Consider the following 70,558-nt stretch of genomic DNA (forward strand, 5'->3'; position numbering starts at 1 on the left):
TAGTTAATTGTGTGCCCGGAACATTCCTTCTCTGTATATTTGCATTTATACTAGTGATGTGCGGGTTGGGATTTTCCCCGACCCGCCCTCAGTGTCAGACTGGGGGTCCTGGGCCCAGGGGCGCGCCGCCAATGAGGCGAGCTGAGCCGCTCGCCTCAGGCGGCAGCGCCTGAAAAGATTCCAGGGGCGGCAAAAAGCCGCTCCTGCATCTTTAAGAGCCGAATTTCTGGTTTTTGAACCGGAAATTCGGCTGTACTATTGCGAGAGAGCGCAATTGCGCTCTACGCAATAGCGTTTCTGCCTCCCCTCCCGACACGTTAGTTGGTGAGGGGGGGCGGCATTGCAGAAGCCGCCTCAGGCGGCTCCTTAGTCAGAATCAGCGGGGGACACCAGGGGCCCACCCAAAAACCTTAGACCAGGAGTACTATTATTCTTCCGCTCCTCACTCAACCTCTATTCTCCTAGTCTCTTTTCTTTACATACTATAATCCATTATTCCATCTATTTAGCTTCTTTGTTCTTATAGAAATTGATAATGGCCATGAAATAGGCCAAATGATTAGAAGCAAGAGGTCCCACCGACAGCTGATTTATATATATGGGTGAGATGTGCCATATTGTTTCCTGTAGACAGAACAGAATGAGGGTATAGCATATTGTGTGCCCAGAACATTCCTTCTCTTCTCTAACTGCTAGTGAGTTTGATATTTTTTTAAGACAAGGAGGCCAAGAAGGCCTGGGCCCACTGGGTTTTTTGTACTGATATAGCCAAGTCTGGGCCTTCATTTGGCTTACTAACAGGCAGCTGTTTCAATGTCAGACTAGAAAGTGACAAGGAGAGCGGGTGATGAGAAAAATACATTAAAAGAAATTATAAACTGCATTTTCTTTTCCTTTCTGTATGTTATTACAAAACTAAATAAAATATTACAACAATAAATAGTGCACCCATTTAACATATGCCATTTTCTTTGTGTCTAATTTCTAGAGTTCCCGGCACCCGTAGACGTAAATCAGCCTCAGCCAATCCCAGGCCGCAGCATGGTCTCGCCTTACCACTCTAGCGCGTGCCCTCACGCTTCCTTCCTGCCAGGAAGTAGAACAAGAACTGGCACCCAGCTCCCAAGCGCGAGACTTCTGCCCGTGCGGTGATATCATTTCCGCTCACCGGGACGCGTTTATGTTGTCGCCTGACAGTGCGTTGAAATGAGCGTCCGGGAGTCTGATCGGTTTCAGTATCTGCAGGCGCTGGTGACTGAATTCCAGGATACGGACAGCGTAGGTGAGAGAAGCAGAGAGAGATGAACCCACCCCCCAAGCGGGTAACATGCTGTAGGGAATGCTGGGGTTGTAGTTTTCTAAATATTCAGTTTTGCTATTCACTGTAGCACATGAAACTGGGCCACTCTGTATCTATATGTTTCATTACAAGTGTTATTCCCTCTTGTCACCATCTCTCCCTTCTTTGATTGTGCAGAAGCAAAAGAGCAGGTCTTGGCCAATCTGGCTAACTTTGCTTATGAGCCCCGAAACTTCTCCAACCTCCGGAAACTGCAGGTGGCAGATTTGTTCCTGGACATGCTGACTGAAGACAACGAGACGCTGGTGGAGTTTGGAATAGGTGAGAGATTGGGCTGGAAGCGATAGAGTATCTTAAATAATGCTGGGCCCAAAAAAGAGCTTATTTTGGCCCAATGTTTAGCAATAGGGTCTAAATAAAATGTCTCCACTTTAATCTGTAGCCTTAAAGGAGCAGTAACACCAAACAATTCATGTGTTTTAAAGAAGAGACAATATAATATCCTGTTGCCCTGCACTGGCAAAATTGGTGTGTTTGCTTCAGAAACACTATCGTTTATAAACAAGCTGCTGTGTGGCCATGGGGGCAGCCATTCAAGCACAGGATACCATACCAAATGTCCCGTTTTGTCTCGATTTTGACAGTTCAACCCAGAGTCCCGGCTTGTCCCGACTTTCTCTTTGATCTCCGGTACTGAACAGCCAGAAAAAGATAAAAAGTTTCTAACTTAATTGGCTTTTGGCAGAGAGCCCAGAATACTCAGCGGGTGCACTTCAATAGTTACAATTTTATATAAGCAAAGAAACAATTGTAACAACTTAAGATAAGCAGGTCTATTGGGGAAACTGTGACTTGCAGTTTAAGGGCAGAAACACACATGGAGATTCGGGGAGATTAATTGCCCAGCAACAAATCCCTCTTTTTTTTGGGCAACTAATCTCCCAAACTGCCTTCCCGCCAGCTAGAATCGAAATTGCAGACGGGATGGCACTCAGAGCACTTCGTTTTCCTTGTGAGGCGACTTTGGAAAACGAAGCGCCAGTCGACTAAATCTCCCCGAATCTCCACGTGTGTCTCTGCCCTTAAAGGCAATTCACCTTCATTAGCAAAAATTTAATTACACATAAAAAACACAATTAGGAAAGTGGCCACAAAAATGGGCGGAATGAAAAAAAATGTTGTGTTCCATGCGCGACAAATCTTTTTGTCCCTCTTTCTATTTTCAAAACGTTTGAGAGGTATGGGATACACAGTAGATAACTTCTAAGTTCTGAAGAATGTCTTTGTAGACTATATAGCTTATCTGTTATCTGCTGTGTATCCTGTGCCTTTTCTCCTTTTTCAGCTGTGAATGGCTGCCCCATGGCTACACAGCAGCTTGTTTATATAAACTATAGAAGTACTTATGTTATCTACTGTGTATTCTGTGCTTCAATGGCTGCCCCCATGGATACACAGCAGCTTGTGTATATATAAACTATTGTAGAGTTTCTGAAGCAAATGCACCAGCTGTACTAGTGCAGGGCAACAGTACAATATATTTTCATTACTTTGATTCACTTTCATTTTTTGGTGTTACTGTTCCTTTAAAGGGGTTGTTCATCTTTGAGTTAACCTTTAGTATGATGTAAAGAGTGATATTCTTGGATAATTTGCATTTGCTTTTCATTTTTTATTATTTGTGGTTTTTGAGTTATTTAACTTTTCAGCAGCTCTCGAGTTTGCAATTTCAGCAATCTGTTTGATAGTGTCCAAATGACCCTAGCAACCATGCATTGATTTGAATAAGAGACTGGAATATGAATAGGAGTGGATATGAATAGAAAGATGAGTAAGAAAAAGTAGCAATAACAATACATTTGTAGCCTTACTGACTATATGTTTTTAAGATGGGGTCAGTGATCCCTAGTTGAAAGCTGTAAAGAGTCAGAAGAAAAAGGCAAATAATTAAAAAAAAAAAACTGTAAGAAAAAAAAAAACTGACAACCAACTGAAAAGTTGCTTATAATTGACCATTCTATAACATACTAAAAGTTAACTTAAAGGGCAGTTTGGTCTTGGTCTATGTACAATAAACACATTCAACTTCCATTTCAAGTGTCCTTTCTGATAACAGAGGGCACACAGACAGATGATGGTTTACGTTTGAGAATACAACTGCAAGCATCTCCATGGGTCCGGTGCAACAGATGCACCCATTATGAACGCTGGAGCCTTGAAAACAGTAAATCTAGGGTGGGAGTACTGGGGATTTTTTGGGAGAAAGGCATGAGTCTGGCAGGAGTGTGGCGGAGTGCAGGGCTAAACTAGTTACTCAACTGACTAAAGGCCTATGTGGCATTTTAGGCTATGAAGTGGTAGCCACAGCTTTTACCATGCTCTGGTAGCAATGTGCCCACATGGCTTGATCAGAGTTACATGCAGGGCTCACACTTTGGGAAGTGGCACATGGGACAATTTAGAGGGGTTTGCCACAATTTCCAGCTCAGCTGTTGGGCAGCAAAATGCTCATAATTCCCAGTTTATTTAATAGCAATTGCCTGGACCTGTGAGTGCACTTGTGAGGCAATTACTGCAGCAGTTTTTGAGTGACAAATCACCTGACCTGTGGGTCCAGCGGAGAATGAGGGCGATTCCTATAAGAGCATCACCTTCACACTGAGCTGGAATTTACTGGAGTGGAAAAACACATTAAAGGTGGGCATATACTGTAGGATCTGGACTGGGCCAAATAGGAATGACCAAATATTTCAGCCTCCATGCCAAGGATTGGATTATAAAGAATGCCTAGGAAAACCAATTGGAAAGGGACTGGGTCAATGTGCCAATGCAGGCTTCCTAATTTGCCTGATAGGACAATTTGTATTCGCACAGAGGAGGGAAATCCAGTATTTTATATCAGCCCCTGTATGTTGAACCTAACCACCTGCCTGCCACTGCTCTTTGAGAAACTCTACTCTATTTACCATTTTTACTAGAAACGGTTGTGAAGACTTCTATTTCTAGATAAACGTCCTGTGTTGACAAAACTAACAATAGGGGTAGTGACAGCCTGGTCATCTTGTGATGTTGTATTAACCGCTTCCAACAGGACTGAAGAATTTTGTGGCCTAGGGGAAAGCAACAGAGTCACAATATGCTTTTTACATATTCTGGCATCTGTAACCCCAATACTAAGTTATATCCACATAAGCCGCAAGTAAGTGTTGCATCAGATAACTCCCTTTTATAAAATCCTCCCCCCAAAAACTTGCCTCAGTATTCGTTTACTCGTGATCAAAACACCTTGTGTACCGTAGGTCTTAATATCTTTAAAAATGTTAGTTGGCCTTTAATTGTTACTGTATTATAAAATAAGTGACGTTTGTCATTCTCTCTTTTCCTATAGGGGGTCTCTGTAATCTTTGCCTGGACAAGACTAACAAGAGTTACATACTTGACTCTGGGGGAGTGAAACTGGTCATCAATTGCCTGTCCAGCCGGCGGGAAGAGACGGTGCTTTCGGCTCTGACTACACTCATGTACCTGTGCACAGCTGCCTCCCGCGCTGATATCACTACTCCAGCTGTTGTGGAATGCATGGTGCGCTTCTCCCTCTCCACCAACCGCAGAATCCGCAACTTGGCCACAATCTTCCTGGAGGATTACTGCAGCGATAAGCAAGTGCAAGAAGCCAAAGAACTGAGTCAGCATTCGGCATTGGGGATCCCACTCCCAGAAATGCCACATCCCACTAATGCATCCTGACATTTGTGTCTGACATTTGCACCCTACTGTAATCAAATTCAGCACGGCTGTTCTCAGAGCTTGGCATACTCTGCTTATGTAGTGCTGGTCATGAAGTGAGTTTGCGAGAGCTGTGTAAACCTTGCTAGACTGCAGTCACCTGCAAGATATTGTTCTTTTTTATGATTCAGATATGAACTGACCTAAGGAGTGCTTTGATAGTGCTCCCTCATATATTTATGTCTTCTATACTATTATATTGAAATTATTAAAGAGGATGGGCACTCTGCTTTTTAAGTTCTGTTCTGCTTTTATCTACGCTACTGAGCATCCTAGTGAGTGGGCTGTAGTTGGTGAGAAGGTACAGTTGTCTTTCTTGGCTATTCCCAGCTAATACAGCACTGGCGATTCATGGGCAGTGAAAGGGAAGGGGAAACTTATTGGTTTGGATCATGGGTGGTGTTTGGATATAATTGTGACAGATCAGTGACACGGCTTTGCAGATGAGGGGCTTCATTTTACCTGTTTGTAAGGCCCACCACCCAATGGGCCCAAGTGACTGTTGGGTTGATAATTGGGCCTCCCAGGAGGAGAGCCCTTCTGACTTTGTAGTAAAATTACGATGGAAACCCTGGGTCAAAGAGTCCAATACCCATAAAAGCCAAAACACAACCTAATCTGGAATGAGAAGTGCAAGCACACACAGGCAATAAGTACAGCAACAGCTTGATAATAAATTTCAGGACCCCAGTATTATATCTTCACTGTGCTTCTAAGTGTCGGTATAAGTTCACTACAAATAGCAGGAATCATCATGTGTCAGCAGAGCATGTTTCCAATATCACACCTTTCAGCCTTGCAAGTAGATCTCATAAAAGGTATTACAGTGGAGATAACCTTTATTCCATAATAGTAACTATTCCTTGTCAGTAGGTTACTCCCAGACAAAAGGTGCGTAGAGAACACTCGGATAACGATACAGATACAATATCTAACTGCTTTGAACTCGCCTTACCCCAGTGGCAAAAGCTTTATGGAATAAAGGTTATCTGTCCTATGTCTTTACGCTTGTGGATGCTAGACAAACCTGCCAGGGAACTGCAGTTTATCTTCCCTGCATGAACTGTGATTAGTTACCCAATTCTTCTGTGCTTCTGCGGGAGAAGCGATAGGACACTGGAACAAAAACTTCACTGGCACACAGGATATTTCAAGCAGGAAAAACCTTGCTAGGTATTTATTGCAGCATGCAACGTTTCGGGGTTACCCCCTTTGTCAAGCATGACAAAGGGGGTAACCCCGAAACGTTGCATGCTGCAATAAATACCTAGCAAGGTTTTTCCTGCTTGAAATATCCTGTGTGCCAGTGAAGTTTTTGTTCCAGTATTTTAAGGAGGTGGCCGATTCCTCCTGTTTGCTGTGCACCAGGTGCTCTCTATCCAATTGATTAGGGTGTGCGAGTGTTTCTTGAAATTCAAGCGATAGGACACACCACAGAGTACTGTACAGTGCTGTGTAAAGAAGTTGTTTTTGATATAGATACAAATATACATAAATGCAGGCAGGGACCAGAGAGAATTATATGGGAATCTCCAACAAAAGTGTTATTTTCAAACCAGGCACCATATTTTATTCATCATTGCCTACTTAATGAAGGTACTTTTCAAAAAGCCATATTTTCCCTTTAAAAGTGCAATTGTATCTCAGCTCTTATGTCTCCCACCAGGCCCAGACTGAGGCCCTGGCGTTTCAAGTACACAGTGGCCCAAATAGGCCCAATAAATAGTAGGGATGCACCGAATCCACTATTTTGGATTCGGCCGAACCCCCGAATCCTTAGCGAAAGATTCAGCCGAATTTACATATGCAAATTAGGGTTGGGAAGGGGGAAAACATTTTTTACTTCCTTGTTTTAAGCCAAAAGTCACGCAATTTTCCCTCCCCGCTCCTAATTTGCATATGCAAATTTGCTGGTCTAGGGCGGCAAGATGCTACCCAGCAATTCGGCCGAATCCTGCTGAAAAAGGCCGAATCCCGAACCGAATCCTGGATTCGGTGCATCCCTAATAAATAGTGTTTATCAATGGCATTTAATAGCAGCCCCTCTGGCATTTGCCAGAATCTATAGAATGTCAGTTTGGACCTGTGTCCCTCTTGCAAAAACCTTCTAAATTAAAAGTGTAGTCAATGAATTTGAGGCTTTCAGAATAAAGCTGAGCATAAGCAGAAAGATCCGCTAGTTTGCAAAGCTCACCAAAGTGCATATCTTTGAATTACTTGGCCACCCATGCACTCTGCCAAATCAGGCTAATCTGATCATTGGCTGGAGCCAATGACTGGATCATACTGCCGGCATACAGGGACCTGTTGTTTAGGTCTGCCTCAACATGGTGATACAGTCCTCACAAAATGGGATTTTCAAATCTGCCTGGTTTTTCTCCAGATATTGGTCAGGCAGCCTTTTTTGCGGCCTACATACACGCTACTGATAAGCTGCTGACTTAGTTTAAGGAGGATGAGATGGCAGCTTTTATTAGTCTGTCTGGCCAGCTGTAGGCTGAGGAAGGGCCATGTGGTCCCGAAACATTTGATCTTTGTAAAGTGTCTACAGCACCATGGAATAAATTTGGTATCACCCCGCTTGCAGCAAAATAAGGTAGTGGCTCTCTTTTTGCTTGTCAACCTTAGGCTCTGCTGCTCTCAACCTGCATGTTTTTAAAGGCTGAGACTTAAAAGCCAGGAGGCCCAGGATGACTGTCCATCTTGTGCCCCCTGATGGTGGCCCTGTCCATGTCTATTGATTTGCGGTGGTTGACATTTTCAGGCCTCTGCTCTGCTGCTTGTGACTGCACACAAGAGAAAGCTGTTCAAATGAATGGGGAGATGGAGCACGGAGCGGATTCACTTTTCTCTGAAGAACATTTGCCGGCTGAGAGCAGTGGAGACAAGCTTGGTCTTATGTAAGTTTATATTATATATCATTATTATTAATAATAATAAAGATATATATATATATATATAGATCAACCCACTTACTAGGGTTCTGGTTTTTTTGAGCAAGCAGACAATGAATCCACACCAATAAGTGTATATTAAAGTGATATATTGTGAAATAAATCAATTGACTGTTATACATTAATGATTACACTTAATATTTACAGTTACACATTACACAAGTCTACATTGTTGTTACCAAAAAGGCAGGGGAATAGAGTTCAGCTTCATCTCTGCCTTCCCCTCTGGTCTGCATTCCTCACATGTTGTCCTTTCCCAGGCTCCTATGGCTTCTCCAGCTCTCTCCTTCTTCCTCTCAGTTGTCCCCCTTTTCCTCTGTCCAGCGTTCTTTTAGGGTCAGGCCACACTGGGCGTTTTGGGGAGATTTGATCGCCTGGCGACTAATCGCCTCCTTTTTGCAGCAACCAATCTCCCCAATCGCCTTCCCTCACTCTGCAGCGATTCGTTTTCCTAAGTCATTTAGTGCTACTGATTTTAGCTAGAAACCAGGATTTGTGGAAAGGCTACAAATAGGGTTGCCACCTGGTCGGTATTTTACTGGGTTGGCCAGTAAAAATGATGGTTTATCCCAATGTTATTAATAGGGAAAAAAGATAAATATATAGGAAGGTCGGTATTTTTTTCCAGAAAAGGTGTCAACCCTAGCTACAAAGGCCCGGGCAAGATGCTACCCAGCAATATTATCAGAAGCACGGGGGGACGCAATACTACGCACCTAATCACCAGTGCTATGGGCGCTCTTGGGGAGGGATCACACACATTGCAGGAGACCCTCTGGCCTATGGCCCAAGTAGAAATCCGGGCCTGGCTATAAAATGCATTCTTTACACTGCTGGTTCTGAATCCAGAAACAGTGTAGCACGAGCCAGCTGAATAACATGGTTATAGAAGAAATTGAATACAACTGCATTGGAGTCAGCACTAAATAACAGTAATGGGATAAACAAATACTGCTTTCAGTTGCAATGTCATTTGAGTAAAGTAATGTAAGTTCAAATTATAGAACATAAGGACAAAGTTGCAGATTTAACTACTAATGTGCAAATTTATTGTGGTCCACACGACATGTTTCGGGCACATCTACCCTTGAAAACTTGTGAAATGACACCCAATATATACTGACCCCGTTGCACATAAAGTTATCTCTGCAAGGAACCTTAAAGGGACGCAGTCATGATTTTTATGGTGTCGTTTTTAACTCTAAATTACACTACCATTTTCTTCGAATGGAAGTCAAAATAAATTCGAAGTCGTAGTAACTTATTCGATGGTCGAAGTATTCAAAAAATCACTTTGAATTTTTTTACTTCGAAAATTTCCTCGAATTCACTTCGACCCTTGATAAATCTGCCCCTTATTACCCTAGCAACCATGCTTTGATTTAGGGACACTAGCATATGAATAGGAGAGGTGCCTAAGTAGAAAAATGAGTAATAAAAAGTAGCAATAACAATACATGTGTAGCCTTACAGAGCATTTTTTTTTTTAGCCCCCCCATTTGAAAGCTGGAAAAAATCAGAAAAAGAATGCAAATAACTATAAGAAAAGAAAAAAAAGGCCAGTTGAAAAGCTGCTTAGAATTAGCCATTCTGTAAAATACTAAAAGTTAACTTTAAGGTGAACCAACCCTTTGGGGCAGATTTATCAAGGGTCAAATTTTGAAGTTAAAAATACTTCGAAATTCAACCATCGAATTGAAATACTTCGACTTCGAATATCGAAGTCGACGTTTTTTTTTTTATAGAATTTGGGTATCCTGCGGTCAAAGTAAAATCGTTCGATCGAACGTTTCGAAGGATTCCAGCGATCGCTCGAACGATTTTACTTCGACTTCCAAAACCTTCAAAAAATGCTATAGAAGGTCCCCATAGGCTAACAAAGCACTTCGGCAGGTTTAAGTTGGCGAAGTATTGAAGTCAAAGTTTTTTTTAAAGAGACAGTACTTCGATTATCGAATGGTCGAATATTCGAACGATTTTACTTCAAATCGAAGTCGTAGTGTCCTATTCGACGGTCGAAGTATCCAAAAAAATTACTTTGAATTTCAAACTTTTTTACTTCGAAAATTCCCTCTAATTCACTTCGACCCTTGATAAATCTGCCCCTTTAAGTACACAGAGGCCCAATCAAATTCCCCGCCAGCCACTAAATAGCAACTTTCTATGGCACCTTGTAGTAGCCTCTCTGGCCTGATCACACCTGAGGCACAACTTGCAGCTGTATTTACAGGAGGAATTATGATGAGACTTCAAATATATCACACAGGGCATTTTTATGCTCCTTATAAAATGTATCAATGTCATGATCAATCAATGATAAAAATGAGTCAGGTGGGTGTCAGTGTAGACTCCAGGTGATGCTTTTCTCCGGGTGTCCTGTAGGTGCCGCTGTTTTTCACAAGTTCTCCGTTTCGCGCAGATGGACGCTAGATGTCGCTGTGCGTTGTGGCCCGTACTGAGCCGAGCGGCGGTCTGTCCTGAGATCTCTGAGCCAGACATTGAGCGGCTGGTTGAGACCGTGGGATAATGAGAAGCTGTTGAGAGGTGAGGCGGTGACGTGGGCGGGTGTTTTGACTAGAGAAAGGCACGAATGCTCCGGGGAAGCAGAGATGGTTGTTCCACTGTACTAAGGACACAGCATTCATTCCCCTGGCTCCTTCTTACTCACTGTACCAACAGGTTCACCAGGGAACTTCCAATATGTCCTCTCTATTGTTTACTTTCTTCCTACTATAGGAATGTTCTGTTTACCCGGATGTGCTTTTATAGGCACCCCTACATCCCATACACAGCCCAGTAATTGGAGGGGGTAGGGTAATCCAGTACATGGGGAGGGGGTATCAGTACATATGGAGAGGTGTGGGGGGGTATCCATTATATGGAGGGGGGTATCCATTATATGGAGGGGGGTATCCAGTATATGGAGGGGGTATCCAGCACATGGGGAGGGGAGTATCCATTAAATGGAGGGGGGTATCCAGTATATAGAGGGGGGTATCCAGTATATTGAGGGGTATCCAGCACATGGGGAGGGGAGTATCCATTATATGGAGGGGGTATCCATTATATGGAGGGGGTATCCAGTATTTAGAGGGGGGTATCCAGTATATGGAGGGGTATCCAGCACATGGGGAGGGGAGTATCCATTATATGGAGGGGGGGTATCAGTACATATGGAGGGGGGTATCCATTATATGGAGGGGGGTATCCAGTATATGGAGGGGGTATCCAGCACATGGGGAGGGGAGTATCCATTAAATGGAGGGGGGTATCCAGTATATAGAGGGGGGTATCCAGTATATTGAGGGGTATCCAGCACATGGGGAGGGGAGTATCCATTATATGGAGGGGGTATCCAGTATTTAGAGGGGGGTATCCAGTATATGGAGGGGTATCCAGCACATGGGGAGGGGAGTATCCATTATATGGAGGGGGGGTATCAGTACATATGGAGGGGTTATCCAGTATATGGAGGGGGTATTCAGTACATGGGGAGGGGAGTATCCATTATATGGAGGGGGTATCCAGCACATGGGGAGGGGAGTATCCATTATATGGAGGGGGTATCCATTATATGGAAGGGGTATCCAGTACAGGGCACTATTGGGAGTATGGGCTGCAGTGTTGTGTAGGTATATGGATACCGACCCCTCCACACATATACTGATAACTCCCCCATCATGATGCAGGTCCGCCATCATGATGGTAGCTGGCACAGAGCGGGGGGTGCCTGGATGTTACTTTGTGCATCACGTGACCCTCACTCCCTGCAAAATCTGATGAAGCTGCACATTCTTCTGGGATAGGCTGGATGAGAGCTGAGAGGGACGTGGGAGCCCATTGTGTCGGTGAGCCAAATGCATGTCTGCTGAGCACCCCGAGAATCAGACTGGGTTGGGGGGGGGGGTTACCGCCCATTTCCAAAGCCATACCAGTCCCAAAGCAGTATGTTTTATGGTTCAGTACGTGGGAATTATATTGCTGGGAACATTTTTTATTTTTAACTTTGAACTGAGTAAAACCACATAAACAACTTCTCAATATGCACTCAGTACAAAATATCTGCTGTTTGCAGTCATGTGTAAATGTAATTGCTATTGAAAGCGCTGTTTATATTGTGTGCACTGCCGGTCTTCACTCCTGAAACAGTGCAGCAGAAGTCAGCTGATTAACAGACTCGGAAGGGAACTAACTTTTGCTACATTGTTTCAAGAGTCAGAACTAGAAAACAGGAAGAGATAGATAAACATTGTATATTGGAAAGTTGCAATATGTCTCGGGTGGAGTTTCTAGTGTCTAGTTGCACCTGCATCTTTACAGCTGCGAGCTGTCATTTTAACACATTTTTTAATTCAGGCTCTTTAATGTGGATTATTATAATTTTCTAGCCCCATGTAGTGGTGACTGTGTTCCCTTCCCCCACTGGTCACCATTGCGATTATGGCAGACAGCGAAGAGCAGGAAGACTACAAGATGCAGGCATTTGATGCTGACATCCAGAATCTTCTAAAAACAGCACTAAAAGGTTATTCGCATGTAATCATTCTTCCTATGTATTCAATATGTAAAAACAAGTATCCCTAATCGGCTCCATGGGAGGGGAGGGCAACCTGTAGTTCACTAAAATAATATTGAGCTACTTCTATTAGCAATCCCCAGCAGCTCTCACTTTCACACAAATGGGTGGGAGCTGCCATAATGTTTCTAGTAGACAGTACAGTTAAAAGGCATAGCTTATTGGTTGCCCAAAAAATTCCTTCTCTGTATATTTGTATGTAAACCTATGGGTTAGTGCTGCCATATTGTTTCCCTTAGACAGTACAGTATCAGGGTATAGCTTATTGTGTGCCCAGAACATTCCTTCTCTGTACATTTGTATTTATACCAATGGGAGGAAGGTGCCATACTGAGTCCCTTAGACAGTACAGTATGAGGGTATAGCTTATTGTGTGCCCAGAACATTCCTTCTCTGTACATTTGTATTTATACCTATGGGAGGAAGGTGCCATATTGATTCCCATAGACAGTACAGTATGAGGGTATAGCTTATTGTGTGCCCAGAACATTCCTTCTCTGTACATTTGTATTTATACCTATGGGAGGAAGGTGCCATATTGATTCCCTTAGACAGTACAGTATGAGGGTACTGTCTAAGAACATTCCTTCTCTGTATATTTGTATTTATACCTATGGGAGGAAGGAGTCCTATTGTTTCCTTAGACAGTACAGTATGAGGGTATAGCTTATTGTGTGCCCAGAACATTCCTTCTCTGTATATTTGTATTTATACATATATGTGAGAGCTGCCACATTGCTGGAGTTATTATTCTGTGTACAAGATAAGTAAATGAAAAAAATATTTAAGTATGATTAAGTATCATTTTTTTTATGTGCGACAGAACCAGGGAATGTGGACTTAGAAAAGGCTGCAAATGTGATTGCAGATCAGTCACTAAGAGATACCACCTTCAGCAGGGAAGCAGGAAGGATGTGCTATACTATTATCCAGGTGAGAAGCCAACAAATGTCCACATTAGTAAATATCCTACATGTAACAATGTGACATTGCTCAGAGTGCTCTCTCTCTCTCTCGTGAATAATGTACCCCGTATTGTAAAATATCAGCATATTCTAAGTCACCGAGGAGTTCTGTGACCATATAAAAGCACAGTCACATTGACTAGCAGTGAAAGGGTTAATTGGAGAGCACAAACCTGGGTGATAAGTCTGTTCAGTGTGCAGGTAGTTGGGTGATGGATTCTGTTTTCCAATGAGATGAGTTTTATACTGCTGACCTGAGGCAGCAGGTTGCTTTGTTCTCCTTTTCTGAATACTGGGAGGAGAGCAGCCCAGGATCACACAGTTGGAGAGGGGTTCTTGTGGGTGCAGGTGTCCTTTGTTGCACAATACTCGGAGGCCTAACTAAAGTAGCTAGAAATGTTTTACATGTTTTTGACTTCTGTACCAGCCCAAGGCAACCACAGCCCTTTAGCAGTAAAAATCTGTCTCCCCAAAAATGCCCCAGTAGCTCCCCATCTTCTTTTCTGCTGATTCACTGCACATGCTCTGTGCTGCTGTCACTGAGTTTAGGGACCCACTCACAATATACAGTACACATAGAATAGAAATGTCACAGTATAAAGGCTGATTAGTAATTAATACAGATAATTACTACATGGCAGCACAGAAACCAGTGCAACTAGCATCAGTATTTAATAATCAGCCTTGTAGCATCAGCTTGTATTACAGATTTTTTGCTTGTAAATTTGCCACGACCCCTAAGCTTAGCTTCTCAACAGCTGCTCAGAGCCCACTGAGCATGTGACTGTCACAGACACTTTCCAAGATGGTGACCCCCTGTGACAAGTGTGAAGTCCTGGATCATTGCTGCTATTGACAAGCTGAAACTTTAGGCTGGTACAATAAGTTCAATATATAAAATATGGCATTTTAAGCATATTCATTTTTAGGGTTTAGATCTCCTTTAAGAGTCCACTCACTCACCAATGAATCCAGTCTCTCCAGTACTGCTCTCTCTCTCCAGTACTGCTGCTCTTTTTCCAGCGATCTCTAAGTGGGTGTGCCTTGACCTAACATTTTTACATTGCACAGACCTGTGAGGGCCATGAGAAGAGGTGTAAAGTGATTTGATGGAGCAACAGTTTTCCCTAATGGCCAAAACTACATAACGCCAACCATAGAGATTAGTAGGAAGCTGCTTAGGGGGGCCAATAAAAATGTTTCACGCCAAATGGACTTAACGGTGACACTAATGATCACTTTCTTGGATGTAACGAAGTCAGTTGGTACACTCTGGCACTGTGTTACAACCATTGCTCCTTTTCCATAGGCGGAGAGCAAGCAGACAGGGCGCACCATGTTTCGCTCCAGCCTCCTGAACCGGCTGCAGGTGGAGTATAAGAACCGGAAGGAGACAAGGGCTCGCTCTCTGCAGGAGTGGGTGTGCTACGTCGGCTTCATGTGCAACGTCTTCGACTATCTTAGGGTGAGCAGAGAGTGGGGTATTACAGGCTCTGAGCCTTTATGATTGCGAGTGGGTATGGCACATATACAGTTAGGTCCATAAATATTTGGACAGAGACAACTTTTTTTTCTAATTTTGGTTCTGTACATTACCACAATGAATTTTAAATGAAACAACTCAGATGCAGTTGAACTGCAGACTTTCAGCTTTAATTCAGTGGGTTGAACAAAAAGAATGTATAAAAATGTGAGGAACTAAAGCCTTTTTTTTAACACAATCACTTCATTTCAGGGGCTCAAAAGTAATTGGACAAATTAAAAAGCTGGAAATAAAATGTTAATTTCTAATACTTGGCTGAAAACCCTTTGCTGGCAATGACAGCCTGAAGTCTTGAACTCATGGACATCAACAGATTCTGCATTTCCTCCTTTTTAATGCTCTGCCAGACCTTTACTGCAGTGGCTTTCAGTTGCTCTTTGTTTGATGGACTTTGTGTCCCGAAGTTTAGTCTTCAACAAGTGAAATGCAGCTCAATTGGGTTCAGATCAGGTGACTGACTTGGCCATTCAAGAATATTCCACTCCTTTGCTTTAATAAACTCCTGGGTTGCTTTGGCTGTATGTTTTGGGTCATTGTCCATCTGTATTATGAAACGCCTCCCAATCAATTTGACTGCATTTAGCTGGATTTGAGCAGACAGTGTCTCTGAACACCTCAGAATTAATTTGGCTGCTTCTGTCCTGTGTCACATCATGGAAAAACATTAGTGTCCAAGTGCCACTGGCAGCCATGCACACCCAAGCCATCACACTGCCTCCGCCATGTTTTATAGAGATGTAGTATGCTTTGGATCATGATATGTTCCACGCCTTCTCCGTACTTTTTTCTTGCCATCATTTTGGTAGAGGTTGATCTTTATTTCATCTGTCCAAAGAATGTTTTTCCAGAACTGTGCTGGCTTTTTTAGATTTTTTTTTTTTTTTAAGCAAAGTCCAATTTAGCCTTTCTATTCTTGATGCTTATGAGTGGCTTGCACCTTGCAGTGCACCCTCTGTATTTACTTTCATGCAGTCTTCTCTTTATGGTAGACTTGGATATTGATACGCTGACCTCCTGGAGAGTGTTGTTCACTTGATTGGTTGTTGTGAAGGGGTTTCTTCACCATGGAAATGATTCTGTGATCATCCACCACTGCTGTCTTCTGTAGACATCCAGGTCTTTTTGTATTGCTGAGTTAACCAAACTGGAGATTTTGCCACTCCTAAAGCTTAGTCCACACCAGGCGATTCGGGGAGATTTAGTACCCTGGCGACTAATCACCTCTTCTTTGAGGCGACTTATCTCCCCGAAGCGCTTCCTCTTCTCCTGCGCCGGCTGTAATGAGAGCCACCTGCGTTATGACACACTTGGCACTTCATTTTGCGAAGTTGCTGGAAGTAGCTTCTCCCAGAATCGCGTGGTGTGGACTAAGCCTAATATTGTAGCAATTTCTATGATGGTTTTTTTGCTGTTTAAGGATGGCTTGTTTCACCTGCATGGAGAGCTCCTTTGACCTCATGTCTGTTCACAGCAAAATCTTCCACATACAAGCACCCCCCCCCCAAGGGCTTTTATCTGCTTCATTGATAATGACATAACAAAGAAATTGCCCACACCTGCCCATGAAATAGCCTTTGAGTCAATGGTCCAATTACTTTTGAGACCCTGAAATGAAGTGATTGTGTTAAAAAAAAGGCTTTAGTTCCTAACTGTATAAGGCAAGGTGGTAGGAAGCAGATGTTTGTCCAGTGGGATGACTGGAGAGCATGAGATTTCAGCAGCTGCAGGCCCTGTTTCAATTGAGTACATCTGTAAATGTCAGACCTCTCCATTTTAGGTGAATAACATGCCGATGCTGGCTCTAGTTCATCCTGTGTACGACTGCCTATTTGATTTGGTACAGCCTGAGAGTCTGAAAAGGGAAGAGGAGGTAAGTGAGCATAACCTTCCAGTGATCTGTATTGACTCTAAAGGTTCCCATAGTCGCAAAGATTTCTCTTGCCGAACGACCGATTTTAGCAAAGTCCGACCAATCCATTGAAATTATTGTGCGGTTAGCGGGAGTTGAATGATCAAACATCTTACGATTTTTCGCCCGACATCTGTCAGGAAATTGATTGGCCAGGTTAAAAAATCTTTGTCTGTCCCAGTGCAATCTCTCTATGTTTGCAGGGCCAAGCAGGCAGCTCCCCTTTGTTTTCCTGGAAAATTGGTCTTTTTAGTTGATGGACCATTCGTACGATCGTTCCAGGATAATCGTGGTCTCACGATGGCGATCGGGTCTTTTAAAAATCTCAACATCTATGGCCAGCTTTACCCGGTCATCTGATAAGCCTCCTTTCTACCCAGAATGACTTCTCAAGCGAGAACTGTGCTAACAAAGTGACAAATCAGCTTCTTTCCATACACAGTTCCTTGTTTGATTGTCTTGTCCACCAAGCCTGCTAAATACTATTGACAAACCTCCTGCTGTATCACGCATTGTTAACTTATCTTATATTTTTTTCAGGTTGATTGCTTGGTATTACAGTTACATCGGGTAGGGGAGCAGCTGGAGAAGATGAACTGCCAGCGTATGGATGATCTTTTCTCGCAGCTGAGAGACAGTTTCCTCCTGCAGGGAGGCCTCAGTTCACTAACCCAGCTCCTGCTGCTCGAGATGATTGAGTATAGGGCGGCCGGTTGGCGTATGACTGACGCTGCACAGAACTATTATTATAGTGAAGTGTCGGACTGATTCCATAGACGTTGGATTTTATCCTACATGTACATTAAAAGCACAAGATTTTATAAACCCTTTAGTTGCCGCAGAGCCATGAAAGACGCGTTTCAGAAAGGAAGTGTTAATGCAGAGGAGCTCCCCAAAGACATACACCTTACGCCTCCCTTTCATATGTAAAATATGCCCCTAGTATCGGATGTCTGGCTCAGCCAGTGTCATATTTTGTTTTTGGCCTTGATTCAACCATAGTTAGGTCAGCGTGTGCAGTTGGTCAGAGAAGGACAAATGGAAGCCCAGAGCATAAACTTTAGGGGATTTCATTGGACATGCTCAAAAGCATCATGGCTTTTTGGCACTAAAATTAGTTTGAGCAGCGTAATGGATTTGCAGCACTAAAGTAAAGCAAATAGGGTTTGTATTATTAGAGTTCTTTTGCAAAAGCATAACACTTTAACATGCTGGAGTTGAAGGGTAAGGCAGGTTATCAGTCTTGTTGTGTGTTACTAAACAAAGGCTAGTTAATATGGTGGCACATTCCAGGGTTCTGTGGCATTATCTGCTCTGGCAGAGAAAATTCCAATATTAAACACCCTGTGCAAATGTTGGGCATTTTTAGGTATAAATCCACCTAAAAGCGAATACACAAGGCAGTTTGGCATAGTATTGGTACTTTTCCATCAGCGTAGGAAGTTCCATGTGTAACTTGTCCCCCAAGGATAATTGCACACATGGTGTACTTGGTAGAGAAACAAAATGTTTTAAAGGAGTTGTTAACCTTTGAATTAACTTTTAGTATGATGTAGAGAGTGATATTCGGAGACAATTTGCAATTAATTTTAATTTCTTTTTAGCTTTTCAGTTATTTAGCTTTTTATTCAGCATTTGCATTTTTCCTGGCGACCATGCATTGATACAAATCAGATACTGGAAGATTATTTGGAGAGGGCCTGAATAGAGAGATGAGCAATAAAAAGTAGCAATAACAATACATTTGTAGCCTTACAGAGCTTTTGTTTTAGATGGGAACAGTGAACCCCATTTGAAAGCTGAAATGAGTCAGAAGAAGGCGGCAAATAATTAAAAACTATAAAAAAAACAAAATCAAGGCCAATTGAAAAGTTGCTTAGATTTAGCCATAACGTACCAAAAGTTAACTTAGTCAACCACCCCTTAAAATCAATTTCATGTTGAATTTGTCACAATTTTGGAACATTAAACACCTACCAACAGGCACTGGCAAGAAATACTCACTGAAAGGTAAATGGGAGGAGATGATTTAGAGGGCTTTGTCCCCACCGACAGAAGCTACAAAATGCTTGAAATCGCCCTTTAAAGAATAACTTATAACCATACTAGATTCACTGTGATCAGAGGAAAAAGTAAACTGCCAGAACTTCATGAATCCCGCCATGTCACATGAGTGCCACAGTAGGTGTAAGATATATGCATCTGTGGGCTTCCTCTGCCACCAGCTCTCAGGTTTTCTTTTATATTTGCCGCCATTTCATGTAAGCAGAGATACGAAGCAGGCAGCACCCACACAGAGCCTGGTGCTCTAAATGGAGAGAGGGATTGCATGCTCTGCACATCATGACCGCCTCTTGTGTAGGGCAATACATAGTTTATACTCTGCTGGGTAATTCAAAAAGTTGTTTTATAAAATAAAATAAAAAATTGTCTGAACGACGTACATTTAAAAAAAAAAACCCTTTGTAATGATTTCACCTGTACAAAGGAAGTTGCTTTTATGGTAAATTTTATTAATAAAGTTTTTCTACACTACACTTGCGTCTTTCATTTTGGATCTTTTGTTGACTTGAAAGATGTTTTTGCCTACCCCATTATAAGTACTTTTTCTGTGTGTATGTACAGAGCCATAGAGCAAAATGGGACAGATATTCATACTGTGCCATCCGGTTTGATTCTTGCAACATGCGGTTTCTTTGACATACCCAATACAGAAAGGAATCTTTCTTTTCAGCCAAAAATTCTTGGATATCATGCAGGGCCTCATGGATAAAAGGGAAACCCACACAAATCTCTATGTACAAGTCTTGGTAACTGCCTACCACCAGCGGAAGTGAGCAAACGCTCTGTTGGCTTCAGCCATTTTATGCAACTCGTGTTTTTTCTTCACCACCTCTCCCTGCATCTGGTAAGCATCGAGTAAAGCCTGGGACAACTTTTCATACATTAGTGTCCGGCGGTGTTTGTTGTCGCGGCACTCTGTGATTAACCACTTCATAGCCAGGAACCTGCGCCTATTCTCTTTCAATGGAGTGGGGACCTGGAGAAGAAAAAAAAAAATTCACTCTCCTTTATTTGAGGATCTGGTATTCTCACACTATGTGGTCTCTAAAAGTACCTGGTATGATTTGCCTCCTCTCAGAATGCTGGTAAGGCCAATGATGGGCTGGCAGTTGTGCAGAGCTTGATGAAAGATAGTGTAGGGATTGCACTCTATGCTTGCCCTCTCCTCTTCAGGGGCCTTGTAATATTTTTCCAGCTGTGTCCTCTTTATTTGCTCTAATGTCTACAATGGCAAAAATTGACATAGCAATATATTTGCAACATATAACTGACCCAAGGGGGTTATTTATTAAAGTCTGAGTGCTAAAAACTATTCGAGTTATTCGAGATTTGTTATACCCTGATGCTGCAAAAAAGTCGGAATCTGAAACTCCAGCATCATAAGTCAATGGGAGAGGTCCCAATCCTATTTGGAAGTTTCTGTGGTCTGCGCTGGAATTAGCCCAAAAATCCATCTATTTGGGGCTTCTTACGATTCAGGAAAAAACTCAAAAAAATCTACGATTCGGGTTTTCTCTCGATTTTATAGTTTTCCCTAATACGATAAATTTTTTTTTTCTATAATAAATAAGGTCAAATCGTGAATTAGTTAATTAGATAGTTTGGTTGGACTTTTTTGTTTTAAAAAAAATCAGAAAAAGGTGGATTTTGATGATTAGCCCCCTAAGTGTGTATTTGTGTGAACGTGACAGGGGCCTTAGATTGTAAACTGATTGTAGCTGGTTTATAAGTAAAGGATAAAGTCAGAACCAACCTGATTCATAATGGAGCGCGACAGATTCTTGTTGCCTCCTTTCATCATCATATTGGTGAATTTACTGTAAGACAAAAGGAGTTACGTTCTGATTCTCCATTCACTTGTAGACACAAAGTTTCATATCACATCTGTGTGGTTTGCCTTCACTGATTTGGTTATTCCATGTAATACATTCAACAAAATGATGGGTAAAAAATAGTTTACAGTAACCATACCTCATATACATTCAAATGATGGGTAAGTGGACACAGTGGTGTCTGATATAAACAACATGCTGAATTGGTTGCATCATGTGTAGAGTTGCTACCTTCTCTGGAAAAAAATACCGGCCTTCCTATATTCTTGCCATCTTTTCCTATTAATAACATCGGCATCAAGCATAATTTTTACCGGCCAGGTGGCAACCCTAATCATGTGACATGTTCAACATGCAAGTTTTCTCTATCAACTAAAAAAAAAATGAATGTGGATGTGTCTGTACCTAATAGTTGGGTCACTAAAGACAGAGCTGGTCACATTGGAAGGCGCTGCTTTGATAGGTCTGACAATTTTCAGCTCTCGTTCTGTCCGCTCCTGCTCGCTTAGCTCCTCCAGGGGACGGCTGTAAACCTGCTTGTCTGTTTCAGGATCAAGATACTGGGGGCTGTACCTGCTCCATCTGACTTGGGTCAGGCTGCAAGGAGATAAGTCACAACATAAATTCAGGATAAAAGCCAAACTGTAAACATTCAACTTAAACACATGTATTCCCCTCCTCTATCACCTGTCTATAGTATTCCCAACGTCCCTCTGCCCTTAACTCACCCCTCTACCTCAGAGCCAACTCTCTCCACTCAGTACCCCCCCTCTGCCCCAGTCTCTATTTCTCTCCCTTCAGTATCCTTGCTCTACACAAGTCTGTATCCCTCTCCCTTCAGCATCCCCTCTGCCCCTGTCTGTATCTTTCTCCCTCGTTGTCCCCTTTCTGACACAGACGGTCTCTTTTTCTCCTCTGTATCCCCTCTCTCTCTGCCCCTGTCTCCTCATCATCCCCTCTCTGCCTCAGTCTCTATGAATCTCCCCTCAGAATCCCCGCTCTCTGACCCAGTGTGTAGTAGCCTTCTCCCCTAACTATCGCCCCCCCCCCCCACACAAGTCTTTATCATTCTCCCCGGATCCATATAACCCTATCCTTCTCCCTCCAGTATTCTCTCCATGTAGCAGTATGTATTCTTCTCCCCTCAGCAACGTTCCCTCTCTTCTCAGCTATGTGCTCCATATCCCCTATCCTCCTCAATGTCCCCTAACTGTCCCATTCTTTATCCTTCTCCCCTAAATATCCCCTGTCCTAGTCTGTATCCTTCTCCCCTCAATATCCCCTGTCCTAATCTGTATCCTTCTCCCCTCAATATCCCCTGTCCTAATCTGTGTCCTTCTCCTCTCAATATCCCCTGTCCTAATCTGTATCCTTCTCCCCTCAATATCCCCTGTCCAATCTGTATCCTTCTCCCCTCAATATTCCCGTCCTAATCTGTATCCTTCTCCCCTCAATATCCCCTGTCCTAATCTGTGTCCTTCTCCTCTCAATATCCCCTGTCCTAATCTGTATCCTTCTCCCCTCAATATCCCCTGTCCAATCTGTATCCTTCTCCCCTCAATATCCCCTCTCCCCTCAGTATCCCCACTCTATGACCATTTCATACCATGTCAGTCCTGCCCGTATCCGATGAACTAACAACTTGCCCGTGGGCGCCGCCATCTTTCACTTCCGGGCTCGCGAGACCCAAGGTTGAACTCTTTGAAACCAGGTGACGTTCTACGGCTTGTTTGCAAAGTCACGCGAGAATTACATAGGGAGGCGGTGTCCCAGCCGAACACCGTGGCTGATAATGACTGGGAAACACTGAAGTCCTGGCTGAGTGAGTGTTAGTGACACCCGGGGGTCACAGCACCTCAACACTGACATCCCAATGGGGTGAGGCAATAACCATTAGTTTCTGGTGTTAGTGTTAGAGAGCAAGGATACAATTCATTATGTGTGGAGGTTATAAAGCCCTGATATAAAGTGTTGCTCATTCCTTCTTACATGTAGAGTCTGCTTTATACCAGAACTGAGACCCGTCTATAGGATGAGAGGGGACCCAGCCTGCCCCCAGTATAACCCAGCACAGTCAGACTGGACATATACAATCATTACCATGGCAACCATAAGAGGTCCCCAGGGGCCACACCCATCTGGGTGTCAATAATAGCTGCATCATTGCCTCTATAAGATTAGCCACACTTTATTGCTCCTCAAGTTACCATTTGCATGGAGCTTAACAAATTTCTAGAATCTGCTCTCCAGTTTTGCAATTATAGCAGCTATTAGGTTGCTAGGGTCCAACTTACTGTAGCAACCTGACAGTAGTTTGAAGGACAGATAAATAGGAGAAGGCCTGAACAGAAAGAGAAGGAATAAAAGTAACAATAACATTTCATCTTCACAGAACATTAGATGTTTTGGTTGCTGGTGTCAATGATGTTGAAAGCTAGAAAGTAGGGAACTAATAGAGAAACTATAAGTAGTGATGACCAATTGAAAAGAGCCCCTTTATTAGAGATCCCTATAGATGTTCATTGGTCCCTGTCCATGTTTTAAATGAGGGGTGGGTGTGTCCCTGCCAGAAGCACAGTATGAGGGGGACAGCCAATCACAGCCCTGCATTCACACAAGCACAGACAGGCTTCAGTTCCCTATCAGGTCCTGCTAGCTGCTGATTGGTTCCTGTCCTACAGTGCAGTGAGCTGAGAGCCGCCGGCTCCCCTGCACAGCCTGGGAATTCAGGGAGTAGGAAGTGGAAGAGAAGGGAGGAATTATTAGGGGTTTTGCAGAAATATTCAATAAATCAGCCTGAAACACTACTTTTCTTAAGCACAATTCTTCTATACATAAATGAGTATAAAACACTGGTACGTTCTTATTTCTTTTAAAATGTTTTTATTTATGAAAATTTTCAAGAATTGAACTTTCACAGAAAATGACATTGTTTGAGAAACTGCATTGTTGATAGTTATACAATGTTTTGAAAATAATAAACAGTTGCAAAATTCAACCATACTTAAATAATTGTTTTGCGCTTGGTTACACAGTATTTTCAACAGAGGTATGCCCCAATAGAGAGAACCAATAGTTAACGGCACTGGGTATTCGGTTGAGTTTCCCCGTTAGCTTTGGAAACAGTTCCATGTGGAATGCAAACAGTTTGTAACAGGATGGCAGTTAGGTTCATCATTGTTAGTTATTTAAACTTGGAATAAACATCAGAAATGTGTTTAAAGTTATTAACGCTAGGTATCCTAGGAGAACAGAGAAGGAAACCTATAGAGAAAAGAAGAGGGAAAAAAAAGGTGAAGGGAAAAATGAAATAAAACCTAAAGGGACAAAGAACAACAATTAAGTTCACATTCTATGTCTCATTAATGGTGTGTGTATAGAATTATATATGCAGTATTTCCAATTTTGTAGAACAGGCTTTATAGTGATGTTATACTAAGAGGGAGGGAGTCGCTAAACCTATATGAAATCCAAGGCTGCCAGATCTTCATTACTTTAGGAAGATTTTCAGAGGCTAGGCCGGAAAGTCTCTCATTAATGAAGATCCAGTCCAGTTTGCTTTTAAACATTGCAAAATTGATGTTAGGAGATTTCCACGATTTAGCAATGGTTTGCCTAGCGGCTAGGAAAATATGGTTCAATAATTTTAGCTTCAGTTTAGGAACTCTTTTAGGGGGAACTCCCAAGAGGGCTTCAGATGGGGTCTTTACTAGGTTAAGTTGCAAAATAGAAAAAATCATATTGTACACCCGAGTCCTAAATCTTATCACTCTTGGGCACGACTACCATATGTGTGCCATGGTACCTGAGGATGAGCAACCCTGGAAGCAGTTGTCTTGTGGAGCATGATGTATCCTAGCTAATCTCACAGGCGTCAGGTACCATATGAAGAGGACTTTATACCCCACTTCAGAGATAATGGTATTAATTGAGCTGTGTTTTAGGTTGAATTCAAACGGGCAGCACTCCATAAAATAAAAGCCTTTATTTTTCACATGCAGGGCAACAGCAGAGCAACGTTTCGAGCCGCCTGGCTCTTTATCAAGCTAATTAACATATGTACATTTCCTCCTTTTATCCTAGTGCAGCATAGCACCATCTAGTGTTGCTTAAACATTGATACATAAAGAAACAATATATCACAAAAACGATACAAGGCTTCACTTATCTTGTTATAATGTTCCATTCTCTATGTGGCCAAATTGTATCGAGATAAAAACTGTGAAAAAAGGGAAGGGCATTAAAACAATGTTAAAACCACTAAGTTACCTAAAAACAGGAACCAAGTCATATTCCAGGTTCAGTCCATTTGGTGACAGACTATCCAGTTTCTGAATCCACCAGGCTTCTCTATATAATAGTTTTTTTAGACGATTACCACCCCTTCTCATCCTTTGGACTGTCTCCACTATCTGAAATTTTAACTGGTGAACAGCGTGTCCCTTCTCTGCAAAATGCCGTGCCACTGGTTGTTCCATTCTTTTATTTTTGATGGCAGATTTATGCTCCCTAATCCTATCTCTGGCCATACGTGATGTCTGTCCAACATATACCAAGCCACACGGGCATTTATTTACATACACTACAAATGTAGTTGTACACATATATTGGCCAGAGATAGGAATAGGGACCCCGTTTCTCAGGTGATAAATCACTTCACCTTTTTGCACATTGTTACAACAATTACACATGCAGCACGGGAAGGTTCCCTTTTTAACTGGGCGCAAAACTGACTGTTTGCATTTTATCTCTGAACCCACATCCGCTTTCACCAGCAAAGATCCAATAGTACGTGCTTTTTTAAAAGACATCACTGGTGGATTCTGGAAGCTGGATATCTCCCCTAGATTTGTTTGTAGAACACTCCAATGTTTTTTTAGAATTTTTCCAATCTGATCACTTAGTGTGTTATACGTAGACACAAAAGGAATCCTAGGCATATCTCGTTTTACTGATTTAGTTAATAAACTCTTTCAATCCAATTGTTCCATTCTTTCTTTTTGGCTTTGTACCACCTTTCTTGGATATTTTCTACTTATAAACTTCTCAGTCATTTCCTCCATTCTTACTTGTGCAAGTCCTTCATCTGACACTATCCTTTTTACCAGAGCCAATTGGGATTTGGGAAGTGAGTTTTTTGTCTGGAGTGGATGAAAGGAGGAAAAATGTAAAAGGGTATTTCTATCTGTCTCCTTCGTAAAAAGATCAGTTTGCAACTTACTATCAGCCACATATACTCTAGTATCTAGGAAAGCTATCTCCTTTGGATCAACATGGATTGTAAACTTGATATATGTACATACTGAATTAATCTCCCAAAAGAATTGATCAAGCGACGAACGTGGCCCCCTCCATAGCATAAAGACATCATCAATATAGCGTAGCCACTTTAAACAATGCTTTTTAAACCACCAATTTGTGTAGATACATTTTTCCTCATATTTTCCCATGTATATATTAGCATAGGAGGGGGCCACATTCGACCCCATGGCCGTACCCCTGATCTGTAAAAAGAATTCATCCATAAACATGAAGTAGTTCCATCGTAGGATAATTTCAAGACAATTAAGTACAAAGTTTTTTTGGGCCCCATCAAGGGTCTCCTCCTGTTCCAAATACATATGGACTGCCTCCACACCCCCATCATGCGGGATGGAGGTGTAGAGGCTCTCCACATCCAATGTGACCAGCCAGATCTCATCACTAGGTAATTCGATTAATGCCAATTTTTTCAAAAAATCACTGGTATCCTGTATATATATGAGGTCTGCGAGGTCACACATGATCTGATGACTGTATCCACAAATGACTTACTATTTTCTATGTTTCACCGTTTTTCTAATATTGAAGAACAGTTTAAGGTCAGACAGCAGAAGAAACAGTCATCATGTCCGGGCTGAAATTCAAAATTTACCCTGGCCCTGATGTCCAATAAAAGTGACTGTGTCTGTGGCAGTTTACAGCCGCCCCACTGGCATTTGCCACAATCTACCGATTGTGAGCCCAGGCTTGTATAGTTCCAATCTGAATTGTTGTAGTTCTATCACTACAATATAGAGACCAGTGATCAGGGAAGATAAAGGCATAGTTTAGAGGAGTATGAATAGTCCTTTCTAGATGGAGCGTTCATACATATCTAGGTTAAAGTGCAACTACTGTCTGTTTTTCAAACATATCACCCAATGACTGTTTATGGTAACACAGCTTCATTTAGCCCAGCCTTCATTTTAAATCTTATGTGCCTCACGAACTTTATGAAAGGTGTGAATTGAAGAGGTTCTCCCTGTTAATGAGACAGAGGATAACGACAGTGCTTTGGGTAAGCACGGATCCGTGTGTTTTTTTCCCACATTTTAGAAAGTATGAACATCTCAGTTTGCTCAAAATGAAATTTCTCCTGTGCAGTGCACTGACATGTGTTACGCAGGTGACATCTTGCAGGCTAGTGACAACTTATCTCGGGTCATCAACATGTACAGAAAAGCCCTGGAAGGTCAAGACATCAAAGGGGACATCAACCTTCCAGATGAACATTGCAAAAAAGGTTCTCTCCTTAACGCTGCTCAATTTTGTCATCTGTATAACTACTGCCCTCTGGTGGTTAAGTATCTACAAGCTGTTACACATTAGATGTCTGCTCTAGAAGCACCGCCATTAGAGCTTGATGCTTGTGTATGACATATATTGCTCTACAGGACCAAAATACAACCATTCTTGCTTAATGCAAGGTAAACTGTTCTGCTAGTGACTTACCTGTTTGTCTCATGCCCAGTGGGACCCCAGCTGTAAGTCTTTGATCACTTAGGAGGAACAAGTCAGTTTCTTTTTGTTGTGCAAAAATGTTTAAATTGAATAAGTCTTATCATAGTTTAAAATTTGATGTCTGCATGTTAAATAAATCAGTTTGTTCTCTAGTTTCTACCTGCCTTTTGGTTTAAATTGGAACCTGCTTAAATTAACCCCGGACAAAGTTTATCTATTCACCGAGATACAGGAACCTCCTTTCCTGCTTGTAGGGTGTTCTTGTCCTTTTCTGTCAGATGGGCAAGTTTAACAACACTTGGATGGCCGTGGGCAGAGTAGCCAGCCCAGGATGTCATCTATGCAAGGTGCCTTCTGCTGTACTAAGAAGCATTGGACTTAGAAGCGGCCATGCAGATAGAATGAGTTACAAAATGGAAGACAGTTTGCGTCACCCATAAAGATGTGAAGTAGAGGTTCAAGCATTTTTTTGGTCGGCTTTTCCTTCCTGAATATGACAGATTTCCTTAACTGGTGTGCTTTTCTGAGATTCCTGCCTGGTGATTTACTGAATGGCCCCACATTTTTGGTAGATGATTTCCTGATTTTTGGTTTATCTCCCAATTTTGCCACGTGATCATAAACATGTAAATTGGAAACAGCTCTTCATAACTGTTGCAGCATATTTCCTGTTTCCAATGTTTCCCATGCTCCCCCTTCTACCCCAGAACATAGTGTTCAGTAAAAACAACACAAAGGAATGCAGTAAATTTTACAGGAAAAGTATTTAAACTCAGCATTTATTTCCCCTTCCAATTTCCATTATTTTACAGAAAAAAAACCCCATCTGTCCAGTCCCACTCTATTCTTGCAGTGCCCCCTCTGTTACTATTGCTCGTGCCAGGTTCCGGGCCAGAGCCAGCCGCAACATTTCAACTTTGGTATTGTCAATGCTGGAATCCTGAAGAAAAAAAAACACAGATAAGTGTCCAAAGCAAGTGCTTTTTTCGCCCCGAAGACCGAGTATAGGAGGTCATGGCATCCTGTATTACCCAACAACATCACGCATTCATTCACCTGTTTTTGTATTTCATCTGGTGATGTAGATTCAAGCTTTGCTGCCATCCTGTCCTCAAGGCACCGCATCAATTCATAAGTCTGCTCGGCGGAAAATATAACCTAGAAGCAATGGCAGAGACTGGTTGTAATGCATAAATCTAAGTGAATCTAATCTCCACCCACCTCCCACTAATTACCCAAATACAGGGCTCGGATTCACTTATTTATGCTTCAGGGTTGCTCTCTTTAGCAGTCCTATTGAAGAATAAGAATAAAACCGCTGATCACAGTGTCCCACAGCAACTTTTTATAAACCTAGAGAACTTATGTGAAGCAGTTTTCATACAGCAATGGTTCCCTCGATTACTAAAGCTCTACCTAAAGGGCATGTAAAGTCTAAAATAGAATAAGGCTATAAATGCTGTATTTTGTATACTAGATATAAACATGAACTTACTGCACCACAAGCCTAATCAAACAAATAATTTATGGTTTCAAAGTTGGCTACAGGGGGTCACCATCTTGTAACTTTGTTATACATCTTTGCAAGACCAAGACTGTGCACATGCTCAGTGTGGTCTGGGCTGCTTAGGGATTGTCATAAACAAAGCTGCTTGAGTTCTGCATGGCTGGTAAGTAAGGCGGGGGCTCCCCCTGCTGTTCATAAGTATGATTGTTTCCCTGCTCAGCAGTTAGGGACCGTCTGACAATTCCTATCCACAGCAGTAAATGAAGGGAGAATTTCACTGCATACAGTCAGGTTTCTTATAAAAACTGTACACATTTTTTAATTAAAGTATATTGGAGATAGGTTTCTTTTTCACTAAAGAAAGTAAAAATGGGATTTTATTTTTTTGCCTTTACATGCCCTTTAAACATTAATTACCTTCTCAATCAAGGACCAGTTTGGAAATTGGATGGAAAACCACGAGGAGAGGATCAAAACAGAAAGATAAGAATAACAATTTGATTTTTGATTGTCTTACCTTGTGAGATTGCTGAACATTAAGATATACACAGGTCCACCTGTTAACTTTATATGGACACAGCAGGGGTGTTTTGACCACAGTGGTGTAATTAATCAGTCTAACATTAGCCTTAAGCTGGCCATAGACTCAAAGATCCGCTCGTTTGGCGACATCGCCAAACAAGCGGATCTTTCCCCGATATGCCACCAACGGCATGGCTAAAATGGGGGTAATTCGAACGTTCTGCCGTACGGTCGAACAATTGAATTACGATACACCAAGGTGCTCTGACCAGGGTCGGTCGGGTAAGAATCAAACTTTGACCCGTCGGAAGCCCCCATACACGGGCAGATAAGTTGTCAAATTGGTCTAAACGACTGCACGTGTATGGCCACCTTTAGAAAAGAATAAACATGCTGCAACTGAATACTCTGCATTGCTCACCTGTTTCTGTTCAAGAAGGGGCAGAGCATCCAACAGGAGGGTAAGCCAGAAAGAGCACGGAGCAATTCGAGCAGTCATTAGTGAGAGAAGCAAACTAGCAGCTTCGGAAAACTGCTCCTGGCTGTACATCCGGTGAAATTCCCTATATTTTCCTAGAGTGAAGCAAAACATCTGAGATCAACAAACACAAGAAGAGCCACCAGACTGCATCACTCGCTATCAACCAAGGGTTCATCTCCAATCGTATAACTGTGCACTAACCAAGGAAAGTCAAGCGGTCACTTAGCAACATAGCAGAGCCCAGATTATCGATTAGGTCCAAGTCTGTAAAGTTTCCTCTTTCACAGTATTCTTTCAGGAACCTGGAAGGAAGAGAACAGGTTACAGACACCAGAAATGCTGCTTTAGAGTCTGCCTCCCACTGAAAGTTTGAGGCCAACATCATTACCGGTCTGAGATAAGTGTCGCAAATGCTGCATCTTTGGCCCGAATGCTCCAGGACAATGCTGATCCTAGGCGCCTATTGCACAGAGACTGCATGGCCATCGTCTTGCAAATGCTACGTACTGGTGGGAGAAAGAGACAGAGGTAAACACGTGATGTATATATCAGAACTGAAGATGAATATTAAAGGATATGAACAAACAAAAAAAGAGAAATAACAAAAATCACAAAAGAGCAGCAGCAGGTTATAGGGCCTCTGACCTTAGCAACCAGCTAACATTTAACTAGCAGGTTGAAGAAAATAAGAATGGGGATTCAATTAGCAACAAAATGGGCCAAATGCTATGTTATTTAAGATTGCATCTTCAACAGAATTACATTTAAACATTCCCTTTAGTGCATTCAAGGCCTCTTATCTGGCTTATCTTCTCAGGTACACTGGTGAGCAAGTCAAATGTAAGGGTAAGGTCACACTGGGCGTTTCGGGGAGATTAAGTCGCTTGGCGACTTTGGAAAATGAATTGATGCGTGTGCTTAGCGCCAGCCATTTTTAATTTTAGCCAGCGCAAGAGTGAGGTAAAGCGTTCGGGGAGATTGGTCGCTGCAAAGACAAGTCGATTAGTTGCCAGGCGACTAAATCTCCCCGAAACGCCCAGTGTGACCTTACCCTAAGGAGTGAGTGGACTGTTCATTTCATAGAAAAACTGTAAGGAATGAAAACATTTTTCCAATTTAACCTTGTTCTGTCATTTGTCGCTGCTCACAGATGCGTAGAGCCTTCAGGGCTTTCTTTTCTGTGCTCAAAGGGATGCGCTCCATGTGAAGCTTAAGGTACTCACGACCTAGATTAGGGCAGTAGTCAAAGTAGTCAACACCAAGTTGCCAGAGGCTGCAAAAGAAAAAACACTAAGGTTATGTTGTACAGAGTTGTGGATAGCTGCATAAAACAGAAAACCTCCATACCTGTGATGGGAGAAAAGGCCAGACGCGTAATCTAGCAGAAGAAATTCACGCATGTTGGCCCCGAAACTGTAACAGGAACACAGGGGTTAACTGGACTCATCAAAATTAATTTCTAGAACCCTGTATCCCACTTATTTCATGCTAATTAAAATCTTGCACTTCATATATTTCCAATTGTATGAAGAATTGTATACATATTATTTAACCATTCAACTCTATAAGCGAACGGACTATTACGAGCAGGCAGCTAAATTGGAGAAGGTATAAAAGACATGCAGGAAATGTTAACCCAAAGAATAATTTTTGTCTAATAAAAGAAAACCTAATTCTAATCAACTTTGCAATATACATTCATTACAATTATGCTATTGAAAGCAGTGTTTGTCTGCCTCTATTCTCTGCTCTGGTGCCTCAGACTGTTGATACCGTGTAAAGGTGGCCATAGATGTGCAGATTTACCAGCAATATCGGACAAACGATCGGACGTCCCCATCAGTAAAAGAACAGATCAGCCGATGTTCTGCCCCTGACAGCAATCGTATGAAAGTTTATGTCCGACTTAGCTGGTGGTCAATGAAAATCGTCAGATCGGCAATATATGCAGATATTATCGGCAGCCGACAAATCTTCTAACCTGTCCGATCGATTGAACGACCGATCGGCATGGCACGACAAATGACGGGACTCTCCACACACGCACACGGTCCGAAAATCGGATCTTTGCGCCTATGGCCAGCTTAAGACAAGCAATGTAGGACCTCGAACACCCTAACCAAATTGGCGGTACAGAGATGCCTGGTGCACAGTGGTGGAGGCTCGGCCACCTCCTAATAGTCCAAATAGAAAAATCCAAAGGCACACAGGTCTGCTATAAAACTTCAAGTGTTCATTATGGAGTGCAATGCTTAAGACAAGGCAGCTGAAGACTTTTGCAACATTGTTTAAAAAGTAACAACCAGGAGCTATTGAAAGCAAATGCTGCTTTCAATAGCAATTGTTTTTACAGATAACTTTAAAGGGGTGGTTCACCTTAAAGGTACATTTTATAACGTTATAGAACGGCCAATTCTAATCAACTTTTCAATTTGTTTTCATTATTTATTTTTTATAGTTATTTGCCTTTCTCTTCTGACTCTTTGCAGCTTTCAAACGGGCGTTGCTGACTCCCAAATGCTTTGTAAGGCTACAAATGTATTGTTAATTTTTAATACTAATTCTTCTATTTAGCCCCTCTCCTATTCATATTCCAGTCACTTATTCAAATCAATGCATGGTTACTAGGGTAATTTGGACCCTAGTTACCAGATTGCTTAAGATGCAAACTGAAGAGCTGCGGAAGAAAAAACGAAATAACTCAAAAACCACAAATAATAATAAATGAAAAGTTGCAAATTGTCTCAGAATATCACTCTCTACACCATACAAAAAGTTACCTCAAAGGTGAACAACACCTTTAAAAGCACTGAACATTTGTAATTAGGGATGCACCGAATCCACTATTTTGGATTCGGCCGAACCCCCGAATCCTTTGTGAAAGATTCGGACGAATACCGAACCGAATCCTAATTTGCATATGCAAATTAGGGGTGGGAAGGGGAAAACATTTTTTACTTCCTCGTTTTGTGACAAAAAGCCAGGTGATTTCCCTTCCTGCCCCTAATTTGCATATGCAAATTAGGATTCGGTTCGGCCGGCAGAAGGATTGGCTGAATCCGAATCCTGCTGAAAAAGGCCGAATCCTGGCCGAATCCTGGCCGAATCCCGAACCGAATCCTGGATTCGGTGCATCCCTATTTGTAATAAATGTATATTGGACAGTTGATTAGAATTATGTTTTCTTTTATTATGGACATTTCTATTTTGGGGTTGACTTGCCCTTTAAGTAGAAAAGACAGGCTTTTAAAAAAAAAAAAAAAAAAAAAAAAAAAAAAAAAAAAAGATATAGATTACAGAAAGAGTACATAGATTGTAAGCTCTACAGGGCTGGGACATCCTTAAAACTGTAGGTCTTATTTGCAAAGAAAATAAAAAAAAGCCACAATCTGGCATTTCTTTGCATATTACAATCTGCTTTCAGTTGTGTGCAAATAGCTGCAGGCCTCTTCTGCTCCCCTAACTAATAAAACACAGACTTATTTAGTGCTGTATTAATGAAGTGTGTGCAGTGGGAGGCATGTAGGCGCCCTGCCCTTCCCTGGACAACATTCAGAGATGCTAAGTAGGAAGAAGTGCTGCCCACATTGGGGCCTGTCTTTACCACCTGACTTAAAATATTTTTGATCCATTGCTCAGTGCAGAAAACCCAGGTAAGTGAGCACTAAGGGACATGCTCTTGCACCCCAGGGCTGGGGGTGTTTCTCAGCCTGTGCTTATACGAAGGCAGAGAAACAGTCCTGCGTGGTAGTACCTCAAGACATTTACTATTTCCCTGCACTGGTAACAACTGTAGGTTTGCTTTGGAAACTCTACAATAGTTTATATAATTATGCTACTATGTTGCCATATGGCAGCCATTTAAGCATCCGTGGTGCTGTATGACCTGCATCTGCACAAGTTATTATACAATTGGTTTTATACCTGAACAGGAGAGTCAAACATTTTTATAGCTGTCTACATGTATAGGACAGAAATTGTCTGTCTTATAAAATAAGGCTGTTGCTAAACAAACATATATAATTATAAAGGGTAATAAATGTTTTCGCTTTATGGTGTTACTGGTCTTATAAACTGTCTTGCACCTAACTCTATTCGGTCTAGCAACATGGACAGTTGCAGGTTGCAAGTCTTTGATCTATGAAACTCCCATTTATTTAATACCCAGAAAGCACGTACTAAAGGTTGTGAGCCTGGAATAACTGGCAATGATCCAACAGGTCAGTCAGATGAGCTACAAACCACCAGTTACTGGAAACAATGCTGCAAACACAAAAAAAAGATTAAATCAGTCACAACTTTTTTTTTTAAATACAAGTTTTATAAGAAAGGCACACAAAAACATTAATTATTTATGAGGCAACTGAATACTAGAAGACAAGAAGTTTATAGGGTTTACCTAAACTCTTTGATAACCTGATGAATGTCAAACTCAAATGCTGCCAGCAAAATGTTATCCAGTGGCTCTGGGCAGCTGTCTCCAGCCAGGAACATATCTAAGCTAGACTAAAGAGGGAGATGAAGATAGTAAATATACTGTAGGATGCTATGCAATCAGAAAAATGGCATATACACATGCCAGCAATCAGTTCTAACCTGTGCATAGAAGTGCAACTCTGTGGGTTTCACTGTTGGGTGTTTGAAAAGCAGACGTGACACCAGGAAGTGATACCATGTTGTCATTAGGTCCCTCTTTTCTAATAATACCTCCTCGTCTCCCAACAGGACCTGTAGATCATGCCACAAGAGTCAGCAAAGCTTTCATCGTCTCTTTAGCTTCCTCATGAGTCCAGGTAATCACTCACCCTGCAAACAGCTTCCATGTGCACATTGGAAGAGAATGTTCCGTTATGCAGGTGACGCTCACATTCCTCCCGCCAGTGCTGCCATTTCAACTCAAACTCGGTCAGGGTCTGTGTTCCACCCGTCTTCCAGAAGCAGAAAGGCAAGGGAGAAACAAACCAAAAAGAATGAAATAATAGAAACATACTGTAGTGAAGAATTCTGAAGGCTTTCCCGAATAGAATAGATTCTCCCAAAATCAAGTATAATGCAGTGGTGGATAAAAATAATCTCCAATACCAATATGTATATGGCAAACTGCTGTGATTAGTGAACCCGATCTTTGCAAAGCAGGGTTTTAGGGGCAAAATGCTATGACAAATGAAAATTGATTTTGCATTGAAGACAACTGTGGGTAAAATTTGTGTATGGGCTAGATGTTTTGAAGGTGTTAAAAGGGGCTGTTCACCTTCCAACAGTTTTTTCAGTTCAGTTGGTTTCAGATTGTTCTCCAGAAATAAAGACTTTTTCAATTTACTTTCTATTTTCTATGTGTGACCGTTCTTCTAATATTGAAGTGTAAAGTCTAATTTTTCACCTTCTAAAGCAGCTCTGGGAGGGGTCGCCAACTCTCTAAACAGTTCTAAATTGATACATTTACCGGTAGTTGATACATCTGATATTTTTGTCCCTGCTGAACAGAATCCCTGAATTTCATTAAAGGGGAACTCCACAAAAACATAACTTGAGCTTTTTGAAAAGTAAACATAATTTCAAGCAACTTTGCAATATACATCAGATAAAAAATATGCAGATTATTTATGAAATGGTTTCTGATAGTTCCCTAAGCCTAGCCCCCTGCTCTCCTACTGATCTCTCGGACTACTTTGCTGAGCTGTCTGACTACTGTCACTTTGTATCAACAGCCAGATGTCATTAGCCTGCATTCTCTAAATCCCACAATTCCCTGCACACTTGATTTCAATAAGGAAGAGAACATCATAGTGCAATGCATTGTGGGTTATGTAGTCCCTGCATGCTGTCTGTAAACTGTGGAGAAGTTGTTACAATTTGTAACATCAGTGTTTAATCCCTCCTTCCCTGCCAGGATTTCAAATGACGCTGTAAGAGAACTGTTAAAACAGCTGGATTTCAGCATTGAAAATAGCATTTATTCATACTTTTTGAAGAAACAGGTAACTGTGATGGATATATTAGGGGTTTCTGTGTTATGTGGGCCTCTTTGGTTTGGAAGTCGGAGTTCCCCTTTAAACGCAGCTATTATAATTGATACAATAGTTGCTAATACTCCAGAGAAGCTCTTGAAAAATGTATCAACTAAATGTTGCAAAATTGTAACAGTTCAGAATCTGCACCTGAATCACTGAGCTGCCAGACTGAAACACCAGAGACCGGGACGTTAAACGTTAAACTTGAGATTTAAAAAATAAGAAATGGAAAGCAATTGTAAAAGTCTTTTTAGCTACTTACATGAAGCATGGGCATTTTCTTAAGAAGGTCATCCAGCACCCTGCACATGCTTCTGGCGCTCGCAGAAGTTGATGCTTCCTTAGCCAGCAACTGCCTTGCCTCGTTCATCCTTCCTTGCAGCACATACCCAGTAACCTGTGGTGAAAGAAGACAGAAGTCTTTTAGGGTCAGGGCACACAGGCATATTCAGGGAGATTAGTCGCCGAGCAACAAATCTCCTTTTCTTTGGGGCGACTAATCTCTCCAAACTGCCTTCCCGCCGGCTAAATAATATGCCATTTAGCCACACAAACCTGACACAGATGAATATTCGGATGGGCTCCATGCATGACCAGTACTGAGCCTCAAACAATAAGAACTAGGGTAAAGACACACAGAGATACTAGTAGCAACTACTTGTTGTGGCTACAAAAATACCCTGCCATAGACAATACTGAGAATTGCCTCTGGTAAAACACATGTAGTGTCTTAGCAAAGGCAGTTATCACTATTGTCTATATTGTAGCTGTGACAAGTAGCTCATACTAGTACAGTAGCTCTGTGTCTTCACCCCTACAGTGATTTAAGATACTCACCCCATCCCAAAACTTCTCGTGTTCTGTAGGCTTTTCACTTCTGAGAACATCTTGAACAATATTGTCCACTTCACACACATGAAGACGTACCCACTCAAGCAGAAGAATCAAGAGGGGGCCAGCTGTCAAGCATTGGTGGAAAGATACAACATATAAGGATTCGCTTTTGCTTGTTGTGGGGTGGACAGGCATAAGTATAATTTAATGTAATCAGTAGTATTATGTTTGTGACTGTTCTACATTCTGGTGATCCATTACCTACAAATCCTTACCTGGAGCAGATTCTATGAAGAGAATCTCACAGAGATTCCAGCTTAGCTCCATGGCAGATAAGATGGATATCTGAAACAGAGAGGTAGGAATTAGTAATGCGTTGCCCAGCCCAATAGCCAGGGGTTAGGCTTGTGCCAATGGGTTGTGGACAGTGCAGTTTACTCCACAGCCATCTTTGACAAATTGTCCAGGTCAAATAGCGCTGCCACATTTAATTTAAATACTTGTGCCAGCCCCACCCCCTTCAGTGATGACAGTGTGTGGGTGGGTTGAGCTCACGTCATTAGTAGGAATGTTCTGCTATTCTAAGGATAACCAATACATTCACATGTTTTCTCTCATATCTCACAGACAGTGGTAAAAATACTGACCTGGCTGATGTACTTTTGAGCGGTCTCTCTGGTAGACTCTGATGTGGACAGAAACATGGATTGTAAATAAACATGTGGTAAGTAAGCAAGAAACAACAAAGCCACAGGAGCAGAGTGAGTTGGCCAGTTAGGTAAGTGGACATTCAAAACTTTAGAACAGTAGTATTTACAGCCTGCAACACAGACTCAGACTCACCAGATAGTGTGTGCATCTCCTCCATGCAGGCTCTAAGCACTGAGCGATAATTTCTACTGACCTGTACCAACCTGTCATGAGAGGAACACAAAAATTGCATATATATCAAATCTCAAGAGATAAAGTACAATTAACCTATACTAGTGCTGTACTAATTTGTGTAATTGATGTAATTGATATGAACCTTTCATTAAATGGTCTCTGCATTTATTGTGCAATTTTAAAATTTGAACAAGGCCCCCTTGGAACATCCATTATTTGGTCAGAGCCCTCGTTAAAGGTCCAACCTTTGGTCAGGGCCCTCGTTAAAGGTCCAACCTAACTGGCCTTCAGACTAAGCCAATGACACTGCACCAAAGTCCCCAAGGAGGGACAGCCCCATAAGTTGGGAATCACTGCTTTAATTTCTTAGCTCCCGTAAAGGTGTCACATATATAGGAGTGTAAAATGTGCACTGATTAATGCTGAGCATGCCAGGAAAGAACCTAGAGGAGCCCCAGGAACTGAGAAAATGCAGTGCCACTGACACCAGAGGAAAAAAACAACCAAGTTCAGAACAATATGATGCCTACATGGGTACTCCCTTCTTTGACGTGACATATACTCAAGTGATTTCCAGCCCTAACCCTGAGCCAGGCTTATACGGTCTCCATTATAAAAGTCCTGATTGGGTGTGATATTTCTACATAATACAAAATAATCTATAATAGCAGATACATTTAAAACTCATAATTACAATCACAGTTAGATAAGATTTTAAAGAGCTGAATTTAGACACATTCCAAGCCACCGGACTTTCGTCTCTCTATTTTGAACTTACTGTGCTTTTCGGGATTTGCCTGAGGCTTCCTCTGCACTCTTCTGAAGTCCAACAAAGATGCTGTGCGACTCATTGAAGAGCTTGCGCAGTACAGGGGAGTAGATATCCTCATCGCTGCGCACAAGGTACATGAAAGGGCAGCGAGCTGCTGTTTCACTGTTACCTGAGGGTACCACAAATAAAGATCACTCATCATTCTGCATCATTTCCTGTTATTTCACTGTTTAAGTCATTGTAGCTGTGTTATTCATTGAATTAAGACCTATACATTGATTATTTTCTACATTTATCATACCGCCTGCACCCCTTACGTGTTCATACGTAGTCAGATTTGTACCTTGTTTCTGGTAAAGCGTTTCATACAGAAGTAAATCGCCAGGTCCCCAGCTGAACCCTATGTGCCGGTTTTGTTGCCCTAAACCTGGAATGGGCTGTAAAAGGAAACGTAAAAGGCAAAGACAGTTTTTTTTGTGTGTGTAAAAAGTATCACAATATAAACATAAAGAGTCTGGGTCTGTGTGGTTGGTCCTAGTGTGCATGTGGCAGCTAGTATCATGAAGGGCTTTAGTTAGAGGCATGCAAGTCTTTAGAGCAAATAACTAATGTAGAGCAAGAAAGGGTTAATTAGGGCCTTTCTGTGTTAAAACACATATTCGGGGCACAAATGTATGAGAAGCATGCAGCAGCACAAAGAGATGTCAAGCACTAAGCGGACTGCCAGGACCAGAGAATGACTGCCACATTGTTTCAAGGGGCGGCGCCAATCTTAGTCAGAAGCCAAAACAGCAGGGCCACGAGCACGTGACAGGGGCAAAAACGTAAAAGGGGCAACAATCTGCATGTAAACATATGAATCCTTCGCGGTATTTACAGTCTCTGCCGGATCAACATCCAACTCCTCCATGGCTTTGCAGTTCCGGGTTCCCGCGTGATTCCGAAGGATCCCACGGATGGACCCCAAAGGCTGCCCTCCGCGCTGCCTGAAATAACTGCAGGGGAGAAATGCCCATTGTTCACAAACGCTTATGATTATGAATTCTGTTTCATTTCTGCGTGTTCCTCTGTAGTTGCGTATATTTCTGACTCCGTGTTTCGCTCGACTATATCCTTTTGAACTAGAATAAAGGGGAAGTTTTCCTATTTACTTTTGGCATTACAGATGAAAGAAATGTTATCCCACTGGTCTTTATTTTCTTCCTTCCAGCGATGTGCCTTTATATACGTTTTCTACAGTAAACCTTTAAATTCTCTTTGTTTCTAGGGTCGGTTACCCCAGCAACAGAAAATCAGGTCTCTGGAGCTTTTTTTAAATTGATCAGAAGGATATTTGTCTGAGAAGTCATCATTTTGGCCCCATATAGGGTTGCCTGGCCTGTAAAAATGATGCTTGATGCCAATGTTATTAATAGGAAAAAATGGCAAGAATATAGGAAGGCCAGTATTTTTTTCCAGAAAAGGTGGCCACCCTAGCCCCATGCCAGCGGCAATATGCCTTTGATGCTGTCTTGACTACCTTAGTAGGTGGGTGGCAGCTAAGGTTGCCACCTGGCCGGTATTTCGCCGGCCTAGCCAGTAAAATACCAGCCTAGGCCGGGGCCGGTATTACAAATTTACCGGCAATGTAGCTGCCGGTAAATTTGTGATCACCATTCAAACTGCTCCCGGCCTGCCTCCGATGCAAAGCAAGAAAACACTGGCACAGCATGGGTTACTTCTAGCAGGGAAACCCCTTGCTCATTTATTGCGGATGCAACGTTTCGGGGCGTAACATGCTTGACAAAGGGGTTACGCCCGAAACGTTGCATCCGCAATAAATGAGCAAGGGGTTTCCCTGCTAGAAGTAACCCATGCTGTGCCAGTGTTTTCTTGCTTTTCACGTGGATTTTGAGGTTGCCAAACGCCTCCTTCACTGAGCACCTGGGACTCCAGGGTGTGCGAGGGTAATTTCTTTATCTGCCTCCGCTGCACCCTCAGCCCACACTTTTCTTCCTTCTATAGCTAAAAAATACTTACCTATTCCACGATCCACGACTCTGGCCCGCCCCTTGATATCATGGCCACGCCCCCCAGTGACAGTGCTATGCCGCACTGTGACATCACAGCCCCGTCCATTTTTAGAACGATCCTCCACCTCGTGGACCCCCCCCCCTTCCCTGGCCGGTAAATATTTTTCAAAAAGATGGCAACCCTAGTGGCAGCTAGGGTTGCCACCTGGCCAGTAATTTAACCGGCCTGGCCCGTAAAAATTATGGTTATTAATAACATTGAGATCAACAATCATTTTTACCGGCCTGGCCGGTGGCAAACCTAGTGGCAAAAAAGGGGGATTGTGGGTGCACTCCTTAGGCCATATAAAAACATATTTGAGTACAATAATCCCCTGTCTCAATAATTCAATAAATATGCAAGTGCATGTATTTAAAAAAGAAAAACAGGGTTTTTTGTTACAAAGTTATGATCATAAAGTTGATCAGCCACCATACCACGTCAAGGTAAACCCCACACCGTGGTCCCTAACTTGTTTACCTGTAATCAAAATATAAGAGGGCTTTTAAAAGGGAGACTTCCCAAACCAACGCCCATTTTTTTAAAAAAAATGTGATAATGAAGAGACTATAATAAAGGCAAAGTAAAGTTGTATAAAAGCCGCATATGCAGGTGGCGGGGGAGGATCTAGTCCACAGATTGAAACCAAGCCTCAGGAGATTTTTACTCCAAGTAATGCTGTTAAGCAGAGAGGTATATGACCTTTAATATTTTGATTACAGATTAACAAGTTAGGGACCACCGTATGGGGTTAACCTTGACGTGGCATGGTGGCATATCAACTTTATGATCATAACTTTGTAACAAAAAACCCTGTTTTTCTTTTTTAAATACATGCACTTCAATATTCATTGAATTATTTAGACAGGGGATTATTGTACTTAAATATGTTTTTATATGGCCTTAGGAGTGCACCCACAACCCCCCTTTTTTAAACCCAGTGGCAGCCAATATTGGCAGGCTTGCCTAAAGAACAAGAAATACCCAATTTGAGTGTTTGGGTATAAGGTTACCATTCCGTGGCCAAAATACCGTCTTTTCTATATTTTTTTTCCTATTAATTTATATTGGAATCAAGCATAATTTTTACTGGCCAGGCTGGTAAAATGTCAGCCAGGTTGCAACCCCATTTGAGGAATTTGGTCCACTAACTAGTGACTACAGGGCCACCATCAGAAATCATGGTGGTTCATATTACTTAGTTAGAAACTGTGTGGGTATTATTAACCTATTAGTAATTTTGGTCCTTGATCCACCCCAGTCACAATTTATTGTGAAGCTGCCCATGAACCACCTACAGTGTCGGACTGGCCCACTGGGATACCAGGAAAACTCCCGGTAGTCCCAGGTGTTAGTGGGCCCTCTTGCTTTTAACCATTTGGCCTATTTCATGGTCATTCCCTATTTTTTATGGGATAAAAATGGAAGAATATAGTAAGTAAATATAAAAGACCAGGAGAATAAAGAGGTTGAGTGCGAAGAGGAGGAATAATAGTTTGGAAAGTTTTCCCGCGGTCTAAGGTTTTCTGGTGGGACCACAGTCTAAGGTTTTCTGGTGGGCCCAAGGTCTAAGGTTTTCTGGTGGGCCTCTGGCATCCCAGTCCAACACTGTCCACCTACAAAACACACTTTAACATCTCCTATGCCAGATGGCTCCTGAATGAAGAACTCCCTGTTCCCCTCTAAAGACAGCCCTTAATGAGTTTGTGTGAATGGAGTATTCAAAATGGGTGCACATGCACTGTTTGGAAGTAAAAATTGATACTGAGGCTTTAACAGGTGGTTTATGCAGACTATACTAATGGAGAGAGACACCCTGGACCAGTATGTAAAGGTGACACTTTCAGAATACTTGCATCACATGACTCAGTCTGATGTTTATGTTACTAGCAGTTTAAAGGTGGCCATACACGCACAGATATTTAATTTCATACAAGATTCGGTGTGTGTATGGTGGTAAACAAGCCGACAGATTTTGGCAAAAGACTTGGATATCGGTCAGCTTGTCCATCAGCAAAGTCGAAAAATTTTGCTTGGGCGCCACATCAGCCAGTGCTTACTGCTGAATTTTCAGCTACAGGTAGAATTCTATTGTTTATACCTGTACATCTAAAGATTCAGCTCAAAATGTCTGTAATGAAAACAAACAATCTTTCCTGCGGCCTCATAATTGTTAAAGGACAAGGAAAGTCTGACTACAGATGCATATTTTTTGAGAGGCTTACCTTTTTGTTCTGCCTTTGCTTAAAGACCGATGTATGTAATGGCATTTTATCAGATCTCCAGCATTGTTATGAAAAACGACGCTGAGTACTATAAGAAAAACTCACATGATACAACTTGCAGTAAGACCAAGACCGGAGATTCTGCGCACTTCAGCAACACTAAGGCAGCTCATGCACATTAATGAGGGCTCTTCCACTGTGGAAAAAAAACCCACTTACTGGTATGCATTGAGAAAATTTGCATGTGGGCAAAATAACAGGAAGTCCAAGGATGGTGACGCGATACAGTTCAAAATGGCAGACTCGATCATCAAATGAAGAGATACCCTGCACGCAAGGAATACACAGCTTCACAGAAGGTATTTTGAAAAAAAAAAGTTAGTGATCTAGGAGGGGGGCAAGTGGCAATTCAAATGATGACCAGTAAAAACTTGTCCTTTAAGTGTATGGCCATGTTTATGGTTATGTGTGGATTATTAGAATGGCAGCCGATCATATAATGACTATGACTGATTTATTTTGATAGGTAAACTTTATTGGTAATGTTTGCTTTGGCTTCTCCCTTTTGCCTGTGACAATGTCTCTGCCTTATCTCTTTGTTGTTAATGGTGATCTTCGTCTTTTTGTGTAATGAAAGAAGTTGTTATTCTAAGCAGCTTTCCAATATACATTAAATAAATATATGGTTAATGTTTTTGACTCACTACTCCCTCTTTTGTTATGTCACTGACAGCCCATCCAGAAGAATTAGGCAGTTTATTGGCTTGTATATGTGTGACCCTCCCCAATCTATATCAGGTAGAGATTTTGGCCAGAAATCTATTGGACATGCATGAAAATCTTGTCAGGTGAGAACAGCTTTGGCACAATAATGAACTCCATGTCTGATCGGCTTGATTTAACTTGATTCAGCCCAGCTAATGGGTGGTCAAATCAGGCAGAGATCCATAGTGTATGGCAAGCTTAATACTTTGGTAACTTTGATAATACCTTCCCGCTCTAGCTGCTTCCATTACCTATGGCTAGCTTATTTTATTAATAATTTTGGTTTAGGAGGACCTGCTTCCTGGGTGATATTCTCTTTCAATATTTCTTTATTGCAAATATTCAACATTTACATCTCAGTGCTTAAGTTTTGTGTGTACATTTAAACAGCCATTGAATGTTTTTGATTACAAATAAACCTAATATATGACTCAATCGTCTATTTGGCTCCATTTATTTCCGAGGATGTAAAAGTATCACTAAACAGGATATTCAAAATCTTTTAACAGAGATCAGGAAGGAGGGGAAAAAGGAGAAGAAAAAAAAGGGGGAAAGGAGGGAGGGGTATATTTTTTCCATACACTGCACTCCCTTCCTGTATCCTCTCATAACCAGCTAATATGCTAAAACATTGCGGTCAAATCTATTGGTGTAGCGATATTGAATCCATGGGTCCCAAACTTTCATGAATTGTTCCTGCTTATCTAGTGTTATACTAGTTAGTTTTTCCATAAGAAAGACATTATCTATTCTGTTTTTAACTTCTGAAAAGGCCAATTGCGGGGTTAGCCAGGCTTTCGTAATAAATGTGTGATTAGTTTATGGTGGGACTTATTAATTGCCTCTATTGGTTTATTCAATAATGCTTCCACTGGGCATTTACCGTAGGTATGTTTACTTGTAATACTATGTATATTAATTCATAGACTCTAGGCAGGGGCGATCCTGGCCCCTCTGCCGCCTGAGGCAGCAGCAGTTGCTGCTGCCCCCCCTCCCCCGAAAATTCGCTCTTAAAGTACCAGGAGCAGCAATTTTGCTGCCCCTGGTACCTAGTGGGGTGCTGCTGCCTGAGGCGACAGCCTCAACTCGCCTCATTGGCGAAGCACCCCTGACTCTAGTCCATAAATGTTGTACCCTAGTACACTGCCAAAATGTATGCAGCGTTGTGCCTAGCATGTCACATCCTATAAAACAATTAGAATTAGCTCCCCATTCCCATTTGACTATTCGAGTGGGTACCAAGTACCATCTACTTAAAATCTTATATGAAGTTTCTTGTGCCATTATATTTACGGAAGTATGCATTGTGTTTGTGAAAATAGTTTGCCAATTTTGCTCATCCAAAGTCAGTGACAATTCTGCTGTCCAATTTTTAAAATATGTCAGGGATGTTAGGGGCTGAGAAGTAGTACTATAGAGGTAACTAAGAGATTTTTTCATCCGGGGACGATGTAAACATAGGGGGTTATTTATTAAACTCCACCAATTGACTCCAAATAGGTTCTAGGAGGTCCCCCCAGGCCCGGATTTGTGGAAAGGCCACCTAGGCATAGGGCGGCAGGATTTTAGGGGGGCGACATGCTGCCCAATCACACCCTTATTGGTTCAAGAACACTGGGGGTGTGCTGGACATACAATCATTTCTTAAATTCCCAGTACTCCAATCCCCATTACTCCGATCCCAATGATGAAAATGGACGGACGACAGTGGGCCTAGGGGCGTCCACTATATAAATCCAGCCCTGGTTCCCCCATAGGCTAAAACAGCAATTTGGCAGGTTTTAGATGGCGAATGGTCGAAAGTCGAATTTTTAAAGAGGCAGTACATGATAAATATCAATATTCTAATTTTTGAATTCACTTCAAATTTGAATCGAATTCGGACTATTACCTAGTCGAAGTACACAAAAAATTGCTCGAAATTCTACATATGTTTTTAATTTGAAAATTCACCTCGGCCTTTGATAAATCTGCCCCTTAGAGTTTATTTGTCAAGCAGGGGCGTGACCCCGAAACGTTGCATTCCGCACAATAAACGAGCAGGTATACCCTGCAATTTGAATGCCCGTGTGCCGATCTTCTTTTGTTCTATAGCAGATGTGAGATTGCCGGAAGGTGGCCATAGACTCCAAGATCCGCTCGTTTGGCGACATCGCCAAACGAGCGGATCTTTCCCTGATATGCCACTAAACTGCATGGCTATATCGGGGGTAATTCGAACGTTCGGACATATGGCCGAACGATCGAATTACGATGCGCCATATGGCTCCGACGGGTCGGTCGGGTAAAAATCCAACCTGTCGGAAGCCCCCATACAGGGCAGATAAGCTGTCAAATCGGTCCAAACGACCGATATCGGCAGCTTTATCTGCCCGTGCATGGCCACCTTAAGACTGTGCACCAGGCTCAGCTGAATAAGGGTGTGCGCTGGTTCTATCTATTCTGAATGACTTTTGTATGGCCAGTTTAAATATATTGCAATATATGGACAAACAATACCTATTTTGTTTAAAAGGTAAGGCATTTTTCAGTAGCAGTAGGCACAAAATGTATATGTCTTATATATTGATAATGGGTTGAGTGCAGAGGACTCTTGTATTTGTCTTTTTCTGGAGTCTTCTATCTTGGCTTCTCTCTTCTATTTAAGACTGGGCTAATTAACTAATGTGAATGGATTTAGCCAATCCTGGGCTCAATACAGCCCAACCTAATCCCTACTCACATTATCTTTAAACCCCTCCCCCTGCGCGCCCCCGTTGCCACGTGCTCCCTAACGCGGGCTTTTACATGCAGTGGAAATTTCACGGACACGCGCACGCAGAGAGTGCGCCAAAGGTTCCTTTCCGTGCGTGCGCGCTCTCGTCACACGTCCCGCGCTAGTTCAGGCTCTTTGTGAAGAGGAGGCAGCGAGAGTACCGGACACCGGGAGAGAATTGAGAATGGCGGACGATAAGCCCAAGGTTCTGCTCCGGGGCGGGAGAGAGAGAGAGGGAGGGAGAGAAAGAAAGGGTAGTGGGGTGTGAGCAAAGGACAGAGTGTGCGGGGGAGAAGGAGTGGGGAGGCCTAAGCGCTGAAGGGAGGAGGTAGTGGCCCAGGGTGTGCGGGCGCTAAGTGTGAGCGGGAGGGGCCCGTGGGGACACAGCCTGGAGAGGGAAGCACGGAATACTTATGGGAAACATGGCTGTATTGGACCAGTATATGTATGGGCAAGGAACAGGAGGTGGGACATTAACCAATGGGCACTGGGGAGACATACTGGGGGCTAGCAAAACAGGACATTGTGTATGTATGGGAAAGGAGGGCTACAGGTAGGGCTGGATCTGTTGGGAAATCAAAGTGGTTCAGAGCCCAGATATGTTGGTAACAGTAACTAGCAGGGAATGGTGTAACTGTGGGGAAGAGAGGGATCCAAGAATGTTGCTGAAAGTAATACAATAACACATAGAACTAATGAACGGGGGGGGAACCATACCATGTATGTTGGGGGAACTGAAGGTTAGGGAGCACCTGGGATAATGGGAGCCTATATAGTGAATAAAGTACCCCCCTCTTGTAAAATATTAGGATATTATAAATTACCGAGGAGTTTCATGACCATATAAAACACGAGGCCGAAGGTAACTTCTAATATCCTCATATTTTGCAACTGGGGGTACTTTATTTATTATAATACACAAGTTTCAGTGAGTCATGTGAAAGATGACATCAGAACTCACCGTTTATAACTGATGACATCAGCACTCACCGTTTCTACGGATGTAATTTACAAGATATTCATGGCTTTTGTGTATTATATGTATATAATGTATATATAATGTGTGTCAATTATAAAGTAGTGTTAATACACAGTGGGAAGTCCAGGGATGTTGGGATGCAGAGGAAGGGACTTGTTGATTGGATACATTTTAGGATTGAGGAAGAAGTTTAGACAATAGTATGCAGCAGAAAAAGCAGTCATATGGCAGGAGTAGGTGATCAGTAGGGTTCTGAGAACTTTTAAACTTGATAGTATTAAGCCTTTGAGTGCTGGTCTGTAACATTGTGAAGGGGAATCATGTAATTGTGTAGACTGGCTCTTGGTGATGTCATGCACTTGCACTATTTCCTTGTGAACACAGGGATAGTCCGGCACTGTCATTGTGTAAGTTCATTAGCACTTTGCTTCATCCACCTTCACTATCTGTTCTGAATCACTGCAAGCTATTCATTTGGGGACATGAGCACACGGCTCTTTTGTGGTGAGTTCAGATTAAGGAAAGCGCAGTATATGGTTAGTATATAGGAAGAGATTTATTGATTGAACAGATTTGAGCAGTCTATCTCTGTATGTGAGCAAAATACTCGTATGTTAAATGTCTGTACATTTGTTAAGCATTCCAGGAGTGCAACTTGCAGCAGTCATTTTAGTTTCTGTAAGTAGAAGAGGAACCTCCTCTCTGATTTTACAGTCTGATAGGAAAGATGGCATGCGACTGGCTAGTGAGCACATTATCAAACGTAGCATGTTCCCGGGCCAGGTGTATATACCCTGGTTTGGGGTGTAAAACAGCTCATGTCTTGCAACTGCAACCTATTTTTGCATGTGTTTTTGCAGTATTTCTGTGCCATGATGCCATTTCATAGACCTTATACTTCTTTTAGGAAGGAGTTAAGACTGAGAACAACGATCACATCAACCTAAAAGTGGCCGGCCAGGACGGCTCTGTGGTGCAGTTCAAGATCAAGCGACAAACACCGCTTAGCAAACTGATGAAGGCATATTGTGAGCGTCAGGTAATCAGATCATATCTTCAACCTTCTTTATAGAACTACTGTGTATTACCCTAGAAAAGTTAAAACTGCCCAACAAAATGACAATCTGTGTTTACTGGCAACTAGTTTGTGCATAGGAAACGGCTTAAAGGGCTACTGTCATGGAAAAACATGTTTTTTTCAAAACACAGTTAATAGTGCTGCAGCAGAATTTTGTCAGTTTCCCAGCTGCCCCAGTCGTGACTTGTGCCTGCACTTTAGGATGGAACTACTTTCTGGCAGGCTGTTATTTCTCTTGCTTAATGTAACTGAATCAGTCTCAGTGGGACTTGGCTTTTACTATTAAGTGCTATTCTTAGATCAGCTGCCATCTCGTTACCTTCCCATTGTTCTGTTTTTAGGCTGCTGGGGGGGCGGTGATGTCACTCCAACTTTCAGTACAGCAGTAAAGAGCGGTTGAAGTTTATCAGAGCACAAGTCACATGACTTGGGGCAGCTGGGAAATTGACAATATGTCTAGCCCCATGTCAGATTTCAAAATTGAATATAAAAAAAATCTGTGTGCTCTTTTGAGAAATAGATTTCAGCGCAGAATTCTGCTGGAGCAGCACTTTTAACTGATTCATTTTTAAAAAAACATGTTTTCCCATGACACTATCCCTTTAAAGGACCAGTAACATCAAAAAATGTTTAAAAAAATCCATTTGTATACTGCGGAAAAAAAAACACCAACACATATTAAACTTTAAAATCGCAAAGTCTTTATTAAGACATAACTTACTGAAACTCTGCTTGCGTTCCTCTTCAGAAAAGGCTACAGGGCGACGATCCACCGTGCAGTGCACAATTTCTCCTCCCTGGCGCTGCACGATGGATCACCCGATCACCTTTTCTGAAGAGTAGCGCAAGTGGAGTTTCAGTTGTTATTTCTTAATAAAGACTTTGCAATTTTAAAGTTAAATATGTGTTGGGGGTTTTTTTTTTTCGTAGTATACAAACACTTTTTTTTTTTTTTTTTTTTAAGTTACTGATCCTAAATGCATACAATAGAAATGTTTTTCTTTTTTGACCCAGAGTGGGGTAAATGTAGGACTTTACATAACTATTCAGTATATCATATGTTTTCCCTTCCAGGGTTTGTCAATGAGACAGATTAGATTCCGGTTTGATGGGCAGCCAATCAATGAAACAGATACGCCCGCACAGGTGAGATTAGCGTTTACAGTGACAGTGGTTGGTACTACCACCTAAATGTGGCAGCTAAAGATATTACATTGCAAATACATATTCAAAACGTTGCTTCTGCAAGATGTAAATCATTGTACCTTGCATCAGTTGTCTGATCTGTGGACAATTGAGTAGCTATTTGTGCATAAAGAAGTGTTACAAGTATGTATATTATATTTCCCCCTTTTTTAAAGTAAAATTGGTTATAGATATTTTTTTTCTTTTGGATGAATAACTTCTGATCTCAAATCCATCTTCATTGCTGATAGGAGTAACGCCTGGCTCTCTTTATTTTATGTTCATAAAAACTGAAACCCTAACACCTCTGCATATTGCATAGGGTTTCTGGATGATTTCCCAAGTATACTCCCTCTCATGCAGTATGAGTTTATCCTGTTTAGAACAAAAGTGAGCCTGAAAGGAACAGTAAAACCAAAAAATGTAAGTTTTTAAAGTACTGACAAGCTTATGTGTACGTATTGATCCTTGCTGTTGCACAATAAACTTGCAATTTAAAAAAAAAAATCAAGTACTGCTGACTTGCACTGTTAAAACACTTCTATAGTTCATATCAACAAGCTGCTGTGTAGCAATGGTGACAATTAAATAAAAGGCTATACTACTCCTTTCAATGGCTGCCTCCATGGCTACACAGCAGCTTATTTATATAAACAACAGTAGTGTTTCTAAAGCAAACACAACAAATTTACCAGTGCAGGGCAACACTGCATTATATCTGTATTACTTAAACCACTTTAATTTTTTGTTGTTACTGTTCCTTTAACTTGCACAAGGTTTAATTGGGGGACTTATATAAGCATCCTCTGTAACAAGTAAAACCTCTGTTAAAGTGTATGAGAGAGAGAAATTCGTATCCTGACATGAATTTCAGCTTTCTGTGTAACTATTAAATGTTTTGCTATGATAGCCCCTAGCAACTAATCATTTTTTCCATTGCAAAATAAAATATATGCAAAAAAAGTGGGAGGCGACTAACACATTGATACCACCCATTGAATTAGGCTTTCCTGGGTTTCTTTGTATTTTTTTTTTTGTCTGTAGACAGGACAAGAAGCATGGGGTTAATATTGCTGTAAATATTGCTGGATTATGGCCATTCAAGTTCTCGATCTTTGTGCTAATCTGAAAAAAAACAGCATATAGAGTAAACTTGGTCTGTGGCAGCTTAATAAAAGTGCTCCACCTTTCCAAAGAATGTCTAAAGTGCAGAGTCTGATGTAGGTAATCTGCCTGTTAATGTTGGTCAAGTGGATTTGAGGGCTGTGTATATACATTGAGATCATTTTCTTATGCTACATGTATAACTCTCCTCACAGTGTATATTTATCCAGGCATGGACTGGCAGTCTGTGGATTCTGGCTAATGGCAGAGGGGCTGCTGTAAAATGCCATATATAGTCACTATTTATTGGGCTGTTGGGGGACTTGTGACCTCAGTTTACTTGAAATGCCATATTTTCAATTTCAGTCCAGACCAGCATTTCTCTTTGGGTATATACCCCCCCCTTCCTTTCATGGATCATCCCAAGGCCCTGTCCTGCCTAGTGGTTTGATAATTTATTATCATTTTAAAGGCCCCCGATTTAAACCTTAAAGGTTTTGTTTTTCTACTACTGCAGGTTTCCTGCTGTGAAAGATCTATCTATCTTTAAAGGGGTGGTTCACTTTAAAGTTAATGTTTACTTTACTATAGAATGGTCAGTTCTAAGCAACTTTTCATAGATTGATTTTTATTTGCCAACTTCTGACTCTTTCCAGCTTTGAAATGGGGGCCACTGACCCCGTCTTAAAAAGAAATGCTCTGTAAGGCTACACATTTATTATAATTGCTCATTATTCTTTTCAAGCCTTCTCCTATTCCAGTCTCTTATTCAAATCAATATATGGTTGCTATGGAATTTTGGACCCTAGCAACCAGATTACTGAAATTTCAAACTGGAGAGCTGCTGCATAAAAAGCTTAACATATAAAACACACAAAATTAACATCATTTGCAAATTGTCTCAAAATATCAATTTGTATCATAATAAAACTTATTTTAAAGCTGAACAATCTTTTAATTCACGGCTCACTGTCATTATATAACTGCTATCCTTTTTTTTTTTTTTTTTTAATAAACAGGTTCAGTTGGCACAAATTTTAATAAGGCTGTTGTGTTGCACTTGTCAGACTGCAGGTCTATGGTCGTGATCTCCCTTTGCATATAACATGGTTAAATATATAGAAAAACATAGGCAAATCATTGTCCTTTAGCTATAGTTTTATCCTTATTGACATTTAAAGCAGGAGTCTCGTGTATGTAGGTGAGCAAATAGGCATTCCCCCAAATTGGGTCCCTATATTTTGGGAAACGCTGTACTAGAGGCTCAGAGAGAGAGAGAGTGTGTGTGTAAATAACATTTTTCTAGAGTATCCGTGAATACTCCCCATCTGCAAGAGCAATAATGAAGTATAACTTTCAGAAAAATAGTCAATATTTTCCTGGTGGGGAATAATCAAGCATTCTTGTTTATTTAAATGGGTGGTTCACCTTCAAACTAGTTGTTTTCAGATAGATCTCATCAGAAATAAAGACTTTTTCCAATGACTTTCTATGTGTCACCATGTTTCTAATATTGAAATGTAAAGTGGCATTTTTCACCTTCTGAAGCAGCCATGGGAGGGGGGGGGTCGCTGACCCTGTAAACTTCTAAATGGATACATTTAGCTGATACATTTCTTATCTTTGTCCCTGCTAAGTGGAATCTCTGAGTTTCATTACAGGCAGTTATTAGAATTGATACAATAGTTGATAATACTCTAGAGATGCTGCTGAGAAATGTATCAACTAAATGTTGTAAACTTGTAACATTTTAGAGTCTGCACCTGAATTACTGAGCTGCCAGACATGAACATTCATCTTTAAAGGGGATGTAAAGTCAAAAAATTACATTTCTTTAAGGTGTCCACTGTCTAAAAATAATTTGGCCCTTCCTTCATAAAATGGCTTAAGCTGATGTACAGTGAACCGAAGGCATCCATCAGGGTTAATGGCATTACTTCTGTACCATTTCGCCTTACAAGAGGTACCCGTCAAGGGTGTCCCCCTCTCCCCGCTCATATTTGCGTTGGCAATTGAACTCATGGCCATAGCAATTAGGCAATCTCAGAGGGTGCGGGGATTCATCTACAAATCAATTGAAGAGAAGATCTCATTATATGCGGACGATACGCTCCTATACTTAGCAGACCCACATGACTCACTCGCCTCTGTGCTTGGGATTGTCAAAAAATTTGGTTCGTTCTCAGGTCTCCAAATTAACTGGGACAAGTCTATATTATTCCCCCTTGACGGACAACTCCCGATAGAGATGGCCCCAGACTGTAACCTTCAAGTGACGGATAATTTTAAGTACATAGGGATAACGGTGCATAAAGATCCGATGTTGTTTTTGCAGCATAACTTATATCCCTTACAACGTCACTTTAAAGACACACTTGCACACTGGACCAAACTCCCTCTCACGCTACTTGGCAGAATTAATATATGCAAAATGATTTATCTTCCTAAATTTCTTTATATACTGAGTAATACCCCCTGCCACATACCCAAGAAAGCTTTACTTGATATTGATCGAACGCAATCTGAATTTATTTGGGGGAACAAAACGCCCACACTGTCTAGAGCTACCCTCAATGCTCCACAAGACCAGCTAGGACTGACCTCTCCCAACTATGAGCTGTACTATCTTGCCTCCCAGGCCTCGCATGCAGCCGGTTGGAAAGTGTTTGACGCTGATAACCAGGCATCCATAATTGAGGCACTGTATTTTACCTCTGTGTAAAGCCTGCACAATGCTTTATATAGAACTCGAAAAGATCTTGGCCCTTTATTACCTGTAATGGATGCCACTAAGAGAGCCTGGGATGCAATTGTACAGTTCACAAAAGCTGATGTCACTCTATCTCCAGATTCCCCTCTATGGGGTAATAGTAACTATTCACACCTAGCCGCCTTCTCAGAGGTGGAAACGTGGACTGAATTTGGTCTGAAGCGGCTGTCACAAGTATACACGGATGGGACTTTTCACACACTTCCTAAACTACGCCAGCTCCTCTCTCTGCCTGACTTGTCTGAATTTCGATACAACCAGATTAGCCATCTTTGCTCAGCGCAATTCCCAACCCCTCCTCTGCGCTTACACTGCACAGGGATAGAGGAATTGATATCTCAGCCCACCAAGGTCAAGCTCCTATCCAATACATATAAGCACTTGATTTCCAATAGATATGATCCCAGGGTAAAATATAAGTGGGAGAGCAGTGGGGTTCGTATTGACCCAGATGATTGGGAAGAAATCATAGACAATTTATATATCCCGTTGGTGAGCATGAGAGACAGGCTTATACAGTTTAGGATTATACATCAAACATACCTCACCCCTCAGAAACTATTTACAATGGGAAGAGTAGCCTCACCAAGCTGCCCCAGGTGTGGTGCTCCTGTCGCTAATTTTATACATTTGATGTGGGATTGCCCGGTGATACTCAGATTTTGGAGGGCTATTGTGAACTTCATGGCCACCGAACTGGAACTTCCCCAGATACTTAATCCTGCTACCTGTCTTCTGGGTCTCCTTGACTCCGTGGTACCTAGAGTACATACTAGGTGTTTAATACGGTTGCTTTTCTTCTACGCAAAAAAAGTAGTTGCCCTGCACTGGATGGGCCCATCGCCACCGACTCTGAATAGATGGATTGGATTGGTTAATTCGCAATTGGAACTGTACAAACTCACTTACTTAGCACGAGGATGCCCTAAGAAATTTGAGAATATTTGGAACCCCTGGCTTGAGTCGCCAGCCACCTCGACTGCCCGCTGATCACTTTTTCAGCTACTCCTCTTCCCCCCTCTCTTCTCTTCTTTCTTTCTTTTCTATCTGGCTCTACTTCTTTCTGTTTTTTGTTTTGTTGAAAATTCAATAAAAATTAACCTTTAAAAAAAATAAATAAAATAAACCTATCTTCAATATTCTTCAATAAAATATTCTGTACCTTTTTCATAAAAATCATGATTTTCGCGTTCCAGCTCCCCCTTCTCTCTATGCACACGGACTTCAGCATGAATTCCTCAACATGGGCCGGCCCGCGGCTGCTTTACTTCAAAACAATCCCCCCTCTTCCGAGTTCTGTAGTGTCAGGGAAAGCGTGTGGCGTTGTCATGGAGGTAGGTAGGCTATAGGAATGAAAAGATAAATTTAATGAATCTCTAAGTAAAGCAGCCGCGGGCCCGCCTGACGTGTTGAGGAATTCATGCAGGCTGAAGTCCATGCGCATAGAGAGAAGGGGGAGCTGGAGTGCAGAAAATCATGATTTTTATGAAAAAAGTACAGAATATTGACGATAGGTTTATTAGACAGTGGACCAATAAAAGGAATTACATTTTTTGACTTGTCATCCCCTTTAAAAGTAGATTTTGGAAAAACGGTAAAAAATAAATAATGAAAAGTAATAAAAAAGTCTTTATTTTTGAGGAGTAATCTAAAAAAACTGAATTGGAAAAAGTGTTTGGAAGGTGAAGAACCCTTTAAATCTTGTTTCTGTGTTTTTGTACTGAAGCTGAACAGTTCTTTTGGCTAAGTTACTCTTGGGATTTACTTTGTTGCTAACAGTCCTCCTACAATCCTCTGTACCTATGTATGGAGGTGGAACAACAAGCTATTTCTGTGGAAGCTTATGCAACAATTCTCAGCCAAGATTTACACATAATATAGCCCCTCTGTGTGCCATTCCATAACTCTGCAACGTAAGTGCTTTAACTGGATGCTTTTTTTTTTTTTTAGTTGGAGATGGAGGACGAAGATACAATTGATGTTTTCCAGCAGCAGACGGGTGGATCCTTCTAAGACCTTAGTCTCTGCTGTTCCCCAGCCTCTCACCCGCTGCCTCCTGGGTCACACATCCTGACTGCATTCACCTCCATCCCTCTTCCTCCTTTACTGTACTTATATATTGGGTGGATGTGTGTTTGTTATTCTAGGGGTTACTTTTGTTCTCTCTTTTGACAGTTTCCATTATCAGTGATAGTACTTTTTGGACCAAGACAATATTGAGATGGTGGTTGCACAGTCTCTCCCACCTCCCTGCAGTTTCGATATGCTTTCTTGACTTTTATTCCAGTAAATTATTTTTGTTTTCGCATCTTGTTTTTTTCCACATACCATTTAACTGCCGATACCGTGTCTATTGTAGTTTCTCTTGGCGATAGTCTTGATTATCAGCAGCTGGCTGTTAATTGGTTAATATTAACTGAAGGGAGTTAACCTCATCTCTCAATTGGGAAATTATTTTTTTTTTCTTCTTCCCCTTCATTTTTTTTTTTTTTTTTTCTTTAAATTCAAATGAAAACGATTTTATAACTTTTTGTATGTAGCTGTTACATGTAGCCGGGTGAAATAATAGGAAAGCTTTAAAAAGAAAAAATACACATTTTAGGTAGTTTTTCCCGTTCAAGTCTGACATCTCGTTGTTTAAATAAATCTTGTTTAAAATAAAGCTATGTTCTGTTTCTTTTTCTCCCCTTGTGATAGAGTCCTGTAGCGAGTCGCATACCCGCGGGTTACCTGCAAAAAAAGCGGGCACACTGCGAAATGAGTGGAGGATTTTCAGGTGCAGGTATAGATGCGGGTCTCATCTAAATTTCTTATCTTATGTAATATTGTCTGTATTTTACTCCTTTTAAAGTTTTACAAAACTTGTTTCTGCCCCCACCCACTTTTGATGATGTCAAGTTCGGGTTTGCAGCAGCATCACTTCCTGTTTGATGGTGGTTGGAGCGTTGCAGATAAGGCAGTTGCGGGTCAGGTATCGGATCAAAGTGGGTAAATATGCAGGTCCGGGTCTTAGAAATTGGTTCTGCGCAGGACTCTACCTTGGGATTTATGTCACAACACTATTATGGAAAGTAAGTTGTTCCCCCCCGCAAAAAAAATAAGTGTGACGTGTAACCTTTTGGGGTGGTGGAGGCATCATACAGAACCTGCTGTGCCGGCCATTGGCTTAAAAGGCCACTATGAATTAGTTTTGTTATAAATAAATGATAGGTTTAGCTTAAAATATAGCCAGTCATTGAAATTCCCCCCCTCATTCATGGAATTCAGATGTACTTCAACTAAACCTCAGTGGCGAACCAAGTACTGTTTGCAGTCACGAAATCCAAGTGATTCACCAATTTGCAACCCATGGGGGCATCCAAGCTGTTGAGAAATTTGTCACAGAGCCTCTATTTATAATTTGACAGGCTGAACTGCAGCAATACTTTCATTCTGATGGGGATTTTACTGAAACGCCCTCTGTAGATAAGGTTACTTGCAGGGGTGACCAGCTGCTGTTACAGGAAGATGTCTCCATGGCACAATATAAAAGACTGTTGCTCACACCCATATAACTGGAATATTATAAGCGCAGCTGTTAGCCTTATACAGTCTACACCTGTTGCCTGGCATCTGCTACAATATGGAATAATGATTAGACCACAAACTGTCCCTGGTCCACTCATCCTCAAAAATGACATTACGAGGCACATTTATCAAGTGTCGAATTTCGAATTCATGTGAGTTTTTTAAAACTCCCAAAAACTCAAAATTCGACCAATCGAAATTTATGAATAAAATCTAATTTCTCAGCTCGGACGAATTGAATCTACCCGAAAACTTGATTCAAATTAGAAAAAAAACTCGAATCGAATGTAAAATACTCTGTTCAAGTTTTTTTTCTCTAAAAACTCGTATGTCAGGAAGGCTGCAAACATCACCAAATTGAACCCTGGACCTCTCCCACTGACTTATACAGCGGGTTTAAGGTGGTGAATCAAATTTGAGTTCTTAAAGGGCCAGAGTATGATAAATCTCTAAATTTGAAATAAAACTCGAATCGAGTTTGGATAATTCACAATTTGAATTTGAGAGTTTTGACCCTAAATAAATCTGCCTGTACTTGTTTTGATTACATAAAGGCTGTCCTATGGAAGGGTCCAGGGGCTGGATTTGGCTTTCAAAGAACTTTTAATGGCCTCCAGTATGTTCAAGGCTCCATAGCGGTCTGTGTGCAACATCGCTGTATTAAAGGGGTGGTCCACCTTTAAGTTAACTTTAAGTATGTCATAAAATGGCTAATTCGGAGCAACGTTTCAATTGGACTAAATTTTTTTTCTTTTTTTATAGTTTTGAATTATTTGCTTTTTCTTCTGGCTTTTCATTGACTCCATCTAAAAACAATTGGTCTGTAAAGCTACACATTTATTGTTACTTTTTTTTATACTGGCCCTTGAGAGCTACTTAATAAAAAGTTAAACCCGTAAATAAATAAATATTAAAACCTATTGCATATTGTCTCAGAATATCCCTCTCTACACCATACTGAAAGGTAATTTAAAGGTGAACAACCATTTTAATATAAACTAGACCTTGAGCATGTTATGGGCAATAATTGGCCACTATATGCATAGAGCTCATAGCACAGATGTCAGTTTTGTATCAAGGCTTGGGGAGAAGAGCGCTGGGACATAAATATGTTTGATTGTCAATCGGGGCATTTTTGGGGGAAAATATGGTTGCTTTTCCTGCAACCACAGTGTGGGGTCTATAAGCCTGCACCTCTGGTGAGGGAAACCCTGCTAGGTCTTTTTATGTAAAAAGGGCCACGTTTGTATGATGGATCAGTGGATAGCAGCATGTCTGTTTTGCAGTGCTGGGGCCCTGGTTCTGGCTTGGGTACTATCTGCAAAAAATGTGTATTCTCATAATCTCTGCATAGGTTTTCTCCCACACTCGGAAAACAGGCTGATATGAATGATGATACGCTCTGTAGAGAGCAGTGTAAATATGCCAGTGGCATGGATAGTAATAAAATGAGGTTTTGAACCCAAAACATATGAAAATGTGTAACATTTGCTCTGCTTCCAGTAAGCCATGGCTTTAGATCCAGTGATGTAAAAACAGGGGGAGCAGCAGGTGCAACTGCACCCTTCAGTCACTGTGTGTGCACACCTAGGCCCATATATAAGCAAAAGCCAGTGGCACATCTTTGGTTGGTGGTGGGGTTCCAGGTCCAGATATGAACCATGGTCCCCTAGTTGGACCACTGTTTCAGCTAATACGTCACATCTGTGATATCACAAAGCACTGCAATATGTCCAACTGCTGATATTTTCGGGGAACTACATCAAGAACATTTGCAGCTTCTGATCTCGTGAAATCTTTCTGAATAACTGGGATGCCTTTTCTGGGTGCCTCTTGGTCATTCCCATTTATTCTTCACTTATGCCCCAATCATGCTGCTGCTTTTCTTGACACTGGCTGCTTCTGAAGATATTTCGGCATTTTCAATGCAGAATCACATGGAAAATGGCCCCACCGAAATTAGGGTTGCCACTTTTTCCGGAAAAAAATACCTGTCTTCCTATATATTTATAATTTTTCCCTATTAAAGGGGTTGTTCACCTTTGAGATAACTTTTAGTATGATGTAGAGAGTGATATTCTGAGAAAATTTGCAATTTGTTTTCCTTTTTTATTATTGAAGTTTTTTGAGATATTTAGCTTTTTATTCAGCAGCTCTTCAATTTGCATTTTAATCTGGTAACTAGGGCCCAAATTTCCCTAGAAACCATGCATTGATTTAAATAAGAGACTGGAATATGAATAGTAGAGGGCCTGAATAGAAGGATCAGTAATAAAAAGTAGCAATAACAATACATGTGTAGTCTTACAGAGCATTTGCTTTTTTAGAAGGGGACACAACGCCCATTTGAAAGCTGCAAAGAGTCAGAAGAAAAAGACAAATAACTATAAAAAATAAATAATGCAAACCAATTGAAAAGTTGCTTAGAATTAGTCGTTCTATTACTTTAAAGGTGAACCACCCCTTTAATAACATTGGGATCAAGCCGGCCACGCCAGGTGGCAACCCTACCTGAAATAGGGTCCTGCGCAGAACCAATTTATTAAACGCGACCCGCATATTTACCCGCTTGGACCCGCTACCCAACCGGACCCTCAAGTACCTGATCCGCGACCCGCTAACTATCAAGAAACAGGAAGTGCTGTCATTGTAAACCGGAAGTGACATCATTAGAAGTAGGCATGATCAGAAAAAAAGGAGTAAAACTCGCTATTGAGAAGGCCCGTGACCTCACCTGCAAACCCGGAGAACCGCTGACCCGCGTCTATACCCGCTCCCGAAATTTCTACCTGCAACTAGGGTTGCCACCTGGCCGGTATTTTATTGGCCGGTAAAGATGATTGTTGATCCCAATGTAATTAATAGGGAGAAAAGATAAATATATAGGAAGGCCGGCAAGAAAAAGTGGCAACTCTATCTGCCACCCCCAGGGTACCACAGGAATACCTCCCAACTGTCCCTTTTTCGGAGGGACAGTCCCTCTTTTGACAGCTCAACCCGCAGTCCCTCATTTGTACTGGAAAGTCCCTCTTTTCTCTGCACTGAACAGCCAGAAAAAGAAAAGTTTCTCACTTAATTGGCTTTTAGCAGAGAGCCCAGAACAGCTAACAGGTGCAAATAAGATACTTTGTAACAATTTTGAGACACAAAAACACAGTTTAGATAAGGAGAAATATTTTCAAACTTTCATAACCTGCCAAATTTTGTAAAACAAACATGGTAATTAGGGGGTGTGGCCACAGAAAGGGTGTGGTCAAAAATTGCTGTGTTACATGCGGAAAAAAATTTTTTGTCCCTCTTTTTACTTCCAAAATGTTTGGAGGTATGCCACAGGTACCAGACCCGCTGCAGGACTCTAACCTGAAATATATGATTTTTTGGAAAACAACAATTCTCTGACACTACACCTAGCCCAAAATACTAATTTTTATATGAAATTTCTAGCTAAATCCAACTTCTTCTTGTAGACATACTACCTACTCTAATCTACAGGTAATGTACAAATAACTGTGATTATGGCTGACAATTTAGCCGGGGCTGCAGATTGGCTCATAAATTAATAATCACCATGGAGCCTATTTACTTACTGACCCCACAATATAAAAAAAAAAAAAGGTGCAAACACAGCATTTCTGTCACTCTCCTTACGTCACAGTAGCGGCACTGCGCCCCCAATGCTCATTTGATGAATCATTTGTCTATCAAGTGACCAAGCCCTGCCCTCTGTATAGCTTCTCACAAAAGAATCCCTTCACATTTAACAGATATTCGTCCTATCCAATCAGGGCTCGACAAAACCACCCGGCACGCATTTGTATTACCGTTTTCATTGGCTGTCCAAGCGGCAGAAGCAGCGTCACAATTTTTTTTTTAACCACCACATGCAATGGCGCCCCGGCGAATCATGATTGACAGCAACAGAAACCAATAGCTACTACCGCATTTCGGCAACAACCATTCAGGCTGCGGGTAGCGGTTCGAAGAAGCCAATAAGGGAATAACAGGGGCGTGGACGCAGCTATATAAGCTCTGGAAGCCGATCGAGGAGGAGACAGTCTCTTCTAGTCGCAGTCATGACAACCACATCTATGTTCAGCGGTCTGGAACCTAGTTCTCGGAGTAGCTCCAGGTACTGTATTGCTTGAGGCCTTGTCTGCACGGTGACTGCGTGGAGTTATATTTGTCAGTTTGCTCGTTCTGTCTGTGTGTTCCGATAGGAGATAATTATCGTGAGAGAAAAGGTGGCGTCTGACGTGCCTATTCTTTTATTCGACTGCACATGCGGCTGTCCAGTTTCCATGGCAGACTCCTGTCACAGGATTCGTAGTTCTTGCTCTGACATCTGTCTGGGCTCGGTATGACGTCATCAAGGAAATGACTGGGCCATCTTTTTGTATGTTTGGGGGGTAAAGCTGCTTTCTGCCTAGTAATGGTTATTCCTGTTCTATTCTTCAAACAGTGTAGCAGAATAGCTTCCCCCACGCCTCTGTCGGCTGCCTTTTACTAAGAACTTTCAGGAGGCAGAACCAGCAGTGCAGAATATAGGCTGTTATTCCATTGTGTATTCATTCCCTAGCAGTGCAGACTAGAAGGGTTAAGATGCAGTGTGTAGGGGTCAGGCCCTGGTGATTATGGGTCTGACCATGCCACACCCATTCAAAAAGCTGCCATTGTCATTTTTATATTGTCACTTTGCAGAGCTTAAAATCTGCAACATGTATATATATTTCCCCCCCCCATGAAGTGGGGATCTCTGTGCTCTGCTTTCTGTATCCCATGCTGCTTATGGGAATTCCATGTTGGGTGGGGTCTCTGCTTTTAAAGGGGGTGGCCTATCCCTACAAAGCTGAAGGATTACTAGGCAACAGACCTCCCTGCTTTGTGCTTCCCAGGGTGCAGGGCGAGGCTCATCAGCTGCTTCTTCCTCTGGGTGTGAGTGGAACAAAGGACAGGCTCTGCCTGGGTTCATGTGCGTTACATGGGTCACATGTGCGGGGTGAAGGCTCCGCAGACATCTACTGCCAGCGGCATAGATCCTGCCCCACCTCTAGGTTGCTTTTTTAGCAAACATCTCTGCATTTTATTCATGATTTGAACATTGGAGGATTAATCTACCAGCGGAACTGGCTGAGCTGCTACAGTTTAACCACAAGCAGTCTGTGACCTGAAAGTGTTAGTCTGGGTTTATGTTTAAACGTGTTGGGTTTGGATTATATTTAATGACATTCTGCTTTAGGCGAGCTTGACATATATAACTTGCTGCCTGGCAGAGCCATAATTATAGCTTCTTTAGAGAAGACTACCCTCACCAAATACAGTACCACACCTCTCACTCACTTAATTCTGATTTTTGCCCACTCCTTGTCTCTTATTCCCCTCCCTTTAGATTGTAAGCTCCTTTGCACAGGGCCTTTCTCACCTTTTGTACTGGTTGTGATGTATGTAACTCCATTTGTTCTATATGTATGTAATAAATGTGATGTAGTTGCATAAACACATTTACTTTACAGTGCTGCAAAATATGCTGGCGCTATATAAATAAATGTTAATAATATAATAACTTCTCAAATAGAAACTAATTGTCTTCTGACAGTGTTCCTAGGTCCAGCAGACCACCATACAGCAATACACCTAGTCTTTCAGATGTAATTTGCATGCTAGGGGCGTAGGTAAGCACTGTTACCCTGACACTGAGGGTAGTGCATAACCTATGTCCAGAATGGATGAAAGTTGTGCTAGGGATTAAATGAGGACAGCAGGGAGCTGTGTAGCAGCACTGTGCTGTGTGAATACAATTCCGATTTTAGGCCTTTAACCTGGATAGGGTGTTCTGTTTAATGCTAGTTTGATATGGGGTGGATAGCGTGGGGAATCCCTGCAACAGATGGGGTTCAACGCTTCTTAGGAACTGGGATATAGGCATCAAGGAAATGTATATCTTGACTTATGACTCTTCGCCTTTTCTCTGCAGGGTCCTGTTGCCTCCAGGTGGAGGGTCAAACATCTCTTTTGGGGTCGGCGAGGCTCAGACACAGCAGCCTGCAAGGAAGCACAAGATGGCTTCCAACATATTTGGGGCTGTAGAAGATGAACCAGCATCCACCAAACAAGCACAGGAGACAGGTGACTGCTCTTATTTATGTCTGGCTTATTGGGCATTTTCCACCTTCATTATAAGACATTGTATGTAACCACTTAATTGATTCCTTTTTTTTGACCACTTAATTGATTCCTTTTTTTTGACCAACTCATTTTTATGCAAGGTGAAAAAAGCTATTTAAGGTACAGGTATGGGATCTGTTATCAGAATGCTTGGGCCTTTCCTGATTACTAAATTAATTTGGGTCTTCATACCTTAAGTCTACTACAAAATGATATAAACATTAAATAAAACCAATAGGCTGGTATTACCTCCAATAAGGGTCAATTATATCTTGGTTTGGATCATATTATTATTTCTATAGGAAACTGCCTCTTGGTAATGTTGAATAACTAGCTTCCAGATAACTGATTCCATATTTTTATTTTGGTTTCACTCTTTCCAGGTAGTGGTGCAGTACAAGCCTTTTTAGATCGCCCTAAGGTTTACTCTACAAAATCACTTCTGTGTTTAGTGTATTTAATATGAGAGAAGAAATCTGCATTCATGTTGCTTTAATTTCCCCCATAGGTACTCCCGATGCATGTGGCGACTTTGATTCTGCAGCAGAGAGGACATGTCAATCAGAGGACTGTAGCAATGCCAGTGGTAACATGGTAAGTGCTTTCATATAATTCATCTTTTTTTATTTTTTTTTAAACTTGGCATGACCTAGCTGAGTTTCCTATGCTGCTTGCCTGGGTTTTTGTAATGGGGTGAGACTGCAGCGATGCTGTAAGTGACATAAACCTTTTTTTTTTTTTTTTTTTTTTTTTTTCTTTTGCTCTATATTTGACATCTGATTCAGTCAAATGACAAGCAACCCCAAATTCACTTCAGTATGTTAAGCACACAGTAAAATGGAGAATTCACCTTTACTTTGCAGGCACAAGTTAGTTTGTGCTAGGGCTGAACAAATGTTCCTAGTACTGATGGGAGGGATGTTTTGTTTGAGGTTCTTTAAATTTGAACATAAAAATCAGAATCTGGATTTTGTTTATCCTTGGATGTCACACATGGATACGGTTTGTCAGTAAGCATGAATAGTAGGGTGTTGTGGTCCCTGCATGCACAGAAATGGTTAAAGGAACAGTAACACCACAAAATGAGTGTTTATTAGTAATGAAAATATAATGTACTGTTGTGCTGCACTAGTAAAACTGCAAAAATCCTACAATAGTTTATATAAACAAGCTGCTGTGTAGCCATGGGTGCAGCCATTCTGTCACTGGAGACGCATCGGATACATTATGAAGAAAACTATTACAAAGCGTATCTTATGCCTTTCCTCCTTGTACAGCTTTAAATGGCTACACAGCAGCTTGTTTATATAAAATGTAGTTGATTCTGAATCAAACGCACCAATTTTACCAGTGCAGTGCTACTGTACACTATATTTTGATTACTTTAAACACTTATTTTTTGGTGTTACTGTTCCTTTATTTGGTATACAGAGGGCCTCTAATCTGGCTTTCCACGCAGCTGTTTCTCAGAATGCCATGAGAATGAGGAAGTGCAGCTGATGTTCCTAAAGGGAGTGTCCCTGCCTGTGATCTGGATATTGCTCAGATTTTCTGGGAAGAGCTTGCTGACACTCGTAGCCCAAAGTTCAGGGGAATAGCGTCATTGTTCCTGTTGCATGTCTGTAATCTTATCCTTCAGCCTGCAATTAAGAAACTGGGCTTTGCTCCAAGTCTGGTTTCTTAACATTTGGGTCCCCACATGTTGCTGAACTACTAATCCCAGCATGTTTTAACTTGATATAGTGGATGCAGAGAACTGCTGCGGCTGTATGAATGATTTTATATTGATACATTTCAGTATCTGTTGTATGTAGTGTAAACTGCAGGAATTCCTACTGTAGTAATGCACTATTTGTAGTGGTACTACTACTTCTAGAGTCCTGTTGTGGGGTACTTTGCTAGATTTCATGGTGCTATCTTCAGGGGAAGATTAAAGCAAGAGAGCCCAAAATATAACTCTACAAACATACTTGCAGTAGGTCAGATATTTACAGTGCTGCAGGCTACTATAAGGTTCAGTCTTTTACCTCTAATGGTAAAACAGGGACTTTAAATAAAGGTAGCATATATATCTATCTTATCTTATCTATCTCCACTTTTTTTTTTCCCCACAACTGCTGCCTGCCACCTTTGATTGGACAGGTGCTATGCTAGCAACCCCCTTTTTAACAGCCCACAATACATACAACACGTCTGTTCACATGTTGCAAAGCCAATAAGTGAACAAGGCAGATGATACGGATGGCAATTGTTGTGAAAACTGTTTATTCTATTTGCTCTGTACTGGCATGTTTTCTTTATGTCCAGTGTTATACAATAGTATTAAAATAAAGAGCCAGGACAAAGTTCCCATGTGATAAAAAAGAATACAAAGGCACCATTCTTCCATAACTCCATCTTGATTTAAAAAAAAAAAAAAAAGGAAATGCAAACTTATGTAGCTTGTTCTTGATATCAGTATATGACCGTACTGCCATCTCTTTTATATCTTAACAATTTTTGTTTGTTTGCCTTGCAGGATGAAACTGCAATGCTAGGTAAGTACAAATATGCATATTTTCCCTACACATCTACTACCCTCCAAGCGATAATTTTCCTTTGTTCTGTCTCCACCATAGTATTGTGCGTTCTTCCATACCCTCTTCCTGCATGGTATTTGCCAGGTTTCTCTAAATTCTACATGTGGTAGTGCAGTCCCCAGATGTTGCTGTAATAAATTCCCGGCATTCTTCAACATAAAAAGGTTGCAGCATATTGGGAATCCTATATCACAGCATAATCTCTCTGCACTCAAATGCCGTTTTTTTTACTTAGACACACTCAAATTAATTTTTGCACTAAGCAGAAACTGAATCTGGAAAGGAACAATCTCAAGTAGCTGGAGAATCTGCACAGCCAGCACAACCTGCAGCAGCCCCGAGCAGAAGAAACCCTCCTGGGGGAAGGTCCACTCTTGTTCTAGGTTGAATGTCCTACTGCGAACTGTTCTTTCCCTGGATTTGTTGGTTCCCTTCACTCTGACTCCACATGTGACTGCACATATAAGCTCCCTAGTTATTTAAAGCACTTTGGTCCTGCCATCTTTTTTTTTTTTTTTTCTATGAACTGTTCTCCATGTGTGTCCTGGGATCTACTGGAAGACGCATGAGTTTCTAGTAGTACTGTTTTCTTTTATTAATGTTTATCATAATAAAGAATTGTCAAGTTTTTTTTTTTTTTGGATTTGTATAAATTTCATTGAACTGGTCATTAAACAAACTGTATGCAGAGGCTTTTGTATACCCTGCTGTTTAATGTCTGATTTACATCCCTTTAACCATCTGGAAATCTACTAAGGTGCTTACAGGTTAAATAGAGGACTGCTTTATGTGCAAATTTCTGCATAGTTTTGCTTAGTACAAGAAATACATATTCTGGCACAGTAATATGGGATCTTTTATCTAGAAACCTATTATGAGTGTCTTTTCGAAGTGTACCTTGGGCTTGATGGTAACTAAGGTAGTACAAAATTGTTTGGGTTTTTGTTGAAATGCTTTTAAGAGAATTCAAGTATGATACACCAAATCAGACCCCTTTTTCAACATAAAATCCTATATTCCAAGCATTCCACATAAAAGACATATACACAGTTGTGTGATTAAAGTCTGAGCAAATTGCAGAACTGTGCTTAATACAAGGGAATAGTTAAAGCCTAGGGCCAAAATCAGCCTATTGAAATCTGGAGGTTGCTTTCAGCCCCTACCGCGAGCAGAATCATCCTTCATTCATGTCCTGGAACCCTTATGACGGCTCTGGTGTGAACATACTTGTGGTTTTGGGAGTGAAATGCAAAGTCTCTTGTTTCTCTCTTTGCTGGAGCCAACAAGCCTTCCAGACATGAATGAAGGCAGACTCTGCTTGCAGTAGGGGCAGACATCAGTCTGTGGATTTCAGCAGGCTAACCTCTGCCCCATTAGGCCATAGTCTTTAACTATTCCCTTGAACTAAGCACAGTTCTGCAGCATGTACCCAATATGCTCAGACTTTGGTCACACAACTGCAGCCTGATTTCTGCTTCATCTGGTCCTAGCCTTATGGCGTCATTGAACTGGCTATGAACCAAATGCCTGTGATAGGGGATTGCAATACAAAAAGGTATGATAGGCTTACAGCCTCTCATAAAACTGAGAACAGCATTTTGGGTAAGCCCAAAGCAAGGCTAGCAAATGTGCCATCTGTAGAACTTTGTCCACCTAACTTAGGTCACTTGTTTGAGTCTATGTTGTAATGTTTCAAGAGCTGACTAATAAAAAAAGTGAAGCTAACATGGACTTTGCGACTCTCAAAAGGCTACTAGCCATAAAACATTATTGCTGTAGACAATGATATAAGTCTTGAGAGGCAGGAACTCTCTAGAAGCATGTTTCAGACTTTACATTTCAGCAAAGGACCTTCTTTCAGTGGCTGTATTTCTCTTGCATTGCAATGACAGTTTTGCTTTGAGGTTAAATTGTTATGGAAATCTAATATCTGTGATACATGGCTAGGCTATACAACTGGAAGTTTGGCTGACAAACTTTAGGGAGGTGGCAAATTGCTTCAGTGGGTATGGTGTGCTGCTACATTATTATAGTTCCAACAATAAGTAAAATAAGACTGCCGATTAGGAGGTGCAACTGGGAAGTTGTTATGTTCATTGACCATAACCAATTTAAGGCCAATTTTATGTTCAAATTAGGGGTGTGTGATGTAGGGGGGGTATGGCCCAGGACTGAAACCACTATTTCAGGGAGGGGTGAGATGTGTCTATAGTAGCAAAGGGGATCATAACCTTAGGGAAGGGACTGTGGGATAGTAGGGACAGATGGTGCCTATAGTAGCAGTGTAATAATAGTCTCTGGGAAGGGACTGTGGGATAGCAGGTATAGTGGGGAGAGATGGTGCCTATAGTAACAGTGGGATAATAGTCTCTGGGAAAGGACTGTGACTGTGGGATAGCAGGTATAGTAGGGAGAGATGGTGCCTATAGTAGCAGTGGGGATAATAGTCTCTGGGAAGTGACTGTGGGATAGCAGGTATAGTAGGGAGAGATGGTGCCTATAGTAGCAGTGGGGATAATAGTCTCTGGGAAGGGACTGTGACTGTGTGATAGCAGGTATAGTAGGGAGAGATGGAGCCTATAGTAACAGTGGGATAATAGTCTCTGGGAAGGGACTGTGGCTGTGGGATAGCAGGTATAGTAGGGAGAGATGGTGTCTATAGTAACAGTGGGATAATAGTCTCTGGGAAGGGACTTTGACTGTGGGATAGCTGATTTAGTAGGGAGAGATGGTGCCTATAGTAGCAGTGGGGATAATAGGCTGTAGGATAGCAGATTGAGAAATGGCGAGAGAATGATATATATGTGGGGTAAAATAGAAAATGCTGGGGTTGTACTAGGTTATGACACACAATACATAGGCAAGGGTATATCCTGCATACTAGGAAATACTGTTTATTAGAAATAAATACCAAAAGGGTTTTGCTTTATAGTGGTTGAAACCAGGAAGTGTTGGGTGAGCTTATAACAATGGGGTTGGCTTATAATTGTAGGAGTGGCTTATTTTTAGTACACTGCACATAGCACCCCAATTCAAGGACTGGGACTTAACCTTTGAGTGCTCCCACAACCCCCTTTGTGTATTTTTGCTCCTACACCAGTTTAATGGTACAACTGGACCCATACCTTTCAAAATTTGAAAACTGTATAGAGACAAAAAGATCTGCTACATGTAGCGTGGTAAATTTTTGATCACGCACATTCCGTGGCCACACACCCCTCAATACCATGTCCATTTTACAGAATTTGTCAGGTTACGGAAAGTTTGAACACATTTCTGAGGGTTTTAGGGCCATGTTTTATGTATTATTACAGTTTTACTAACAAAGCTCTTTAAGCTGGAAGTCACATTTCTCCCAAGAGATCTGCTTATCTTAAATAGTTCCAATTGTATCTTTGCTTATCTTAAATTGTTACAAATGTATCTAAGTGCAGATACTGAGTATTCTGGGCTCTATGTCAAGACTCTTATTTAATTAAAGAGATTCTGTCATGATTTTTATGTTGTTTTTATTTCTAAATTATATATGCAAATAATTCATTCTACAATATAAAATTTAATTCCTGAACCAGGAAGTATATATATATTTTTTAAGTTGTAATATTGGTGTGTAGGCAGCCATCTTATGTAATTTTGCCTTTCAGAAAGAGCCAGCACTTTAGGATGGAACTGCTTTATTGCAGGCTGTTGTTTCTCCTACTCAATGTAACTGAATGTGTCACAGAGGGACCTGGATTTTACTATTAGTGCTGTTCTTAGATCTACCAGGCAGCTGTTATTTTATGTTATAGGGAGCTGTTATCTGGTTACCTTCCCATTCTGTTGTTAGGCTGCTGGGGGGGGGGTGATATCACTCCAACTTGCAGTAAAGAGTGACTGAAGTTTATCAGAGCACAAGTCACATGACTGGGGGCAGCTGGGAAACTGAAAATATGTCTAGCCCCATGTCAGATTGCAAAATTAAATATATTAAAAAAAAAATCTGTTTGCTCTTTTGAGAAACGGATTTCAGTGCAGAATTTTGCTGGAGCAGCATTATAAACTGATGCGTTTTGGGGGAAAAAAAAAACGTTTTTTCCCATGATGAAGTTTTCAGAAACTTAGTATATTTTTCTGGCATCAGTGCAGGAGATCAAAGTGAAACCTGGAACATTTTAATAAAAATCCAGGACTGCAGGCTGAGCTGTCAAAATTGGGACTGCTCTGTGAAAACGGGACAGTCTGAAACCCTTGCCAGTCCAGTTCCTAAAAAGCTAATTGCAGGCATGATGGTAGAGAGGAACCATGGAAGGTAATTATTTTACATGTAAATATTTTCATTTATGAGCTTTAGGGGTGTTCTATCTCTCCTCGTAGCAAACCTAATGCTAGCAAGGACAGTCAATGGGACTGATTTATCAACACTGGGCAAATTTGCCCATGGGCTGTTACCTATAGCAACCAATCAGATTGCTGCATTCATTGTTCTTCTTGCAGCTGGCTTTAAAAACCTAGTCACTGATTGGTTGCTATAGGTAACAGCCCATGGGCTAATTTGCCCACTGTTGATAAATCAGCCCCAATGTGTCGTGACCTATATGCCTATTCGGGTGACTTTTGACCCGATAATGCACATTCTTTATTAAAGTCTGTCC

The 70,558-nt window shown here is 41.5% G+C and overlaps 7 protein-coding genes across 11 annotated transcripts; 5 read left to right on the plus strand and 2 right to left on the minus strand.

Annotated features, from left to right (window-relative positions):
* Nucleotides 1–1,185: 1,185 nt before the first annotated feature.
* On the plus strand, nt 1,186–5,323 carry armc7.L (armadillo repeat containing 7 L homeolog; the record flags this gene model as incomplete). Its single annotated transcript, NM_001092360.1, is given in 3 exon segments — nt 1,186–1,282; nt 1,478–1,621; nt 4,689–5,323. Coding segments are annotated over 3 exon segments (579 nt in total). The 3' UTR covers nt 5,048–5,323.
* A 5,097-nt stretch (nt 5,324–10,420) lies between these two features.
* On the plus strand, nt 10,421–19,568 carry mif4gd.L (MIF4G domain containing L homeolog). 4 transcript variants are annotated; one of them, XM_018233893.2, is made up of 7 exons: nt 10,421–10,584; nt 11,730–11,888; nt 12,429–12,565; nt 13,440–13,549; nt 14,891–15,046; nt 16,902–16,994; nt 17,574–19,568. In XM_018233893.2, exons 3-7 carry the CDS (start codon nt 12,481–12,483, stop codon nt 17,799–17,801), a joined length of 672 nt encoding a protein of 223 aa, XP_018089382.1. In that variant the 5' UTR covers nt 10,421–10,584; nt 11,730–11,888; nt 12,429–12,480; the 3' UTR covers nt 17,802–19,568.
* mrps7.L (mitochondrial ribosomal protein S7 L homeolog) lies at nt 18,664–22,648 on the minus strand. Its single transcript, NM_001093260.1, is given in 5 exon segments — nt 18,664–20,073; nt 20,152–20,319; nt 20,851–20,914; nt 21,335–21,526; nt 22,536–22,648. Coding segments are annotated over 5 exon segments (702 nt in total). The 5' UTR covers nt 22,592–22,648; the 3' UTR covers nt 18,664–19,851.
* Nucleotides 22,649–28,440: 5,792 nt separating this feature from the next.
* On the minus strand, nt 28,441–40,749 carry nup85.L (nucleoporin 85kDa L homeolog). Of its 2 annotated transcripts, XM_041575674.1 has the most exons (20): nt 40,723–40,749; nt 39,581–39,698; nt 39,047–39,140; nt 38,710–38,872; nt 37,890–37,960; nt 37,694–37,731; nt 37,322–37,391; nt 37,050–37,171; nt 36,475–36,609; nt 35,007–35,129; nt 34,798–34,929; nt 34,601–34,707; nt 34,381–34,464; nt 31,549–31,614; nt 31,323–31,474; nt 30,590–30,707; nt 30,403–30,503; nt 30,142–30,293; nt 28,748–28,849; nt 28,441–28,631 (listed from the first exon to the last, which is right to left on the minus strand). In XM_041575674.1, exons 2-20 carry the CDS (start codon nt 39,611–39,613, stop codon nt 28,533–28,535), a joined length of 1,962 nt encoding a protein of 653 aa, XP_041431608.1. In that variant the 5' UTR covers nt 39,614–39,698; nt 40,723–40,749; the 3' UTR covers nt 28,441–28,532.
* Nucleotides 40,750–46,609: 5,860 nt separating this feature from the next.
* sumo2.L (small ubiquitin-like modifier 2 L homeolog) lies at nt 46,610–56,278 on the plus strand. Its single transcript, NM_001086616.1, is given in 4 exon segments — nt 46,610–46,705; nt 48,387–48,518; nt 49,632–49,703; nt 55,567–56,278. Coding segments are annotated over 4 exon segments (288 nt in total). The 5' UTR covers nt 46,610–46,684; the 3' UTR covers nt 55,630–56,278.
* On the plus strand, nt 52,560–55,559 carry LOC121398297. Its single transcript, XM_041577358.1, has 2 exons — nt 52,560–54,448; nt 54,488–55,559. Exons 1-2 carry the CDS (start codon nt 53,626–53,628, stop codon nt 54,604–54,606), a joined length of 942 nt encoding a protein of 313 aa, XP_041433292.1. The 5' UTR covers nt 52,560–53,625; the 3' UTR covers nt 54,607–55,559.
* Nucleotides 56,279–61,162: 4,884 nt separating the features above from the next.
* On the plus strand, nt 61,163–66,615 carry jpt1.L (Jupiter microtubule associated homolog 1 L homeolog). The gene is made up of 5 exons (XM_018235325.2): nt 61,163–61,312; nt 63,155–63,306; nt 63,854–63,939; nt 65,864–65,882; nt 66,191–66,615. Exons 1-5 carry the CDS (start codon nt 61,257–61,259, stop codon nt 66,310–66,312), a joined length of 435 nt encoding a protein of 144 aa, XP_018090814.1. The 5' UTR covers nt 61,163–61,256; the 3' UTR covers nt 66,313–66,615.
* The last annotated feature ends 3,943 nt before the right edge of the window (nt 66,616–70,558 follow it).

The sequence above is a fragment of the Xenopus laevis genome, chromosome 9_10L (genome assembly GCF_017654675.1).
Source record: "Xenopus laevis strain J_2021 chromosome 9_10L, Xenopus_laevis_v10.1, whole genome shotgun sequence".
NCBI classification, from domain to species: Eukaryota; Metazoa; Chordata; class Amphibia; order Anura; family Pipidae; genus Xenopus; species Xenopus laevis.

Bases quoted from the DNA above. Each gene is read 5' to 3' on its own strand.
- mif4gd.L (XM_018233893.2), top strand. From the start codon at position 12,481: ATGGCAGACAGCGAAGAGCAGGAAGACTACAAGATGCAGGCATTTGAT. The intron at 12,566-13,439 runs GTTATTCGCATG...TATGTGCGACAG, and splicing joins TCTAAAAACAGCACTAAAAG to AACCAGGGAATGTGGACTTA. The intron at 15,047-16,901 runs GTGAGCAGAGAG...TCTCCATTTTAG, and splicing joins ACGTCTTCGACTATCTTAGG to GTGAATAACATGCCGATGCT.
- nup85.L (XM_041575674.1), bottom strand. From the start codon at position 39,613: ATGGAGGAGTTGGATGTTGATCCGGCAGAGACT. The intron at 37,172-37,321 runs GTAAGGATTTGT...AATGCTTGACAG, and splicing joins CTTCATAGAATCTGCTCCAG to CTGGCCCCCTCTTGATTCTT. The intron at 34,708-34,797 runs GTTAGAACTGAT...CTCCCTCTTTAG, and splicing joins AGTTGCACTTCTATGCACAG to TCTAGCTTAGATATGTTCCT.
- LOC121398297 (XM_041577358.1), top strand. From the start codon at position 53,626: ATGGATGCCACTAAGAGAGCCTGGGATGCAATTGTACAGTTCACAAAA. The intron at 54,449-54,487 runs TGGGCCCATCGC...GATGGATTGGAT, and splicing joins AGTAGTTGCCCTGCACTGGA to TGGTTAATTCGCAATTGGAA.
- jpt1.L (XM_018235325.2), top strand. From the start codon at position 61,257: ATGACAACCACATCTATGTTCAGCGGTCTGGAACCTAGTTCTCGGAGT. The intron at 61,313-63,154 runs GTACTGTATTGC...TTTTCTCTGCAG, and splicing joins AGTTCTCGGAGTAGCTCCAG to GGTCCTGTTGCCTCCAGGTG. The intron at 63,307-63,853 runs GTGACTGCTCTT...TTTCCCCCATAG, and splicing joins CAAACAAGCACAGGAGACAG to GTACTCCCGATGCATGTGGC.